The 68,090-nt window shown below is 37.8% G+C and overlaps 6 protein-coding genes across 8 annotated transcripts; 4 read left to right on the forward strand and 2 right to left on the reverse strand.

Annotated features, from left to right (window-relative positions):
* The first annotated feature begins 1,169 nt into the window (after positions 1-1,169).
* LOC105438008 lies at positions 1,170-4,222 on the forward strand. Its single transcript, XM_030989492.1, has 3 exons — positions 1,170-2,091; positions 2,684-2,828; positions 3,900-4,222. The coding sequence occupies exons 2-3, from the start codon at positions 2,693-2,695 to the stop codon at positions 4,220-4,222; spliced, it is 459 nt and encodes a 152-aa protein (XP_030845352.1). The 5' UTR covers positions 1,170-2,091; positions 2,684-2,692.
* Positions 4,223-5,229: 1,007 nt separating this feature from the next.
* Positions 5,230-7,677, forward strand: LOC115925506 (carbohydrate sulfotransferase 12-like). Its single transcript, XM_030989493.1, has 2 exons — positions 5,230-5,451; positions 6,934-7,677. The coding sequence occupies exons 1-2, from the start codon at positions 5,284-5,286 to the stop codon at positions 7,675-7,677; spliced, it is 912 nt and encodes a 303-aa protein (XP_030845353.1). The 5' UTR covers positions 5,230-5,283.
* Positions 7,678-9,101: 1,424 nt separating this feature from the next.
* Positions 9,102-17,962, reverse strand: LOC576519 (mediator of RNA polymerase II transcription subunit 18). 2 transcript variants are annotated; one of them, XM_030989161.1, is made up of 7 exons: positions 17,915-17,962; positions 15,421-15,636; positions 14,818-14,881; positions 13,937-14,059; positions 12,278-12,356; positions 10,647-10,783; positions 9,102-9,717 (listed from the first exon to the last, which is right to left on the reverse strand). In XM_030989161.1, the coding sequence occupies exons 2-7, from the start codon at positions 15,617-15,619 to the stop codon at positions 9,687-9,689; spliced, it is 633 nt and encodes a 210-aa protein (XP_030845021.1). In that variant the 5' UTR covers positions 15,620-15,636; positions 17,915-17,962; the 3' UTR covers positions 9,102-9,686. The 2 variants fall into 2 exon arrangements, with proteins under 2 accessions (XP_030845021.1, XP_030845022.1); XM_030989162.1 differs by lacking the exon at positions 17,915-17,962 and adding an exon at positions 16,079-16,232.
* A 55-nt stretch (positions 17,963-18,017) lies between these two features.
* On the forward strand, positions 18,018-25,670 carry LOC576446 (UPF0489 protein C5orf22 homolog). The gene is made up of 7 exons (XM_776753.5): positions 18,018-18,131; positions 18,876-19,021; positions 20,809-20,958; positions 21,500-22,358; positions 23,428-23,603; positions 24,114-24,335; positions 25,318-25,670. The coding sequence occupies exons 1-7, from the start codon at positions 18,072-18,074 to the stop codon at positions 25,439-25,441; spliced, it is 1,737 nt and encodes a 578-aa protein (XP_781846.2). The 5' UTR covers positions 18,018-18,071; the 3' UTR covers positions 25,442-25,670.
* A 6,199-nt stretch (positions 25,671-31,869) lies between these two features.
* LOC576376 (neurofilament medium polypeptide) lies at positions 31,870-51,169 on the reverse strand. Of its 2 annotated transcripts, none has more exons than XM_030989163.1 (8): positions 49,962-51,169; positions 47,943-48,090; positions 46,443-46,496; positions 37,556-37,623; positions 35,895-36,046; positions 35,349-35,526; positions 34,933-35,009; positions 31,870-33,198 (listed from the first exon to the last, which is right to left on the reverse strand). In XM_030989163.1, exons 1-8 carry the CDS (start codon positions 50,917-50,919, stop codon positions 32,992-32,994), a joined length of 1,842 nt encoding a protein of 613 aa, XP_030845023.1. In that variant the 5' UTR covers positions 50,920-51,169; the 3' UTR covers positions 31,870-32,991. The 2 variants fall into 2 exon arrangements, with proteins under 2 accessions (XP_030845023.1, XP_030845024.1); XM_030989164.1 differs by lacking the exon at positions 31,870-33,198 and adding an exon at positions 33,258-33,552.
* Positions 51,170-59,188: 8,019 nt separating this feature from the next.
* LOC105438007 (homeobox protein SIX2-like) lies at positions 59,189-66,418 on the forward strand. Its single transcript, XM_030988994.1, has 5 exons — positions 59,189-59,456; positions 60,358-60,632; positions 62,806-62,927; positions 64,513-64,639; positions 65,301-66,418. Exons 1-5 carry the CDS (start codon positions 59,435-59,437, stop codon positions 65,778-65,780), a joined length of 1,026 nt encoding a protein of 341 aa, XP_030844854.1. The 5' UTR covers positions 59,189-59,434; the 3' UTR covers positions 65,781-66,418.
* Positions 66,419-68,090: the final 1,672 nt, after the last annotated feature.

The following is a 68,090-nucleotide window of genomic DNA, read 5'->3' on the forward strand; positions in this document are numbered from 1 at the left end:
CACATTTTTAATCACTTTTATTTCCCATTTAACTCCTTCATTATACTTCGAAACGCCCCCAAATACTTAGGGGCGGGGCCTGGATCACGAGTATATACTAGTGGTGAGTTCGGGTTGAAGAACGAAGCCACGTACAAAAGTATAATCAATTACAACAGTTGTGGGGCCGATATTCATAGAATAAAGGTTTTAAATAAAATATTCACTTCTACTTTCAAAAGGACTGGCCCATTTGCTTTAAAAAAATTGTAGAGAGTTATTATTATGTAATATCTAGAAAAAATGTCTACCACATGATTTACCGAGTTGCTTCCTTTTATCAAATATACACGTAAAACAAAATGAGGACAGACTGTGCGGATAGCAAACCGCACGAGCAGAAAACCCGCATGTTATGTCCGACGGACAAACGAAACTGGTAGGACAAACGGTGCGGTCACACCGGCCCGTGTATTGTTGTTATTAATTAATTAATCAACGGTCACCGTATTTTTTGAAAGTGGAGCTGTGGGGCTAATTATGTTGGGGTCTAAAATTACCTTCATATAGCAATAAAAAGAGCAAGAACCATGCACTTTGAAGGCATCTGCGGTCTCAAACAAGAACTCAACTATCCCCTTTTAAGGTTAGGGCTACAATTGAGTTTTAGGTTAGGTTTATGGATAGGGTGAGGGTAGGTAGGCCTATATGTTGACGTTATATGCGAAGAGTTTAGGAAATTATCGCGGAGCAATTATCGGCGAGACAGATCGATATTTTCATCCATGTTCCTATTCAACGAACTCGGTGGTGAAGGTCGAAATCCGACCGCCACTTTCGACAGCTGTCTTGGTCAATGACATCTGCCAACAAAGAAAACAATGAAGTCATGATAAGTAAGGGCCCAGTCACATTGGGGCAACATGTCTAAAATGGAAACACAACGACAAGGGGCCGTCATCAGACCGACCGCATAATATAACTGACAAAAAAAAAAAAACATTACCCGAAATGGTTAGGAATCGGTCGATTTGGGTATGGGAGTGAGAGTCGATTTTGTTTGGTTTTCATGATCCTTTTCCTCTTTCCCTTTTCCCCTCTCCTCTTTCTCATTCTCCTCTCTCTCTCTCTCTCTCTCTCTCTCTCTCTCTCTCTTTCCCCTCTCCCTCTCGCTCTCTCTCTTTTTCTCTCTCTTGATCCCTTTTCACTCATTTATCTTTGGTGGTTTGGTTTGCGTTTTTTTCCCTCACCATTCTATTGTTTTGGGAGGGGGTCATTTCTAACACTCTTTTAATTCTTTATTTTTTAAAAATTTATATCTTAATTAATATAATACCTTCATCACGGAACCGACGAATTAAAGCGATCTTTAACCCAACCTATAAACAAACCTTAATTACCCGCAACCCCAGCCCATGATCCTATCGTCAACGAAACAAAGCCTGGATGTAAATCCCCTAGAGCGTTATTGTCGGAATCAACAACATATACATGGGCCATGTTTCATAAAACTTTTTAAACAAATGCTAAAACTCTATGCCAGATTTGCTTTCAGCGGCAACTCAAATGCAATGATTTTAGTAGCTTATTACAATCACGTTATCGTTAATCGTTTGGCCTATATATAAGCTATTGAATGATGACACGTTTTATGCAACAGGACCCGTTACGATCGTGGTTTTCGTTTGGAAAGATAGCTCGAGTGTGACATGGGCCGCGAACTCTATATTGACTAGACACATTAGTATTGACCGAATGGACATCACATCACTTACAGTAATACAGACATGTATGTTTGTCACAGCGGCATCAAAATTAATGTGTACATTCATTGGCAACGGTTGAAAGTACGAGTTGGCCAGCTTAAAATGTTTCTGTTGCCTTTTAGCTTATATGATTGCATTATTTGTCGTGTAACAGACATCTTATAAATTTGACCTGCTGTTCGAAAACTATTCTCAAATAGGTGCAGCATCTTTTGTTTTTCGCCTGAAGTAGAAAAAAAACACTTATACTCAGAGAGCGAATAAGATAACGGCTGCATGATCTGCAGATGAATTATATAGGTCGATATATGATTGGATTATTCTCTTTTGCTTGATCTACATTAAGGTAAGTGCGATGTTATGACCGATACACCCCTGTGTGAGTTGGGTGGGGTGGGGTGATGTTGGGATGTTGGGTATTTCTGATTCAGTTCTTTTGTTTTTCTTTAAATGAACAGGAACTGTAATGTCACTAATGTGGGCCTACGCAAACCCTTTTCTGCGGTTGGTTACCCTGCTTCCCGGCACTCTCTCTCTGTGCCTTTTTACTAAGTTTCGAATACGTGAAATATTCTGTCATTATCAAAAGATGTATAAAATTCGATGGCACACCGGAAATTTGCCTATTGCTTTGAAAATAAACATTATTTTACATAGTTTGGCTAATTGAGGATATTTTGCAATCGATTATCTAAAAATAAGAGAATATGTTATTATGCAACTATGATAGAAATTTATGTCCTTTCAAGAAAATGTTGATATTGCTTTAAATAATTTTATACTCCTTATATGCAGGTTGGATAAATGAAGCTATTCTGCATCGACAGTTCAAAATACATAAACATAATAATCTGTTATTATACAAAGATTATCGAAATCGATGGCATTACCAAAATGTGTCTCTTGGTTTGAAATACTTCCTATACTAATTTATGCAGGTTGGATAGATGAGGCTCTTTTGCAGCCGAAGGTTTAAAACTCATCTTTTACGATGTACCTTAAACATCGCGGTCATCCTCCTATTCGTGATCGTCACCATCTACCTATCCGATCTCCTCAACGTCGACAGTGACAAGGAGAATGGTAAGGACATATCGTTTTTCCGAAGGTTCATGTATCCGAATGATCGTTAATCCGTAGGTTTGCTATCCGAAGGTCCGTAAGGGGGTTTGTAATTTCGAAAATACAACTGGCCCGTTCTCAAGTCCGGAAGCCATAATAACAAAACAACAACAATAACAACAACTACATCAGCGAGAACACTGAGAAAAAACATCCTGTGTCATTTACGAAAATAATTTTAGAATAATGCATTCCATTTCGCTTCCAGAATTATGAACCTTCAGATAATAATTAAACCTCCAGAGACACGACCTGCGCATGGAGTAAATAGTTCAAATATTCGGAATTAAGAACGATATTTCGTTATCGGAGTAATCGAACGCCAGATGTCGGAAGTTTGTGGCTTCTGAACTATGAACTTTCTGAAATACGAAACATAAGAGCCCCCCTACAGTTAATCGGTAGTTCAGCTTGGTATTCAGTCACGTCAACTTCGAGAGAGAATCGCAAATGGCCCAAAACAATTATGTATGAAGTTATCATTATGCAGTATATAGGAGGTTCAGGAGCTAGCGGCGGTGGAGTATTGTTAGTGGAAAAAGATCTCAAGAAATATCTGGCAAGGAAAATAATATAGATTCTCACAGTTTTTCAGAAGCGTTGTATGTCTACAGAAGATGATGAAGAAGAAGGAAAATAAAAGAGAAGGAAAAGAAGGGGAGAATACGATTTATAAAAAAAAAAAAGAAGAAGAAGAAGAGAGAAGACGAAGAAGAAGAAGAAGAAGAAGAAGAAGAAGAAGAAGAAGAAGAAGAAGAAGAAGAAGAAGAAGAAAAGAAGGAGAAGGAGAAAGAACAAGAACAAGAAGGAGAGAAAGAAGGAGGAGGTGGAGGAAGAGAATTAGAAGAAGATACAAGATGACGAACTAGAAAATAACAAACAAGAGAGAGAGAGGGAGAGAGAGAGAGAGAGAGAGGGAGGGAGAGAGAGAGTGGGCGGTAAAGTCTAGCAAATATGCTAACAATAAATTATTATTATTATGAGGATAAAGTTTTCTCAATTTATAAAATCAATTATCATTTGATTTGACAGCTATCGATGAAGAGGAACAAGAATTCTCCTCATTCCTGGGTGAGCTTCGGCCCTTCGACATACCCGTTGTCATAAAAAAAGCCCCCTCTCGGATCAAAGGCGACTTGGTCCGACCCAACAACAAGGCCCTCAACGAAGACGACGACGAAAGAGAGAACGATAGAAGGGCTCGGCCAGTCGACGATGAGAACAGCGTAGTCAATGACGGTAAAGTTGGAAGTATACAGAGCAGAGTTCAGGTAGTAGAGGTACACATAATCAACTTTAATGTCCTTGTATTCAAGTTCTGCATTTCATTTTATATCATACAATTGCTATTATAATTGAATTTATGTTTTTGTTCTTTTATTGTATTATATTGATAAAATTATGTCCTGAAGTATGCTAAAATATTGTTAATTTGCTTTCACTAACACAAAATATTTTATAAATTTATGCCCACAATCAAAATTTCTCACAATGTGCCAGGAGCGTCAATTATTTTGACTGACATACCGCATTTCAAATGTTCACTATTATAATTATTATTATTATCATCATTATCATCATCATCCGATCCTTATCAACATTATCATCATCATCACTATTTGAAGGGGTGGTCCGACGGCGATTGCTCTGGGCTTTATTTCTGCAAAAGCAGTTGGGGCACGAGTGGTGAAAAAAGGTGAAAAGAATGAAAAAGAGAAAGAAGAGACAGATGAAAGAGAGAAACGGGGCAGAGAATAAAGAAGACGCCTAGTTTACTGGCCTCCCGCACCCTCTCGGCGCACCGGTTTGCATGCTCCCATCTCAACTTCGTTCATAATGCCTCTCACTGGTGGGATTTACGATATGCCACTGGTCAAAAGTTTAGGGTTAGGTGTACGGTTGCAGTTGGGTTTTATTTTGAAGGGGGTGTAGCATGTCAAATACTGATTAACGCCATCTACGACTTCTTTTGGACAACTGCACTTAAACGAATGGACTTGATTAACGGTCAGCGCGCTAGCGTTCACGAAAGAGACCGGTGATGCATGCTCGTGAATATAATACTCACGGTCGCGTCGTCCGTATACCCGATTGGCCCCGAGTCAAGGGGAAAGACACTTAGTCTCGTCATGCTATACAGCCCCTTTAAGTTCAGGGTGAGGGATAATTATGGTGTTGGATTCAGAGTTGAAAGGAGAAATTCGGTTTTATTAGTGTAGGAAGTTATTTGGGCATAGCGGTTGTCGCATTAGAGGAACATGATGTTGTACAACCTTCGATAATATTCTTTCATCCTCTAATTTTTTTTTTACTTGTAAGTTATTTAAAAAAAAAAATCTACCGTCTTTTCTTACTTCAGGTCAATAAACTCGAGCAAAGAACCCTTGACCACTCTCTATTAAACATCAAGGAGAAGATGATAGCTAGACAAAATCACCTACGCAAGGCATGCTCTCTACTGGGCATGCGCCAACTCAATCCCAAGGACCCGGATGATTTGAATGACGTCATCGCACACAGAGGGAATCTTGACACGCTGTTTTGGAATGATAAATTTAAATTTATAACATCAGTGATTTTCAAGGTAAGCAAAAAAATACTTGTCTATGTAAATGGAGTGTTAGCTTTAAAGGCCCGAATTCACAAAGGAGGTTTGTCGACAAGGTTTATGAGCGTCACATATTATGATGCGTTTCGACGCGTTTCAAACCAAGGTCTGTATCCTTGGTTTGAAAAGCGTCGAAACGCGTCATATGACGCACATAAACCTAGGTTTGTCGACAAACCTCCTTTAAATTCGGGCCAAAGTGTCTGGAAATAAAATGATCGCCATACGCAAGCTGGGCAATGGTGAAACATATCTAAGCCTGACGTCACAGTTAAGAATAATTAAGCCTGGTTGTGTTCATTTTTTATTAAAAATTTAAACACAATTTATGTTTGATCATGTGCTCTTGACCAATCCAAGTCAAGATAATTAATGGGAGGTATATAGGTTGCAGTACTTAAGTTGAATTGTTTTTGAACAAATTTGGCATTTTCAGGTTCACATAGAAATATAATAATGGTCTCAGTTTTCAAGCACGCAAAGATTTCTTATCGGATTTGTCAAATTCCTTTTAAGCCCTTACAATCTTCGGGTTCTCACTCTCTCATATCATTTACACAAGTTTTGAGGAATGATGAATATGATAATTATAAGACTTTCAAGAAAATCAAACCATACAGTGTTTGTAATATCCCATAGAAGAACTGTTTGATGACGACATTGCAATACCTATATTATATCGTCATTGATCTGTACAGTTGATAGCATGATCATTGGACCAGGCGTTTGAAATTGCCTGATTTTTCAAAACTATTTGTTAATCTTGTTCTATTTTTAAAATCCACCTTCCTGTTTCTCATATTAAAGGTATATGTCCCATCTGCAGGCCCCAAAAATTAAAAGGTTATATTTCAACGGCATTTGAAAGATAATACTAATTTAGAACTTCCCTAAAATAAAAAATAAAAAAAAGGGGGGGGGGGAGGCTTGAAAATGTCTTGGAAAATAATGATTATTAGTTGCGAATCGACTTAAGTGCTACAAAGTCAGTAAGCAATACTAATATTCTGAATTCCAGACCATTGTACCGAATGGTCGTACGTTTTGTGTGCGCAAAGATTTAATCAGTTTAATTTTGGCAATTACAAGAAGTGGGTTATTGATGTAAACAGATGCTCGGGTAGGCCTACCATTTACAGCTCATGTTATGTATGTTATTACCAAAGAAGAAAAAAAGCCAGTCGCTCACTCAATAGTGTCTGACAGTGAAGTCTAGCAAGTAAACGGGTTTCCTTGCATAACTTGAATATTAGGACACTGCTACCGTTTAAATATCACAGATAGGATATACATGACATATTCATAATACCTGCAAAGTTCTACAGAATTTGATGTTGGCTGCAAAAGGGACATAGTATCTTTAAAACAGACAAAATTAGAAAACACACCGTTACTGAATGAAATTTTGTTGAGGGATGATGCAACTATATTCTCTTCCATCTTATTTTATGTTTCAAGTGTGGCTCGGATAACTGGAGGAAATTCTTGGAGGCACTGGCGACCGAGCAAGGCAGTACGGTCAGAAACTTTACATCCAAACTACAGAATGTTCACTCGAAGCCTACACTGCCATTATCCCGTCTGTCACGATCACCTGAGAAAATCCGGTATCGACTCACCAACTATTTGAAAATTGTGACGGTTCGCCATCCTCTTATCCGTTTCATATCATGCTATCGCGATAAATTCATCGAACACACGGATAGATATCGCAAGGATATTCCGAAGCTGATTGTCGATTCACGCAACGACGACGCGCGTGTATTGGAAGCGCGTGCACCGGGTGCGAACGCTAGTGATGAAATGAAGCGCGTGACTTTCTCTGATTTCGCGGACTTTGTGACGCGAAACTCAACTCCAGCTTATGATGAAAGCGATCCCCATTGGACTCCGCAGCACGTACGCAGCCGACCTTGCCAGCACAATTATGACATCATCGTTAAATTAGAAACTTCAGACGAGGATATGGATTTTATCAAAGCAGTTATAGGCGTCGATGATAAATTGATTTTTGGATCAGAGTATAAAGATCGCCATAAAGTTAGCCATAACGAAACTTTGTTAGTTTCATATTATCAACAGCTGAGTGAAGAAGTATTTCAAATGGTATGCGATTATTATCGCCTGGATTTCGAACTGTACGGATATTACCGCCCGAAAAACTTGGCCGACGTCGCAAGAGTTTTTGACGATTTCTTTTGACTTTGGATCAAAATCACAGAAATAATTATCCAATCTTGCGTTGGAGTGTTGGTCCTCTAAATTGATCTTTCGGTAGAGAACACGGCGTTGTCAATATTCCAAATGGTCTATCGAAGTCCCTGATTTTTTTTCATTCGAGTTTGTCAATGATAGTTGTGTGACGTGTCTCTGTCAAAAGGTGCTGCTATCTTACGTCTCCTTCCTCCCTCTCTCTTGTCATCTCCCCCTCCCTCTATCTCAATGCACCGCTCGTCACTCCCTATCTCTCTCAATCTGTCACTGACACGGACAGCCCCGGCCCTCTCTTGCCTCCCTCCAACTCTTTTTACAGATATGCCCCCTCCTCCTCCTTTAAAACTATCTCTCTCCCTCTCTCTCTGTGACAATTTCCCTCTCCACTTTTTTTCTGACTGCTTCTCCTTTATCCTCTCTCCCATTCCGACTGACTGGCATCTCTCTTTTCCCCCCTTGTCTCTCTCCAACACTTTCTCTGGATTTGCCCCCCTCCTCCTTTAAAACTATCCCTTTCACTCTATTTGATCCTCTATTGCCATACAGCCAGTATTCTGTCCCAGCTCCAAAATGAAATTGGGGGATACACGATCTCTTTCCCTCTCTCTGCCAATTTCCTTCTCACCATTCTCTTAACCTGCTTCACTCTCTATTCTCTCCCTCCCAATCCGACTGCCCAACATCTCTCTCTTCCACCATCTTGCTTTTTCTCTTTTCCACTTTTCCTACTCACTTGCTTCAGACTCCCTCCCACCATTGTATAAATACCTCACCGCTTGTATTAAAATGTGGATATGATTTGGGAAAAAAGCTTGTCAAATGTGTTTCATTTCTATCTAACAAAATTCAATCGTTCATTCCATCATGTAACCAATGCAAGACAGTTAATACATTTAGACCATGGCAACACTAACATATTTGATATTTAGTTTATTACAAAAAACGATAATATACAAAATATACAGTTTTCTGGTTCTAATTTTTGAACCAGGCTTGACCTGCTTGAATTCATGATATGCGTTTAAGAGAGAGTTATTATAAGAATATCATATATGCGAACAAATAATAGATCATTAGATATGTGTCAACAATGGATTCCGTCAAGGAATTATAAGTAATGTATGTGGAAGGTTCTTCTTGAGAGATAATTATCATGGAAAGGGAGGGAGTGAGAGAGAGAGAGCAAGAGAGAGAGGGGGTGGAGAGAGAGAGAGAGAGAGGGGGGGGGGGGCAAGAGATAGAGACAAAGAGAGAAAAGAAAAGTGTATTGAAAGTGGAATCAGCAAAAAAGAAAATGAAGGAAGAAAAACAGAGACAGAGAAGGAAAGAGAGAGATGAAGAAAAGCAAAATCATAGAGAGAGAGAGAGAGAGAGAGGATTATTCAGTATACACAAAGAGTACATAAACAACATTTTGGCTCGTTCACTATGGCTTGATTTCTTAATAACTGAAAAATTTCGGATCAAGATCATTACAAACGACATTTCTTCTTCAGTTGCCTCTCTTAATCCAGGTGTAGTAGAGTGACTGCCGGAATAAAGGTTCAATTTCTTGATTTTACTCTTCCTCCTCCATAATAATTTAATTTACGTCATTGTCATGTCAAGAGCACTTTAACTCCAGTTGCCTATCTTCATCTAGGTGCAGTGTTGGAAGGAACAATGGTCTCCTACTCACAACATTTCATCTACAATTGCTGTGATTTAAACCTTTGATTTTAGTCTTTCTTTACCATAACAGTTCACAACGTCATTGTAAAGTCAAGAAAAGTACACACGGTATTTCAGCCACAATTGACTATCTTGATCCAGGTGTAGTAAATGGTTGCAACCATTGATCAATTGTCTCATTTTACTCCCACAACATTGGAGAGTCAAGTCAAACATACACCATGCACTTCATCTCTGATCGCCTCTCTCTATCCAGGTGCAGAAAATGGGCACTTTGGAGAATGTTTTTACAGCGCACTCCTCTACGAGCAGCATCCAAGTTGAAGTCATATATGTAGCTTATCTACAATTACCAAACTGTATGGAAGAAAAAAAGCTCAGGAAAATATCAAGCAATGACAGCATGATGGATTCAAACTAAACAAACAAGATAAAAGGCTGCATTGCCAATTTGCCTCTTCCTAAATTTAGTTAACCTACTAGTTTCTTGAACCAGGGGAGTGTTTCACAAAGACTAAGATCAACTTTAAGTTGGACTTAACTATGGCAGGCCGTTTATGCCACCGTTTGCTCTCACCCAAATGATCTTTTTTCTTTCAATAATGAATTATAAAAAAATATACATTCTGCAGATTTTTTACCACAATTTGTACATCCCTTGAAAAACCAATGCCAGTAAATGGTGAGAGCAAACATTGGCATGAATGGCCTGCCGTAGTTAAGTCTAACTTAAAGTCAATCTTAGTCTTTATGAAACACCCCCAGGTCCCTTTAATGCATTCAACTGAAAATGAAAAGGTCGTGTGTTCAAGCCCCGGCCACGACACTTTGTCCTTGAGCTAGGCATTTTACTAAAATTACTCCTCTCCACCCAGGTGTAGAGAGGTACCCAGTAGGCTGCAAACATCATTGTGGTTGGATTAACATGTATGTGCCTGTTTAAAAAAAGGCACCCAGCTGGAAGGATATTCGGGGAGCGGATACTGTGTGTACTATAATGTGCAGAATAGTAATTAAATACAGTGACTGGGGTAATAATAAAATACTCAAAGCGCCTTAGACAGTTAATGGGAAAAGTGCTATTTACTGAAGTACAGTCAAACCTGTCTATAGCAACAACCCAAGGGAAACACAAAAAGTGGTCTTTGAAGACAGGTTCCTTTAATACATGTTTCAATGAGAAACCATTTTCAAGGGAAACAAAAAATGTGGTCTTTGTAGACAGGTGGTCACTAAAACAGGTTTAACTGTATTATTATTATTATCATCTGTTCTGAAAAGGATACGGTTTGAGCTGCTCCGCGAAGAGCCGCATGTCCTCTGGCACATTTTCTGACCCTGAGGGCGCCACAACGCTGAGTTCAACGAGTTGCGACTGAGTCATGACGTCCAGAGGGCTCTCGGGTAATCCAGGCTGAGAGAACTGGACGGAGAGAAAGAATAAAAATTCAATATTTGGAAGGAAAGGATAACAATAAGGACTCATTTTTATGCCTCCGCCACCGAAGGTGGTGCCGGAGGCATCATGTTTTCGGGTTGTCCGTCCGTACGTCCGTCCCGTTTGACCGTTATCACAATATCTCAAGAACCATTTAAGATTTAAACTTAAGACTCTGGAATAGTATTTATCACCATAGGAAGACGATCTGATTAGATTTTGGAGCACGTAGGTCAAAGGTCAAGGGTCACAGAGGTCAACTTATGAAATTCCTTGTATTGAGTTTGTTATCATAATATCTCAAGAACCACTGGAGATTTAAACTTCAAACTTAATGATAGTGTGTATCACCATAGGAAGACAATCTGATTAGATTTTGGAGCACGTAGGTCAAAGGTCAAGGGTCACAGAGGTCAACTTATGAAATTCCATACATTGAGATTGTTATCATAATATCTCAAGAACCACTGGAGATTTAAACTTCAAACTTAATGATAGTGTGTATCACCATAGGAAGACAATCTGATTAGATTTTGGAGCACGTAGGTCAAAGGTCAAGGGCCACAGAGGTCAACTTATGAAATTCCATACATTGAGATCGTTATCGCGATATCTCAAGAACCACTGGAGAATTTTCACTTCAAACTTAATGATAGTGTGTATCACCATAGGAAGACAATCTGATTAGATTTTGGAGCACGTAGGTCAAAAGTTTATTATTCTTTTATATTTTGTATTCTACGTTCATTCAAGTTTCTATTGATGTAAAGTTGTATTATTTTTCATTGGATGAGGTATTCAAAAATCCTGCAGATTAAAGCCTATCTGCGTTAGTTTGGCCAGGAGGGATTAGACCTCCCTGCATGGTCACTGACAGGTGGTTATCTAATAAAATCAGCTCACACTTAACATAAGAAAAAGGGGATCATGGGGGATGGTCACCGCTTAGGCATTGTTTGGTATATAGAGGGCAGAAGTAGCTACAAGTAGTGCAGTGGGGCTTTAAAGCTGCACATGTGAACAAGCCTTTAGAATTTGACAATTAGACTTTACTTTATTTTTATTTAATTTCCGGGAACATAAAGAAGTTTAACAATAAAAAGTACAATGATAAATACAATAACAGATGAAAAGAAACCATCAGCTAATGCCTGTGGATTGCCCCCCCCCCAAAAAAAAAAATTGAGATTCAGAAGAATGTTCTCCTTGTTAGCTGATGGTATATTACATAAGTATATATACAATTATATAAATTACATTAAAGATATACATTATTCAATATCCAAAGACAAATCATGAGATCATAAATATAAAACTACTTTGAGCCGTTCATAAGAATGTTCTATTTTAATTAAAAGAAGAAACTCACTTGTATTTTGGCGAAGGAAAGACTACCGGTAAAATAAAATAATAATTTATTAAAGTGGATTCGAAGATTAATTGTTTTGTTAAAACAAAGTCAAATAAATGTAATATTACCTTGTACAACTTTGATACTGTTATCTTGAGCCTGCCTTTCCTGAACATGTGCCCCTCGGCCACAAACTCATAGTCTAATCTGGGAAAGGAAAAAGAAATGAATAATAACTAGATGGAATTTTGACTGCGCGCAGTCGAAAATGATGCCTCCGCCATAGAGCAATTTAAACAAGTTTGGAGTTTAAATCTCCAGTGGTTCTTGAGATATCATGATAACAATCTCAATGTATGGAATTTCATAAGTTGACCTCTGTGACCCTTGACCTTTGACCTACGTGCTCCAAAATCTAATCAGATTGTCTTCCTATGGTGATACACATTATCATTAAGTTTGAAGTTTAAATCTCCAGTGGTTCTTGAGATATTATGATATGGTGATACATACTATCATTAAGTTTGAAGTGAAAATTCTCCAGTGGTTCTTGAGATATCGTGATAACGATCTCAATGTATGGAATTTCATAAGTTGACCTCTGTGACCCTTGACCTTTGATCTACGTGCTCCAAAATCTAATCAGATTGTCTTCCTATGGTGATACACACTATCATTAAGTTTGAAGTTTAAATCTCCAGTGGTTCTTGAGATATCATGATAACAATCTCAATGTATGGAATCTCATAAGTTGACCTCTATGGCCCTTGACCTTTGACCTACGTGCTCCAAAATGTAATCAGATTGTTTTCCTATAGTGATACACACTATCACTAAGTTTGAAGTTTAAATCTCCAGTGGTTCTTGAGATATCATGATAACAATCTCAATGTATGTAATTTCATAAGTTGACCTCTGTGACCCTTGACCTTTGACATAGGTGCTCCAAAATCTAATCAGATTGTCTTCCTATGGTGATACACACTATCATTAAGTTTGAAGTTTAAATCTCCAGTGGTTCTTGAGATATCATGATAACAATCTCAATGTATGGAATCTCATAAGTTGACCTCTATGGCCCTTGACCTTTGACCTACGTGCTCCAAAATGTAATCAGATTGTTTTCCTATAGTGATACACACTATCACTAAGTTTGAAGTTTAAATCTCCAGTGGTTCTTGAGATATTGTGATAACGGTCAAACGGGACGGACGTACGGACGGACAACCCGAAAACATGATGCCTCCGGAAATATGAGTAGCAACATTTGTACATTTCTAATGTTTCTAAACCCCCCAAAGTTTGATTGATAACATCTCTTTTGCTAATTGCTAAAGGTAAAGACCAGTTCTGGTCATGCGATCGCATTGTAAAAGAAATGTGAATCGATCAGAAAAGGTTGATCATCTAGCATATAAGTATTGGTGTGCACTGCAAGGTTCTGGAATCATCAAAATGATATTTGAAATTTGACCCAGTCTTGGTAAAGTTACAAGCACTGTACAGAGAAAGATGTTTATGGGACGACGCGACACGTACGGATATCTATCTGGTCCGGATAGATATAATAATTTACCAAATATATCAATTAGGCAAAATTGTTATCATCATGTATTAGTCAAAACATATTCTTTCACATGATTGGTAATGGAGCTTACATTTTATGTTTTGAGAGGGGGGCGTTTCCAAAACTGGTTTATACCTTTATGGTAATGATGGTAGAATTAATAAAATTATAAAAAGTAGCAAACAACTAAGTGAGGAAGATGAAATGGAAATATACTTACTTGAAACCAATCTCGTCGAGGAAGTTGGGCAAGTTTTTGGATGTGGCACAATCGTGGTAACTGCGAACCGTGACCATCCTGCTTTTATCACTAACATCAGGCTGACCAATATATCTCAACTGCCTGCAAAGAAAAGAGAAATAAAGTCAATATCATCATAGGAGAGCCAGAATGATGTTAAAATACCAAACATGTCTCCCTCTCTCATACACAAGACAACCCCCCCTCTCCTATATCTCTCTCTCTCTCTCTCTCATACAAATTTTTAAATCTCTATCCCCCCATATTTCTCTTTGTCCTATTCTCGGTATGTCTGTCTGTTTCTCATTCTGTCTCCCATGTTTCTCTCTGTTTCTCTATTATGTCTCTCTCACCTTCTCCCACAGTTTTCACTGTTCTCTATTTCTATACAGTCTGTTTCTTTTCCCTACCCTTCCCCTCTCTCTCTCAATATGCACAACTGAACACTAATTCTTTTGAAAGGGATCCAGACTGAGCTCTCTCTAACTCTCTCTTTCATACAAAAGAAGTATTATCGCTTTCCCCATATTTCTCTTTGTCCTATTCTCAGTAAGTCTGTCCGTTTCTCTTTCCATAATATTTCTCTGTCTCCGTTTCTCTATAATCTCTCTTATCTTCTCCCACCTCATTCTCTCTGTCTTTCTTCTCACTCTCTCTCTCTCTCTCTCAATGTCTGTCACTCTGTAAGTAAGCAACCAGGGGACCGACTGCTTAAAGTCCTCCCCGAGGGACTTGATATTGAGGATTAATGCCTTACCAAAGGGCACTAGCGTATCAAGTAGGCTCTGAACCCTGGACCTCCCGGTTAGGAGACCACTGCTCTACCACTGAGCTAACGTCTCTCCTCCTAATTGACTTACCATGATGAACTTGGTGGATTTACTGATCTCCTTGCTCTCAACATTGCCTGCTGATTTTGCCCACCTTCAAAAGAAAATTGAAAGGAATCACTAACACAATAAAAAAAAACACAATATTTGAATTGTCAATCTTCTATGAACTAAACAATATCCTTTAGTCTGGATTACTTATGACCTTTATTGGGCTGATACATGCTCAAAAGGGTGATTCCAGGCAATTTGCCCTGTAAAACCAATCTGATCAAAACCATCAGGACAACAATGAAAAATCTCTCAATATGACCATTTAAAGCCTGTCTGCACTAGTTTGGCCAGGAGGGATTAGACCTCCCTGCATGTTCAGTGACAGGTGGTTATCTCATCAAATCAGCTTTCAACTAACATAAGAAAAAGGGGATCATGGAGGGACCAACAGGTACTGCTTAGGCATTGTTTGCTATCTAGAGGGTGCAAGTAGTGAGCAGCGCAGTCCCGCTTAACAATGTTTGATACAAGAAGAACGATTAATCAGCAGTCATTTTATTTTTCGATGTCATATATCACACAGGACCCTTTGCACGAGTTTGCAGGAGTTTGTTGTGACAGGGACGACTGAGGACTCACGGAGTATGAAGACCATCTCATGGTCCCTGAAGGTCTCTGGGATCTCCACGTTGTCACAGAGCGCCTTGAGGCGGAGCAGGAGGGAGTCACTGGCCGCGTCCATGATGCTCCCTACAAGGAGGTACTCCTGCTGGGCCGAGGAGCTGCTGGAGCCGCCCGTTGACACCATGCCCAGGACGTGGCTCATTGAGGGATTCATGATAATGTTCGGTAGATCTATAAAAGAACAAAAATGACAGACAAATCTATAAAAAAACTAAATTAAATAAACACATTCTTTGAAGCTGAATAATCATCACTTCTTCACATTGGCAATAGAAAATTCATGCTAGGTTATTCAACATTCTTTAAAAGAAACACAAACCCAAAGACACATTTTTTCAAGGCTAAGTGGATCCTTAGGTTAGATACATGTACCACGACATGTTTTTCGGATGGTGATTTTAAAGATTCGTCCCCAGACGTAAATATCTTTCAGCTGTATTCACCTATTTTTCCCCTGTCTTCTCAGGCTCCTTAGTAAGACAATGTCTTGTAATGCCCACCCATCCAGGCTAACTCTGCCACGGGACAACCTGGCCCAGCTGCAAACAGTCATTTTTGGTCATTTTATCCAAACTCTAACTCTAACCCTAACCCTAAACAGGCAAAAACTGACCGTTTTAGCAGCTGGGCCGAGTCGTCCCCTGGTCTGAGTTAGCCTGACTCCATCTGCATCAAGTCTGTCTGACCCCTGAGTTTCTGGAGCCTTATCTAGTCCCACATCAGTGTTCCCATCATGGTTTCATTCGTCCGTAGACTGCACACTCTTTACCGGCACCTCTTGATGTTTCTTGTTCAATCTCAATCATGCCTTCATCAAATTAGTCCGACCCCTGAGTTTCTGGAGCCTTATCTAGTCCCACATCAGTGTTACCATCATGGTTTCTTTCATCCGTAGCCTGCACACTCTTTACTAGCACCTCTGGATGTTTCTCATTCACTTTCCATCATGTATGTCTCCGTCAAATCAGTCCTACCCGTGAGTTTCTGGAGCCTTATCTAGTCCCACATCAGTGTTCCCATATCAGTGTTCCCATCATGGTTTCTTTCGTCCGTAGACTGCACACTCTTTACTAGCACCTCTTGATGTTTCTCGTTCACTTTCCATCATGTCTCCGTCAAATCAGTCTGACCCCTGAGTTTCTGAAGCCTTATCTACTCCCCCTCCACTGTTTTTTATTATGGTTTGTTTCATCCGTAGGCTGCACACTCTTTACCAGTACCTCTGATGTTTCTTCTTCAATCTCCATCATGTTTTCGTCAAGTCTGTTCAACCCCCAAGTTTCTGGAGCCTTATCTAGTCCCACACCAGTGTTAGTTACCATCATGGTTTCTTTCATCAGTAGGCTGCACACTCTTTAGCATCACCTCAGGTTTATCTCGTCCTTGTTTCTCCTTTCATAGTCACTTCTGTCACTGTTGCATAATAGTTCCATCGCGTTCCATCACTGGACATATAACTCATTAACTGCACAACTTTAAAAGTACACTGTACGAAGATACACCATGAAGGTCTGTTCTTCTACAGACGAAGAAAAAGAAGAAGAAGTTCTGGTGGATTGACTTCCATATTTTGTGATGTGAGATAGATCTAAGTAAGACAAAAGTCAAGAGAAAATTAAAGAGTAAAACGTCAAGAACAGGGCCGGCTACCTTTAATTCTTTATATTTCCAGAGATTCACAGCTCAGCAATTACACACAAATTGCCCATCTTATGATCCATGATCTAATCTAAATCTGAAAAAAAACTAAATCTAATGACAATGTGATGATTTACGTCTAGACGGTAGACCCTAATTCTGTAGAATCAAAAGCGAATGACAAACACAGACACACACACTCACTGTCATTATCAAGATTAGGCCTACTTAACTGAGTACTTAAATATTACTATATAGATCAGTCGACTGTACCATCATTAATTATCACGAATAATGGAATATCACCAACAACAACAAGATTAGACTAGAGTCTAGTACTAGTACACTTGTAGTAGGCAAAAGAAAAGTTTTAAACAATAAAAAACATCAACATGATCAAAATGTTTATCTCAACTTAAACTTAAAGTTAGTCTAAATAATATTAGCAAAATGGTGCTTAACTAAGCTAGGACTAGTAGGCACCAGCTAGCAGCAAGTAGACCTACTAGCAACAGCATCATACCCATTTATAATCATGATAATCATAATCATACAAGCTCATAGACCAAGCTTCCGGTGCCAAAGCGGCCGCGCCCAGCGCTAGCGGCGGTCGAGGGACCGGGAAGCTAGCCGAGGCGCAGAGACAAGCCTTTGCCAAAACCACGCGACGACTGGCACGCGAGATCGCTTGGTTTTAATTCTTTCTGCGTACAATTAGTGATTTTAGTGGATGAATGGCTCGGACAAGTGAAAGTTATAATGTAGAATGCTCTCATTCCATACATACTAATCAGTAATATTCTCTATTTACCTTTTTATTCAAATGTAAATTATCACAAAGGCCAAGGACCACCACATCAGACATGGAAAACAATAGTCTACTGTCCAGACTCTATTTGAGGTTGCTGAAAAATAATTCTAGTCGAATTGCTCCTGAGGCTGTTTAGGTTGGGGTATTTCTGTGGAAAATGTCAGCCCTTCGTCAATACAACAAGCTACCTGTATGGATAGTGGAAAATCACAATGAGGTAATTATGTACATTTCACCAATATTTTGTTGGCTGCATTATTCTGCGTTCTGGACTAACCAAACGAATATTTTTTTTCCTCAGCTCAGTCCCACTTACTTCTATCGATGTCTTTCAGACGAGATGTATGTTGTCCTGTCCTGTGTTAACTCGAGTCAAGGGAGCTCCGACCCCGAAGATGGGCGTGGGAGCTCCCTGAAGTTAGTACTGTGTGTGTGAGCTCAAAAAGTCAAAAGTCATGAAAGTCGTGACCATTTCAAATTACAGAAAGTAATAATATTTTGGTGTACAAGATCAATCAATGAGAGACTGAGAGTTTTTCACAACAACAAAATACAGAAAATTCTGTGAAATGCAAATGATTATGATTTGAGTTTTTGTATGAAAATTATCCATTCAAATTTCAATTCTTGAAATAATGAAAAAACAAAGATGACTAATCATCTAATGTCTTTACAATTACAGGCATTAGACAGTGACCATATCACAAGATTCTACATTTTTGAATGACATTGGGCTAGATCTAGTCGACTAGGTCTAGGGTCTATATATTTTGAGAAAAAAAAACGTCTGCGACCTCTATGTTGTAATTTGTATAGGAAGCATGCATTGAATCACTCAAAATTAAACATACAAGGAAAACAAACCTCAGAATTTCAAGTTGCACATGTGTAGCCTGTATAGACCTACCTAGCTCCTTGAAGAAAATAATGTTATTTCTTCCTTTTTGTTCTTCTTCTTCAGGTTCTTGAGCCTATCTACAGAGCCGTTGCGACGAGGCATTTACCGTTTGAAGGGATAGCCATGCTCCACTTTGACTCCCATCCTGATTTACAGATAGACACCGACATGCCTGCAGATACTGTCTTTGAGAAGCAGGATTTATTGGAGTGAGTGGGATACTCAGGGAAGCCATAAATAACCCATAACGGCCGTTGTTAGATTTTGTTTCAAGGGGATCATCAGTCGACATTCAAAAGTCAACTTGATTGTTATCCAAGAGCATACTGGTATTAAAAACGTTAACAGATTTTCAAATTTGCCAATATTAAACTTGGTCATCAGGGCTGCATCTCACGAAACAAGTTGAGCGACATCCTATTGAAACGCATTTTAAACTTAATACACGCATTTCAATAGGATGTCGCTCAACTTGTACTACTACTTATGATGGTTTTGTGAGACGCAGCCCAAATTGTTTCTTCTTTACTTTACTTCACTTTAATACACAATGTTGTAGGTCTAAGCCTGTTCATCGATCCAGGATTCTTCCATGGTTACTGCCATTTGTGGATGGAGGAGATTGTGAAATAACATATGGGACAACAGACAACACCTATACCGGCTCATACAGAAGGCTAATTGCATTCTTTGACCAGTGACTATCAAGTCTATTTTAAAAAACCAGAAAACTTCCCCAATCGGTGCCTGTTGGTCCCCCATGATCCTCTTTTTCTTATGTTAGTTGAGAGATGAGTTGATGTGATAGCCACCTGTCAGTGACCTGGCTGGGTTGTCTAATCCATTCTGGCCCAGTAGTATTGACGGTCTTTAAATGAGTTGACCGACCCAGCTGCCACAATGTTTTCTGGGAGACCGTTCCACACTTCCACAACTCTATTGCTAAAAAAGTATTCTGCAGACAGAGGTTCAAATACTGTACAGGGCCTTTAATATCTACCATTGTCTCTCTCTTCCCAGGTTATAAGTGGGTATCTGGAAGGATTTATTCCTTGAAACGTACATGTACTATGCACTGAAGATGGTTACTAGAGCTAGGATAATAATAGTAAATAATTTCCCTTTTTTCCCTTTTTATTGAATAAAATAATAATTTAAATAATGAACCAGTACCGGGTACATACATGTAGCCTTTTAAACAATCACTGAAGACAGACTTTTACATAAGCCCCTGTCTAGTCTCCAAATACTTTCATTAATGTATGTGGTAGAATAGAATTGATAGTCACTGGTCAAAGAATGCAAGCCTTTTGTATGAGCCGGTCTAGGTGTTGTCTATTGTCTCATGTTATTACACAACCTCCTCCATCCACAAATAGCAGTAATCATAGAAGAATCCTGGATCAATGAACAGGCTTAGACCTACAACATCGTGTATTAAAGTAAAGTAAGTATGTTTAAATGTTTTTTTTACCCCTTGTTCTTCATGTCTTCTCGAACTGTGTTATTCTCATGTTATATATTGATACATGTATTATATTTTAACTTTTATGTGTTTGCTTTTCTTTGTACATATTTAATGAAAATATTGAATAAAGTGAACTTGAACTTGAATATCCAAACCAAAAGGATGCACATAGAGAGGTACATCAATACGCTCTAAAATAATAATAATAATAATACTCAGTTTTTATATAGCGCTTATTAGAATCACTAAGCGCTTCCAAACTTGGAGATTATTACCCTAGCTTTAGCTGTGCTGCCATTGCGGCGCTCTAGTATTTCAAAGAATTAATTCCTGCCAGGTACCCATTAACATCACCTGGGTTGAGTGTGGCAAATATAGATCAATGTCTTGCCAAAGGACATTAGTGCTGCGACGGGTCTCGAACCACGGACCTTGTGATCAACAGTCTGGCGACTTAATCACTCGACCACGGCACCTCTGAAAGACTGGTTCAATATCATTATCATTATTTATTTTGTTGTCTTGCAGTGCCCTAAGCATTGAGAACTGGATTATGCCGGCCATTTATGCAGGTCATATTGGTCATGTGACCTGGGTCAAACCACCATGGGCTGATCAACTTCCTGAGGGGTCACGGAAGGTCAAAGTTGGAAGAGACAGTTCATCTGGAAAATTAAGGTGAGTGTGAAAATGATAGTAATGCTATCGATATAATTTCTGTAACTCTTATCTTTCAGTAGCTGCCATTATTGTCGGGTATCATTGAGTGAAAACAAATCTTCTTCAACCCAGTATTTGCCACACAAAAATTATAATATAATAATAATGATTCGTTATTAAGCATTTTTACAGGAGAGCCTGATCAGGGGAATGTTTCACAAAGACAAAGATTGACTTAAGTTGGACTTAACTATTGCAGGCTGTTCATGCCACTGTTTGCTCTCACCATTTACTGGTAATTGGTCTCTCAAGGGACGTACAAATCGAGGCCACAAATCTACAGAATTTACCTTTTTTGATAGTTCATTATTGAAGGAAAAAATATGATCTAAAAATCATAATTGAGAGACCAATGGTGAGAGCAACCAGTGGCATGAATGGCCTGCCATAGTAAAGTCCAACTGAAAGTCGATATTAGTCTTTGTAAAACACCCCCTTAATATTGTTGCATAAGTTGATCGTTTCCTTACTCTCTTCCCAATCTCATACTTTACACCAGAGTCAACTGGCCAGATAGTTACTTTCTCAGTGACCTCCTCTTTGCTTCTGAAGAAGAACTTGAGAACAGCAAGGATGCGATCATCAATGTTGTAACCATGGAAACAGACTGTCTGAGAAGCAGCAACTTCTCTACTTCCCCGTCAGTCTGTGAAGAGTCGAGACACAAACCAGCATCTACCGTAGAGAATGACAATCATGGCGTTAGAAAACGTGTAAATATTCAAGATGCTGACATTGAAACGCAAAGCAGAACATTCTTTGAGAGTGACAGAGGTTCATCAAATGCAGGACATGATCAGAACAATGTTGAACCCAATGGGGATACTGAGAAGCCAGACAAATTGGCATGTTCACACTCGATGACGAGTAGAAACCAAGAGAACATAGGCCTTTCACCTGCCACAGAACACAGCAACTCTTCAACATTACAGAAGAAGTCATGTACTACTGACAATGAACAAGACGTAGATGGTCAGAGGAACTGTCCAACTCAGAAACCTTATAGCGGTACTGAACAAAGAGACTGTCATGACTGTGCTGATAATGGTGCCAATTTGAACAACCGCGACTGTGAGCAGGTGATGAAGAAAGATGATTCTTTACAATTTAGTAGTGGCGGTGATGCACCTCTACATACATTTAACTCTCTCAAGTGCAATAGTAGTGGATGCAATAGTAGTGTTGCCAATTTGGTGAGCGGAGATGGTACTCAACAAGTGCAAGGATCAGGGGCTCCGTCGTCCGTCACAAATGACGCTGTTGTGCAGAAGTTCTCAGAATTCAGTGGAAGATTCATTTTAGACATCGATTTGGATTTCTTTTCTACAAGGAACCCATTCAAGCAAATGTACACAAAGGTAAATTGCCTTCCACTGAAAGGGCATGGAGATACATGGGGGTGTTTCACAAAGACTAAGATGAACTTTAAGTTGGACTTAACTATGGCAGGCCATTCATGCCACTGTTTGTTCTCGCCGTTTACTGGCATTGGTCTCTCAAGGGATGTACAAATAATGGTTACAAATCTACAGAATCTACATATTTTGATACAGTAGTTCATTATTGAAGGAAAAAATATTATCTAAAGATCATAATTGAGAGACCAATGGTGAGAGCAACCAGTGGCATGAATGGCCTGCCATAGTTAAGTCCAACTTAAAGACGATCTTGGTCTTTGTGAAACACCCCCTTGGTGATCCTACATTTGCTCTGGCGACAATTCATTTCATTTCAGTTCACTTTTATTTACATTAAAAATAAAATATAAAAAGCATGTAAGACAAAATAAGAATATGAAATAAATGGTTCGGATCCAATCCAATCCAATCCAATCCAGGAATTTATAAAGCACCAACATCTAGTTGCCTACCGATAATCATAGGCGCTGATGACACTGAAAAACTACCAAAAATGTCTCTTCATGATTCTAACTGGGAAAGAAAAAAAAAAAATGGCAGTGACTAATTGTAAGCAATCTGAAATAGGTATGTCTTTAGTTACTTTTGTGTGTTAGTGGTACCAGACACGATTAGCATTAAATGCTATTTTCTGGTCCCATTTATCCTTTCAATGTTAACCATTTATATTTGATTTGTTGTATTGATTTACTTTTTGTTTTGGATAACTTCAAACTCAAACTCAAACTTGAGTTCTGAAAAGTGAATAAGTGGTGACAAGAGCGAAGGATTTGGGGAAGACCATTCCACAATCTCAATGCACAGGCAGTAAATAATCGATCACCTAGAAGAGAATGTGAATGCCCCTAGATGTCAAGGCTTGTTAGTAGGTTGTTAGAACGGAGCACCAGGTACATACATATACAAGTATATAGAATTATACCCCCCCAAAAGAGTTTTATTTTAGCAAAGATGTAGGAATATATAAAATCTTGGATTTTGTGTCTTTTCTTGCTCTCTTTTTCTTCAGGAGCAATACGGTTTGATGGATGAGCTGTATAGATTCGCTGCTCCCGTAGATGACTCTGCACAAGCACTGGGAGCTTGTCAGAAGAGAAGAGCAAAGCAGATCAGCGAACTGTCTGCTGGGCTGAAGGCTTCATTCAATGGTGAAGATTATGATGCATCGTTCGGTGACCAAGATAGGTAATTTAACCTCTCTTGTTTGAGAGTGTAAATTTGTGAATTGTACGAAATTGTAGGCCCCAAAATGACTTGTGCTATTTTCGTCGCTTTGTGGTAAAATTCATGTAGCTTTTGTTATTTTACCCATAAAAAAATTCACTTAGATATTTCCATGTGAGGGGAATTTTTGGGATGTCTAGAGGTAAATTATGTGCTACTCCCATCCCAAATACAAACAGACAAGAAAAGAAAAAGAAGAAGGAAATGTAAATAATGATACATTAACCGCCTGCCCCCACCCCTCACCCCCCTGCCCCTGCTAATTGAGTGCCATGAACACGATTGCTAACGCTTAAGGCCTTTTCTCTAGCTTTGCCCATGACCTTTTGAAGCTTTTGTTGTCATGACCCCCTCCCCGCCCCGCCCCCCCCCCCCCTCCCCTCCCATGATGCTGGTGTCCTCCTAATATTCGGGCCCATGCTCTGCCTCTGGCCTCTTTATATCTCAAACATTCTTATTTATGCTCTTTAGTTTCCTCAAGATTGTTGAACTGGTCCGATCTCTTCGGTCGACGCCCGACATTGAACCGGAGTGCCTCGACCCGGAGATGGTGCACATGGCGGGGCTGACGTGCGACGATCACGGTGAGCTCCCCCATCACGTCAGCTCTGACGAGGAGATCGATAGCTTGATCGCGACGATGAGAGAACTTCTCGGGAAGATGCATACACCTACCATGGTGACCATCTCAAGGTGAGTTATAGGAATAAAAGAAGTCAGTACTTTATGGGTAAAAATTCTTCAGATATTTTTGGACCTAAATTATCTTCTTTTGATATAAAAATTATAAACACAACGATAAAGCTCATTACCTCCTTTATAACCTGCTGTTTTTGCCAATCCACCAAAGAAGGGGCTGAACTAATCGTAGTTAATTTGTATACTACATGTAGGTGTATCAGATTAGTATTTATAAAATCGAACTTTCCACAAAAGGTTAAATGATTTCTTAAGATATGTAGATATTAGAACGTTTGTGTTCATGCTGTAAAATGTTACATAATAATAATAATAATAATACATTACATTTATAATGCGCTTCATACAATGTTTCTAAGCGCAAGAGAAAGAAGAAAGGATAAGGAAGGAAAAGTGAGAAATACTAAAGAAACATGTTAAAAACATTGAATTACAAGTAAACGGCAAAAAAGAATGTGACATTACACAAAATAAAGACTGCATCGAAATTGATTAAAATATATAAATAAACCAGATATGGGCTCAGAATTATAATAAACCATGTAAAATATAAAAATACAACTTAAATACAAATTATTGTATTCAATATAACAATTATGCATCTTAAAATACATATCATACAACATTATGCAATAGAAATTACAATATCATTAAACTGTAATATCACTAAACTGTAAAATAAGGACTGCATCAAAATTAATTGAAATTATAAATAAACCAGATATGGAATCAGAAGTATCATAAACCATGTGAAATATTCAAATACAACTTAAATACAAATGATTATATAATAAGTATGCATCTTAAATATAACATTTTGTAGAAATTACAATATCATTAAACTGCAAGGTAGTATTAATTACTCTTAGAATAAATAACTTATAAGTTACAAGTGCAAATGTTAGTCTACAAGTTGATGGCAAAAATCACATACAATATATATTAATTTAGTTTTACCAATTTGTTATCATTTCAGATCGTCACATGATGATTATTGTCCTGCCAATCAGGTGGATGGAATCCAACGCAAGACTCTCAAGATGCTACAATCACTCTATAACCAGCTGGATGTTCATATAGAATATGAGTTAGCCAAATGATTATGAGATGCGTACTGTATGTCAACTACCGGAAGACTATTATAGTGACACTATAAAGTAGCCATCTTATCTCATCGTAATTCATTTATAAGAGAGCTGACCACTTCTATTTCTCTTTATTTCCGTTTCTGTATAAGGGTATAATCCACCAAGTTTGAATAATATCAGTGTGGATTGCATGTTATTTTCAGAAATGGAATGAAAAATACAAAGTACAGAAGTAGAAAGCTTAGCTTGAGATTAGTTGTGACTTTTTGACTTATTAAGAAGAAAGCTGGATATTCATTTAGGATTTCAGTCTACATTAACATTATGAGATATGTACTGTATGTCAACTACCAGAAGACAGTTATAAACAAACTGTAAAGTAAATATCTAATCTCATCTTAATTCATTTATCAGGAAGAGAATTGGAAGAACTCTCCACTTCTCCTCCCTCTTCTTCTTCTTCTTTTTCTTCTTCTTCTCTCTCTCTCTCTCTCTCTCTCTCCCTCTCCGCCTCTTGTCCTCTTCTTCTTCTTCTCTCTCTCTCTCTCTCTCTCTCTCCCTCTCCGCCTCTTCTCCTCCTCCTCTTCTTCTTCTTCTCTATCTCCTACTTCCTTTCTCTCTTTTTTTAGGAGCCCTGTATAACATGTTTCACCCTAATTTGTTTTAGCAAGCTGGATATTCATTTGGAATATGAATCGACGTACACATTTTGAGATGCATACTGTATGTCCACTACCAGAATACATTGATAGTCAAACTGTAAAGTAACTAACTAATCTCATCTTAATTCATTTATTAGGAAGAGAATGGGAAGAACTCTCTTCGTCTCCTCCTCCCTCTTCTTCTCTCTCTCTCTCTGTCTATCTCCTACCTCCTCTTCTTCTTCTCTCTCTCTCCTCCTCCCTCCTCTTTTTTTAGATTCCCTGTATGACATGTTTCACCCTCAAAGTTTTGACAAGCTTGATATTCATTTAGAGTATGAATCGACATAAATATTTTGAGAGGTGTACTGTAAGTCAACTACCGTAGACTATTATAGTGACACTATAAAGTAGCCATCTTATCTCATCGTAATTCATTTATAAGAGAGCTGACCACTTCTATTTCTCTTTATTTCCGTTTCTGTATAAGGGTATAATCCACCAAGTTTGAATAATATCAGTGTGGATTGCATGTTATTTTCAGAAATGGAATGAAAAATACAAAGTACAGAAGTAGAAAGCTTAGCTTGAGATTAGTTGTGACTTTTTGACTTATTAAGAAGAGAGATGGATAGAATGAGAAAAGATGCAAAAAAAATAGGAGAAAGGGAGAGAGTGAGAGGGAGAGACATGAGAGGGAGAGAGCGAGAGAAGAGAGAAGGAAAGACATGAGAGAGAGAGAGAGAGAGAGAGAGAGAGAGGGAGAGACGAGAGAGCAAGAGAGGGAGAGAAGAGAGAGAGAGAGAGACACGAGATGGAGAGAGAAGGAAAGACATGAGAGAGAGAGAGAGAGAGAGAGGGAGAGACGAGAGAGCAAGAGAGGGAGAGAAGAGAGAGAGAGAGAGAGACACGAGATGGAGAGAGAAGGAAAGACATGAGAGAGAGAGAGAGAGAGAGAGGGAGAGAAGAGAGAGCAAGAGAGGGAGAGAAGAGAGAGAGACACGAGAGGAAGAGAGAAGGAAAGGCACGAGACAGAGAGAGAGGGAGAGACGAGAGAGCAAGAGAGGGAGAGAAGAGAGAGAGAGAGAGACACGAGAGGGAGAGAGAAGGAAAGACACGAGAGTGAGAGAGAGAGGGAGAGACGAGAGAGCAAGAGAGAGAGAGAAGAGAGAGAGAGAGAGACACGAGAGGGAGAGAGAAGGAAAGACACGAGACAGAGAGAGAGGGAGAGACGAGAGAGCAAGAGAGGGAGAGAAGAGAGAGAGAGAGAGACACGAGAGGGAGAGAGAAGGAAAGACACGAGACAGAGAGAGAGGGAGAGACGAGAGAGCAAGAGAGAGAGAGAAGAGAGAGAGAGAGAGACACGAGAGGGAGAGAGAAGGAAAGACACGAGACAGAGAGAGAGGGAGAGACGAGAGAGCAAGAGAGGGAGAGAAGAGAGAGAGAGAGAGACACGAGAGGGAGAGAGAAGGAAAGACACGAGACAGAGAGAGAGGGAGAGACGAGAGAGCAAGAGAGGGAGAGAAGAGAGAGAGAGAGAGACACGAGAGGGAGAGAGAAGGAAAGACACGAGACAGAGAGAGAGACGAGAGAGGGAGAGAGACACGAGAGGAAGAGAGAAGGAAAGACACGAGACAGAGAGAGAGGGAGAGATGAGAGAAAGGGAGAGACGAGAGAAAGAGAGAGAAAGAGATAGCAAGAGAGGGATAGATAAGAGAGAGACAAGAGAGAGAGAAATGAGAGAGACAAGAGAGGCGAGAGACGAGAGGGAGAGAAGAGAGGGAGAGATGAGAGAGAAAGAGAGAGGGAGACAGACACGAGAAAGAGAGCAAGAGAGGGAGAAAGGCAAGAGAGAGATGAGAGAGAGATAAGAAAGAGAAAGATGAGAGAGGGAGGGAGAGACGAGAGAGGGAGGGAGAGAGAAGGAGAGACGAGAGAGAGATCAAACAGGAAATACACAATTCAGTTGATGTTCAATAAAAAAGTATAACTTACTTTATTATTTCAATTCGGCAAGCAAATTACTCTCTTAGTCAAAGTGGCATTTATATGTACTATTCTAAAACTAATATTTCACATGAGCCTACTTACATCCCACATGAAAGACTTTGCTGCTATAAAAACTATAGTACTATTTGCAATTCAAAATCAATACCATATCCAAGCACACAGTTTAAAACTGACAATTTCACAATTTACTGTTTGACATATTCCTGGAATCTGATTTTCACACCAACTTCACACACTTATTAATCATCATTTTTCAGAAACATTTATGTATAATCTCTTGTTCAGAGGTAATTTTCAATTGTGTGATGTAAAATTAGTACGAAGTATTAATTTTTTTAAAGGTATTTTGCAATTATGAACAATTGCCAGTTCAGGCATCAACAGATAATTGGTGATAGCTGGTCACACCAGCAGTCCCTGTAAGGGGTCTCCCAAAACAGACCAATCAAGTTGCTTCGCTGCTGCTCAGAATCCTCAGATAGTGTAAGTTACTAAGTTATGTATCTCTAATCTATTTTGTTTTAAAGTAACTAAACATGTCTGACACGTGTAACAAATAGCATCATGGAGAGCGCAAAGACAAAGAAATAAATCACAGAATAATTGAAAAGGTAGAATCAAATATGGACAAAAGAATAACGCACTAAAGACAATAAATTTTTCATAGACACCAAAGCTTTCAAATCAGTTTCATTCATTGCATCTTGTATGCATTGTTAAACCAACCTAAACATACAAAGATGACTTGCAAATCTTTTAGTACCAGTACACTTTTAGCCTCTAATATTTTTTGCTGTCTTACCACCATCATGAAAAGAACAAAAACAAATGGCAAGCCTTAATTTTTCCCTAAAACTAGCACTACACCTATACACCTGATTATTCTGCTCCACGAGAAGAACTCGAGAACAATCACATAGACTTTCAAAATAATGCCTCTTAAAAATCAACTTCAGGGCCATTCAATGGCAGGAGCATGAACAATAGGCCTAACAAAAAAAAGGTACTGCCCCTTAGGTGCCAGCACCTGGGTCGGTCGGTCTATTTTTTTGGGGGGGGGGGGGGGGGGGCTTTTCCTCCCTCTTTGGGCTGATATTTTTAGTTTTGAAAACTTTGATACATATTTTTTGTATTCATTAAACATGTTTTAATCTAAAAAAAAAGTAAAAAGAAAGCTGATGACCATAGATTTTAAGAATTTTTGGTCGGTCGAAAAGAGCAATACAACTTTTTTTTCAAAAGCCTGTCTGCACTAGTTTGGCCAGGAGGGATTAGACCTCCCTGCCATGGTCACCGACAGGTGGTTATCTCATCAAATCAGCTCTCAATTAACATAAGAAAAAGGGGATCAACAGATACTGCTTAGGCATTGTTTGCTATGTAGAGGGTGCAAGTAGATACAAGTAGTGCAGATAGGCTTTAAAGCCATGCAATCCAATCAGAGTGGGTATGGATATTGAAATTACCCTTGGTTGAAAGTCAAGGTGATTGTATCGATGGTATATATTCTCACAGAATTCTATGCGGAAACCAAACCATCAAATGTACCGGTACGCTGAACTTAATAGATGACATGAATATTACTGGTACATAAACAAATCTAGAAGCACTGCTCCAACATCTAAAGTCGCGTCAAGCAAATACAAAACATACCATAATTATAAAAACGCTGAAACTTCACAGATATGAATAGCTAACAAAAAAGCACTGCTCCCACGTTTAAAATCCTACAAGCAAATACAAAAATTACCATATTTATTTTATCCAAAACAAATTAAAAATGCATTAAGAGGCCTGTAATTATTTTGTACAAATAGAATGAAATGATCAGTTGTTTTTTCAATAACTTAGTTTGTAACAATTTGTTTTACATGATTTCGTTATACAAACATGTTTTTCCATTGGAAATTTATGAAAATATGATTTTATTTAAAAAAAAAATTAAATTTAACATAATTGTCTAATTTATTCCCGAACACCTTTGTCTTTCCATACTGTTTCTCTTCCACATAAATATTTATTTCATAACTCGCCAATTCTTGTGACCATCAGCCTGTCACCTTTCAATAGGCTAATGATGGCCGGGCCCTTTTCTTATTTTGTACAAATTCATTTAATGAACATTGTATTTCACCTTTGCAATGCTTTGTATATATTAATGTTAATGTCTTAAACTAGAGAATGAATAAAGCTTGAAACTGACATGTACATCAACCAACAAATTCAAACTTAATTTTACTGGTAATTACGTCTCATATTTATGCTGGTACTTGCATTCTACACATTTTAATGGACAAACAGTTCACACATAAATTACTCATACCCCTACCAGGTTTTGTAATTTTATAAGTCTGTGAAAATAGATATGTCCTGATTTCTGTTTCTTGATAATTGAACCGATTTATTGTCCATACAAAATGGAAATTGGTTGTTCACTTGTAGAGGTGTTACAAACAATGTACATAATTATAGATTATGTATGTGACATATGAAAGCTCAGTTAGATCTAAAAGTATTCAACAAAGGCCCTAATTAATCCAATAGATCCACCTTTCTTAAATTACTAAAACACACAAAAACATCAAATTTACAAGGGGTATGAATAATTCAGATGATAACTGTACATGAACATATACAATGAAACTATTATTACTTGTTGACATGTACAGCGACTAACAAATTCAAAGTCAGTTAACTGGTAATTTTTTTCATATTTGTGATGGTACCTCCAATCTTCAAGTTCATGTACATTGAAAAGATGATTCAATATCAAAATATGCTTTCGTAGCAGCCAGGTAAAGAAACCACCAACATAACCACCACCACCACCACATACATAAGATATCATACAACACTGCACAATATGGTACTATGGTATTTTACTATTTGGAAAATTTCAGCACAAATATTAATTGATACAGATAATACGTAGCTCATATTGAAACAAAAATACAGGGAGACAATAATTATTTATGTCCTCACAACTTAAACCATTATCAATCAAACAAGCAAAAATCACCACTTTAAGAAATTATTTTTCTAAACAACAAAGTATATTCAACATTTCCAAGCTTCAAATAACAAGATTAAAAAAAGAAAAAATTACAAGTGTGCATCATACCCATTTTGTATATGTTGTGACCAATACAAAGGCCGAAGGCAATTTGAATTTGCAGCAAAATAACCCAAAATTGCACATTTTATGACAGCCCAACTTTTTGGCAATATAGTTATTTTTTCTGGTGCAAAATCAAATTCATGTATCACTTAAAAATAGAAAGCAAAACAATTTATCTGTCCATTGAAAAGATTTTCTCTAAAGTTACACATGTACTCATGATTAAACCTCAGCTGCAAATTAAGTTTATGTACATTTACTAGAGTTTTATCAAAATGATAGTAATAATATTTAAAAGCTAGGTAATCTTCAACTCATAATTTAGTGCACCTACACATACATACATGTATATGGATCCGGGCTAACTCGAACCCGGAGACAACTCGGCCCGATGCAAAAAACTGTCCTTTTTTTGTCTTTTACCCTAATCCTATAAACCTGTAAAAAATTACCGTTTTAGCAACGGGCCAAGTTAGGTAACACTTTCATTTTCCTATTTTTTTTTTTTTAATAATTTTTTGGAATTTTACCAAACATGTATATAGCAGCCACAGCAGGATCTGGGCCAAGTACAAGTTTGCAAACCTCCCTTTCAAAAGATGTGTATTTGAACTAACATGCATTTGAATGGGAGAATGGGAGAATGGGACATACGTGTATCTAAAGAAAGAAAAAAAAAGAATTCATACAAGTTTGTACTGAAGACAGTTTCATGAAACATGAGTGTTCAGGGTAAAATTTTCATATCTTTCAGAAAAATTACTTTAAAAAGAAAAATCAAATTGGTACTGTTCGTCACATTGGCATTTCAATCTTATCTCTTGCAGCAAAAGCAAAAAAAAAAACATGTTCTAGTACATGGACAAAATATGGGACAATTTTGCACTGCAAGCAGTATGTAGATTGTACACCTCATTTGTAATATAAAAATCCTGTGAGTCGTATTTACCCCGGAATGGTGTGTACTGCCAATGCATCTCAAACTTTGCGTGATTTTTTTTTTCTAAACAAGTGAAAATAATTTTTAAAATAAATTTAAATGTTTTTTTCTCTTTCAACATAAATTGTCTTCTTTTCCAAAATCGCTTTTTCCTTTTTCTCACAATACAATGGGCAAGCCTTGTAGGAGTTGGTATATATAAACAAACATCATATTCAAAACTGAACATTATTTCAGATACATGTATATTGCAAAGTAGCCAGAAGTGTACTGGTACACTCAAGACTGGCAATTATTTGAAGATTTGAAGTAAACCTGTTTTACGATTTGGGAATGAGACGGAAAGGCGCTAAAATAAATCAAAGTAAACTTAAGTGGTGTATCGCGGCTCAAAACACCCCATTAAAGCCATTCCCAAAGAAATATTAGCTTTCCATCTAGGAATTCAACCCTATCACACACGAGTCGTAAATAGCAGACAGCCCAAAGTGCCCCATTGAAGCGTACATACATTCCCTAAGAAAATAAGAAATTGGTAAGAACAATATGTGTATTTCAATGGACCATACTGGAATATTACAACAAGGACCAGTTTCTCAAAGTCCTTTTTTTCAATGACAAATGACAAAGCTCAGTGACCAATCTGCTGATAACCAATCAGAAGCAAGGATTTCACTAGCTTATAACAAAAATAGTCATTAGTCACAGATGACAAGTTTCGTGAAATAGGGTCCAGATGGTTAACATTCCCCTATTGAACCAAATCCCAAGAAAAAACGACTTTCAAATGGGTAAAGTTGAACCCTACCGCACTTGCGCTGCTCCGACGGATGGCTCACAGAGGATGGCTTATTTACAGAGCCCCGCTAAAGCTATTGTCGTAGTTGGCCACTGGGGGATAGCTGTTGGCTTCGACCAGGGCATCGTAGCCGAGATGGTGCTTGATCTCGGCGTGGAGGTTTATCTTCTGAAAATCCCTGATGAAGGTGAAGAAGTAAAGTAGAAAAGCGATCGCCACAACCCACTCAGAGACGGTCGCTACTATGTGCTCAGCGTAACCCTAGGATGGATAAAGAATAATGATAATAAAGATTGCTAGGTTAATGAAAGAAGTAGAGGAGAAAAACGATCGCCACAACCCACTCAGAGACGGTCGCTACTATGTGCTCAGCGTAACCCTAGGATGGATAAAGAATAATGATAATAAAGATTGCTAGGTTAATGAAAGAAGCAGAGGAGGAAAGCGATCGCCACAACCCACTCAGAGACGGTCACTACTATGTGCTCAGCGTAACCCTAGGATGGATAAAGAATAATGATAATAAAGATTGCTAGGTTAATGAAAGAAGTAGAGGAGGAAAGCGATCGCCACAACCCACTCAGAGACGGTCGCTACTATGTGCTCAGCGTAACCCTAGGATGGATAAAGAATAGTGATAATAAAGATTGCTAGGTTAATGAAAGAAGTAGAGGAGGAAAGAGATCGCCACAACCCACTCAGAGACGGTCGCTACTATGTGCTCAGGGTAACCCTGGGAGGGTTACAAAAAATGATAATAAAGATTAAAAATTAAAGAAATCATAATAAAATGCATACTGTCAACGCCGTTATTCTTGCCTGATTTATTTTTCGCACTGAGCGACCCCGAAACATATTCACTGGTTCTTAAATTCGTTTGCACGCCATTAAGCCCATTAAAAACATGCATAAGAAGTCATGCTTATATATTCTCTCGAGTGCTAAAATTTGCGCTTGCAGATCTTTGCACGAAATCCGCAATTAATGTACTGCAAATATTTCTACATTTACAGTAGCTTGGAGATGACTGATAAGAGAAAGAGAGATAATAGGTGAACGATTAAGGTGACAGTTACATGCAAAGAAAGAGAGAAAGAGATAAGAGAGAGAGAGAGAGAGAGAGGCAGTGAGAGATAATGAGAGGGATGAAAGAGATAAAAGAACAAGGTCCAATTGGTTCACTGGCTCTGCAAGATACATACATGACCTTAGTTTGGCAGGAATCCATTCGTTCGGTTCTTGAGATAACGCTATCTTAAGATGGGAACGTACGGACAACCCCAAAACATATGAAAGTATAAAGCAACCAGCGTAAAAAACAGCATAAAGTCCTCTCCGAGGGACTTGGTAATGAGGATTAATGCTTTACCAAAGAGCACTAGTGCATCGACTTGGTTTCGAACCCTGTACCTCCCAGTTACGAGACCACTGCTCTACCACTATTAAAGCCATCATGTCTGCTTCAAAATGCCTGTCTTCGTCAGCTCGAATTTGCCAAATAACCTGCTATTTCAACTATCCCGATCACAAATTAACCAGTTAATCTGCGCCTTCATCAGCCCACAGTTGCAATTAGCGGGATATTTGGTCAAGAAAACATCCAAAAAAAATCTTGGTCTTTGTTCTAAAATATCCCGCTATTTGCGCCTGTCTGAGCGATAGTTTGTGATGAGCGTATAGGTCTGGAGAAGACACAATTTTGAGCTTCGGGATTATATCCCGAGTCTGAAAATAGCGGGTTATTTGGCAAACGCAAGCTGATGAAGACAGGCCTAAAGAGTTAAGTCAATGAACTACTATACAACACTTCCACCACAACTCCAAATAAAGGTCTACAGAGCCATCTATACACAGAGTTTGAACAAACACAATATGGCGACTACTGCTTTGTTGGGCAAGCACAAAACAAAAGAATATATGCCATAATGTGACCCAGTGAAACCAAGTTGGCCAAACTCTGTGTATAGATGGCTCTGAAAGTCCATATAAACTTACCCCATCTGCAAGTACCCAGAAAAGATTTAATTTTTTTACAGTCGTCAGTTCCTGAGCAAGTAGAGTAAAAATCATACCTGATATAGACCAGTATTAAGGAAAACAATCAAGATTCTCAGTATGAAGGGCCTAAAACAAAGCCTTGTGGTGCTACACATAAGATATAACTATTAGCTTTCTACATCTTCATCATCATCATCGTGGTGGTATTTGTTGTCATCATTTGGGATTCATTTCAAAAGGATGTTTTTAGTATATTTGTAAAGTGCTTAGAGACATTTGTATTAAGAGCTATATAAAAATTAAATATTATTATTATTATTATTATTTAGGCAGAATACAATTATAATGGAAATACAAAATATTTTGTCGCCAATTTGAAAATGAAAAATCTGCTTTGTTCGGCGAAAGGATACAGGAAGCAAAGAAGAGGGCTATGATGACTGACAGGAAAAGACGAATGTGACAGACGAGGATAGAGGCATGTTGAGGATGCATCTTGTACGAGAGCCAGGATTGAAAGAAACCGTACATAGCCCCGGGAGCGAAGAGAAGAAAGGCACCGGTAAAATGGATCGATTTGACATTGCCAATCTGAAAGAGAGAGAGAGAAGAAAAAGAGATATTATTGTTATTGGTGATGGCATATTGTTTGTCCTACCTAGCAACAATAGGCAATGTAACCAAATTTAATACAGAAGTCTTTGTGCAGTGCCTCAATGCAAATTATATCATTCACCTGATAAGAATAGTAGTATTTCAATTGTCAGAATGCAAACCGGTCACTCAAAGGTTTTTACTATTTTGAGACATTTCTTGATATTTTGAATTGCAATTTTTTAGGGCTTATAATGTTACACCATATCACCAACACTGATAACAGGGTAGGGCCATGCATCTCAGATTTAACATTGTTAAACGATGCCTATAAAGGGAAATACAAGAAAATGAATAATGCCTACCTGAAAATTAGCAACAACTGACATTCCAAAGCTTGCAGTGGCCCCAACCATAAGGCCTATTTTGTTGACTTGCAGCATTCTTTTTCTTCTTGAACCATAATCTTCTGATAAGAACTCGACCTGCTTGTATCTGACGTATATACCTGCAAAACCTTTGGAAATATGAAGGAAATCAAAAGATAAGGTACTCGTATTAAAGGTACCGTAATAAATATTTGGGCAATATCACAGTCAATTTTAAAGTAAGATTTATAAGGCACACAAAAAAAAGATGATGTATTGCCTTTAAGGTGCCATCACCTGGGTCGGTCGGTCAATTTAATAATTTTTTTTTCTCCCTCTATGGGCATATATGTTTAGTTTTGAATGCTTTAAAGGCCCACTGCACTACTTGTAGCTAATTGCGCCCTCCATATAACAAACCATGCCTAATCGGTGACCATTGGTCCCCCATGATCCGCTTTAAAAAAATGTTAAATGAGAGCTGAGTTGATGAGATAACCACCTGTCCAGTGACCTTGCAGGGCGGTCTAATCCCTTCTGTAAACTAGTACGCTTTAATACATACTATTTTGTCAATTCAACTTTTTTTCTTCTAAAAAAACGATTCAACTTTTTTTCTTCTAAAAAAACGATTTAAAAAAAATTAATAAAAAGAAGACCCTAGATTTTAAGATTTTTGGAAAGGGCAAAACAACATCTTTTTTTAATAGGTCTAACAGTGAAGAAGAAAAAAAACCTGGTGCAATTTTTTACAATTTAAAAGAATATTTTCTGTAAATTACCATTATGTCAGTTCATAAACATAGAAAATTGAAAATTGATTAACTATAATAATGTCCTCCCCCCCAGTCTTTACTCACTTATTTTAGTACAACTTTTACATGTACATGTATAGAGAAATGAGAAAACACAGTGTACTGGGTGAAAAGTTTGATCTTTTAGGGAATAACCATTTAATTTCACATGAAATAATAATATTCTGGATTTATATAGCACTTAATACGCAATACCGTCTCTAAGGGCTTTACAGATATTATTACCCCAGTCTTTTGATTCATTCACGCCCAATGTGCACCATCTCCACTCCCTGGGGAGTATAATTCCTATCATATGGTCACCGTGAGGGCATAGGCAATTACTAACAATAATGCTCTAGACATCCTACCGGGACTCCATTTATCTCTTGGGTATTGAGTGGCAAATGTAGATTAATGCCTTGCCAAAAATGCCGTGTCGGGGATTGAACCAATGCAACCTTTGAATTTCAAGTCAAGTGTACTATACACACATATATATTAATGTCAGTAGGCCTGTCCTGTGCAGCTCAAGTTTGCCAAATAAAACCCGCTATTTAAAGTATCCTGATCGCAAATTAGCCAATTAATTTGCATCTTCATCAGCCCGCAGTTGCTATTAGCGGGATATTTGGTCGAGAAAATATCCCGAGAAATCTTGGTCTTGTTTCCAAAATATCCCGCTATTTCCCAAATGCTCATACGAGCTAGTTTCAGTCTGGTGAGGATGCAATTTTGAGCTTCGAGATAATACCCTGAGTCTGAAAATAGCGGGTTATTTGGCAAACTCAAGCTGATGAAGACAGGCCGATTGTCAGTTAAGGTGATTCAACATCAACCGACCCCTGAGATAAGCTTACGTACCTAGCCCGGCTGCCATGTTTAATAACTGTCCAAATATACAGCTTTCTGGTGGTAAGGTTCCTGAGTCACTGTAGAACAAAAGACAAAGGAAGAGGGTTTGGTCATTGATAATATACATACATACATATTGATATTTACATGTATATAGTGCCATTACATAAACATGCTCAAAGCGCTTTACATTATTAAATAAAACAGAATGATTATGTTGCTCTCCAAGTGCATATACACTGTAATTTTTATTGTGTAAAGTTATTCAAAAAGTTGTGCACCGCATGAGCCAAGCCTGGTTCATACACAGTACACAACCTCGTTCACATCCCACACAACTCCATGCACACAACGCCTTGTCAAAAAAACAATTACAAAGAAAACAAATAAGTCTTGAGATTTCTCTTAAATGATCCGACTGAGAAGCAGGAACGAATGCTTTCAAATAGTGGGACCAGAAAAAGTTATATATTTTGTTGACCCTTCTTCGAATTGATGCGAGGGATTCGCAGAAGAAGAGGATATAGATGTAAATCCAGTATGGTGATCTGATTGAGGGTCAAAGGAGTATACAGTCAAACCTGTTTTAGTGACCACCTGTATAGAAAGACCACCTGTCTACAGAGACCACATTTTTTGTTTCCCTTGAAAGTGGTTTCTCATTGAAACATGCAATATTTAAAGGAACCTGTTCATAAAGACCATGCACCTGCCTATAAAGACCACTTTTCTTCTTGTCTCCCTTGGGTGGTCTTTAAGTCTTTATAGACAGGTTTCACTGTACTAATCATTTAATTGTAGACTCATAATTGCCCCTCCATGAATTATTACAATTGCATATAATTCATTATTATAAAAGTCTACCAATCACTTTGATAATTTGTGTATACCTAGCAAGAATGTATATAATCAACCTTAGCCTATAATCTAGGCGGAGTGCCGAGCTTTTTTCTTTGCTGCTAGACTAACCTTAAGCAGAACGTCTGATACGGCGAGACTACGAACCGTGAGCCAGCGGCTCACCGCCTATAATCACTGGTCTAGCTTTAGACGTTGTTTTTTTTATTATCGACCATGAATCCGTGGCAGTTTTTCGTATGAAAAAACCTCATGAATACGAAATGAACTCAACCAATCAGAAACACGTATGGAGAAGAGTCTATGCATATGCATATTATAAATCACGTGACATACGTCATTTTCTTCATCCAAGATGACGGGTAGTTCATGCGACGACGATCTTCTGCGAGAAAGTTTATCATATGCGGCCAACAAACTAGGCATTCCTAATGGAAAATTCAGAGAACTGCAGGAATCCGCTATTCGTAGCATTATTGAAGCCGGCAGGGATATTTTTGTTGCATTACCTACTGGTTTTGGAAAGAGTGCAATATACCAAGCAATCCCCTTGTGCTGTGATTTTCTACGCGACCACGGATTCTATGATCATGATGACTCGAGTAATGGACGAGCGCAATCTTTTTTCGTTGCGGTTTCTTATATCTGATTGGTCGAACGTAACATAGGTGTACCTTATTTGGTAGGGCTGTTGAATGATTCATAGATCCGCCATTTTGAATATATATGAATATTGATTAGCTAGACCAGTGATTATAGGCGGTGAGCCGCTTCGCGACTCACGGTTCGTAGTCTCGCCGTATCAGACGTTCTGCTTAGGGTTAGTCTAGCAGCAAAGAAAAAAGCTCGGCACTCCGCCTAGATTATAGGCTAAATCAACCTTAAAAAACCTTTATCTGACATTTTTTAGGTTACCAGTTGAGGAATTAAAAAAAGAAAAAAGAAAGAGAGTTAAAAGTACCCAAGAGATTTCTGTGATTGATACACTTTAATTATAAAATGTTATGCTTTTTAATGTAAATATGTTCATAATTATTCAGGGCCCCATGGAAGACCACTACTTATTGGTGAATGGGCTACCCTGACAAAAGATTAGAAATAAATAAATAAATAAACAAACAATTTTATTTACATTTATTTGGCCAGGCTACTAGAATCCAGATTCTTTTGATAGAGTATCAAAATGTTGTGATGTGTCACAGATGATTGTCACAATAGGAAATAGGTATTATAATCAGGAAGAGGAAGTGAAAGCGTATGTTTACAGGAAATCATTGATCTACTTAATGTCATTACAACACATAATTTCTCTTTCTCTCTCGAAGTGCCATATCGTTTGACTTCGGCGATCATGCTGTTCCACAACCCTCGGTTCCTAGCCTTCTGTATTAGTACCACTCCCAGTTCTTTCACTCCTCTCTCTCTTCCAACAATTTCTGCAGACTGTCCATCCAAAGTATCCTCCTTCTTCCCCTACTCCTTCTTCCCACAATTTTCCCTGTCAAAGCAAGATTCTCTAGGCCTTCTTTACGTGTAATGTGACCCATGAACTTCCACTGCCTAATCAGCATCTCACATATCATTTTCCTTTGCACTCGTGTAAGAACTTCCTCATTACTTACTTTGTCAGTCCAGGGGATTTTCATCATTCTTCTTAAAAATCACATTTCACAACTTTCCAAACGTTTTTTAGTCAATAGGAATATGCAATTAGTTATGATCTAGCCGACTGTGTATTATGTGTACTTGTCCACATCTAAGTTTGTTGAAATGATTTTTGATACATGTAAAACTTGCAATGTAATTTAGCTTTCGGGCTACCATTTTGAAGTTGTCTAATAAAAAAACATTCTACTACTACTACTACTACTAGTATCAGAGGCTAAAGTCCATGTTTCACTACGATACATGTACATAAGTACTGGGTAGATGTAACAATTCAGTACTCTTATTCTGGTCCTCATACTCATTTTTCGATTTGTCAGAATTTTGCCAAACTTTGATAAATGAACAATATCAATACCAATTTACTCAATCAAAGCGGAAGAACGAAACTTGGGGAATTAACAGTATTTCAAAATAGGATACTTTCATGCTCATTGAAGGTAAAGACCAGTATTGGAAACGCCCCAATTTCAAAAAATGAAATGGAAGCTCTCATTACCAATCATGTGAAATAATATGTTTTGACTAATACATGATGATACATAATTTGCCGGGAAACCGCCTACTAATTCATATATTTGGTAAATTTGTTTCTCTCATGGTCTGTGAGAGATATAGGGTAGTCCCATATACATCTTTCTGTGTATAGTGCTTGTAACTTTACAAAGAATGGGCCAAATTTCTTATCATTTTGATGATTCCAGAACCTTGCAGATGCTAGATGGTAGATGATCAACCTTTTCTGATTGATTCAACAACGTTTCTTTCACAATGCAATCGCATGACCATAACTGGTCTTTACCTTTAAGGGGAAAAAAACCTTTGAGAAAAACATGTACTCGTAAACACTTTTCAGTTTCAATATAAAGCCATAACACATGACCGAAAAAAGAAATCTCAAACCACAAAGATATTTATGGTCTTCTTTGAAAGGCGTCACTGTGCAACACCCTCTAACAGTAATTTCTGTTTAATTCTCCCAACCAATTTTTGAATTATCCCAACTGTTTTTCCATGAAAACAGGACATAAAACAGCCTTTTTAAATGTCTGGAATGGTATATAGAGCCAATTCATTGCTTTGTGACAATATAATAACAATATTCCGCTTTTATATATGGCGCTTATCTCTCTAAGCGCTTTACGGATATATCATTACCCCAGTCATCGGATTTAGGCTTGCCCACACACAGTGTATGCACATTCTCTACTCCCTGGGGAGCATTCCAGCCAGGCATCATTTTACAAATGCTCACAATGCTGAGCAAACTACATTAACTTTCGCATCCTACCGGGTACCCATTTAACACCGGGTTGGAGAGTCGCAAATGTAGATTAATATCTTGCCAAAGGACGTTAGTGCCGGGCTGGGATTTGAACCCCGTACCTATAAACATTCACTTAAAATTTAATTTGATTGCAATAGTATAGTTGGGAGAATTTAGGGATCGATCAAATATGTTTTTCCCAATTTTTATTATTAATAACGCTCTGTTTTCACTGAAACTTTCTGATTGTCTCTAATGGTACATCTAACATTGAAATCACTACCTTAGCAACGTTTTCTATCATCTGAACAATGTTACAAAGTCCCTTTCAAAGAACAATAATATGAGTTAAGAACATATCACAGTTTCAATATGTGGTCAGATCACATAACCTCACAAGGAAATAAACCTATTTTTAACCATGATTTGACTGTTCCTGATCATGGTATTTTTGTATTCTTTCTAGAGGAGTTTTCAATTTCTTCAAAGGGAACATTTAATAGTCAACTATTAAAGGAAATGAACAACAAATATATAGGTATTAGATTAGAAGGAGACTATTTTTCATATAATGGGGAAAAAACCTTGGGAAGAACGATGATGCACAGTTTCACTATCTGACCATGATCACATGACCAGCACACAAGGTACTGTAGGTAGCTAACTTAGTTTTAGCCATGATTCCCCCATATTTATTTGTGGTATTTATATAGAGGGAAGTTCTGGATCGAATGAGAGGGTATTATTTGCACTTTGATATCATCATGCTCACAAACTTTGAACTTGTGGGAATCCCAGTACGGTATATTTGCTCTGTGACACATGATGTCTAAAGGGTGCAATCACCAAAACTTAAAAAACATATTTTTCTTGGTGTGTTTGGGTTCCATACTGTGCATCAAATATCTGCCCAATAACTACCGGATATTTTTAATACTTAGAACTGCAAAGAGATACATGTACAGTACCTGTACATATTGCAAGTTTTAAATCCACTCTTAAAGCCTATCTGCACTAGTTTGGCTAGGAGGATCGACCTACATGCGTGGAAATAAGAAAAAGGGAACATGGGGGACCAACGGTTACCGCTTAGGCATTGTTTGCTATATAGAGGGCGCAAGTAGATACAAGTAGTGCAGTCCCGCTTTATGAAAGTTAATGATGACTAGTGTCTAGTGAAGCACCTGTACACATATGAACACAGAAGTAATAATTCCAACATAAATTCAATTCAGATTTGATAGGAAATGAATTTCCCCTTAATATACTCTGAATACTTTATTAAATACATTTACATCTTGTATTATAGGGGGAATGATGATCAGTACTCTATCATTCTAACTATTTTGTTTATACTGTACATGTACATAAGCAAACTTTTATTGTTATCATCATTATCATTCACATCATTTTGTATTTTGTTGCCTTATTTCCCTTTAAAACGGTCACGCTCATTAATCACAGTGAGATTTTTTCTAAATCTAGCAGTGAAAGATGATACTTGTGATATCACATCACAGCAAAGATGTAATTTGACTCCTAATCCTACACTATACCTGACTATTAATGTACATGTACGTCGAGTGTAAAGTGTGGCAATCTAATCCAGAAAATATTAACTTCATGCATGCACATGATACGGCCAACTGTTCATCTTTTCCTTCTTTCTTTCTCTTGTTGCACTGTACAGAAACATGTGCTGAGATTTGCACTATGAATACCACTAGTTCTTATCGTCCTTCTTCTTTTACTACTTTTTCTTCGTCATCTCCTCCTCCTTCTCCTTCTCCTTCTTCTTCTCCTCCCTCACCTCCTCCTCCCTAGCTCTTTCCTCCCTCTCTCCTCTACCTTCTTCTTTTCCTTTTCCTCCTCCTTGTTCTTCTTCTTCCTCAAAGCTTTTGCCACCTCCTTTGTTCTACTGCTTCTTCTTCTTCTTACATCTTTTTCTTCATCCTCATCTCCTCCTCCTTCTCCTTTTTCTTCTTCTCCTTCTTATCCTTCCTCCTCCTCCCCACCCCTCCTTCCTAGCTCTTTCCTCCCTCCCTCCTCCCTCCCTCCTCCCTCCCTCCTCCCTCCCTCCCTTACCTTCTTCTTTTCCTTTTCCTCCTCCTTATTCTTCTTCTTTTTCTTACATCTTTTTTGTCTTCCTCAATATCCTCCTCCATCTTCACTTCTTCTTTATATCCAAAAAAAATCGCATGGATAATTTTTTTTTGTCATAACCCTAAAGTAGCTAGGATCATGACTCCAAAGTCCTTTTATTTTCAGGACAAGCATTGTGAAAGCACACACCTGTATTTTTTTTTCAAGTTTGGCACGTACACTACAGGGGAAACAATGAATCAATCAGGATCATGATGATTAGCAGCGAAACCATAAAGCTTTTATGCAACAGAAATGGATGTTTGTATAGTGAAGAAGTCACATAAATTATTAAGCTTTATTCAAACATATCCTAGTAAGCCATCTAAAAAATCCATCATGACAAAACAGGAACCATATTTTACAAGTACCGGTACATGTAAATGAGCGGTAAAAAGTATTTATATTTATCTATGTGCAACAAAGAATTACCCTAATGATCATAGGCGCTTTCAGGCAGAAATATGGAGCACACGATATCTTTATGCCATTTTCTTTTCCCCGTGACGGGTTTTTTTCAAGCGCTTTTAAATGTATTGTTGTCTTTTAAAAGGGTCTCAATGATGCATTTTAAATGTTACTGGTACATACATGTACATGCATAGGGACATCTCGGCATGTTCAAGATGTTGAACATGCGTGTGAAAAACAAGGAAGAAAGATATGGCTAGCTAGCTGTCACGGTCAAGAGTACCAGTCAAAATCACAAGTACATGTATGTAAAGTTGCTTATACTGTTTTCACACTGGCAATATTTTGCTTAACCCCGTACTATAGGTGGGGTTAAGGGGGGTCTTAGCCCCACCTATAGTACGGGGTTAAGCCTATTCCACTTTCTGTTCAGACTGGTTTTTACCAAAGTGGGCTAAAGTTGGCTAACCCCACCTATAGTACGGGGTTAACTAACCCTGCAAAATAGCAGGGCTAACTCCGCAATTGTGGTGCTAACTCCTGCTAACCCCGCAATTGCGGTGCTAAGCAAATGAATGAGAACAGAAACGAAAAATAGTCCGGTACTACGCAAATGGAGCGTATCGCAGCTGGCCAGATGCGAAGTATGTCCAATCATAACATACACGATATCCGGGGTTAACGAAATGCAGTGAGAACAGCGGGAATTTTCTTATTCCGGAATAGGCGCTAGTACGGGACTAAAAACAGCGTGTGTGAAAAGCCAAAAAAATAGTCCGGGGTTAAGGATAGTCCGGGGCTAAGCAAAGTACGGGGTTAAGCAAAACCAGTGTGAAAAGAGTATTAGAGGTTTCATTGGTTTTCAGTATCAACAGTGAAGTTTCTGTATGGCCAATAAATGTTGCTTAGAGGTTTCATTGGTTTTCAGTATCAATAGAGAAGTTTCTGTTTGGCCAATCAATTATGGGTAAGTTCAAGGCACAAAAATCTAAATTGTATGGCTGTAGAATTCAAAATGTTGAGCATGCATCTGAAAAACAAGGAAAAAAGATAAGGCTTGATTGTCACTGCCAAGAGTACCTGTAAAAATGACATGTACATGCATGTGCAATTGCTGAGAGGTTTTATTGGTTTTCAGATAATAGATAATGAAGTTTCTGTATGGCCGATCAATTATGGAAAAGTTCAGGGTTAAATAAATCTAAATTACAGTGTATACGGCTGTAGAATTAAAAAAGTTTACCATGCATCTGACAAACAAGCAAGAAAGATAAGGCTTGTCACTGTCAAGAGTACCAGTAACATCACAAATACATGCAAAGTTGCTGTGAGGCTTTATTTGGTTTCAGTAATAAAGAGATAGTGAGTTATCTATACATGGCCAATCAATTAAATAGGAAAGTTCAGGGCAAAAAAAGCTCAATTGTAATAAAGGCTGTAGAGTGCACTTCTGAGCCTTTGTTTAGTCTGTAGTCTGTAGACCGACAAAGTTAGGCTCAGCTTACAACTTTATGAATTTCTGTTAAGTGTCAAAATTGTTTCTACATGTATATGCCTGCAGACCAACACTTTCCTAGCTTTCTTATCTCAGGAAGTTAGATTCCATAGAACAATTCTAAACACAGCTGAAAACATATTTGTTTCACTAAAATTTGACTTTCACAATATAGCCATGTTCAGACGGTGTATTTAGCCCTGTAGCAATAAATATTCTATAAATATTTGACTTACACCGTTAGTTGTCCATATGCTCTTACCCCGACCAACTTGGCATGATTAAGTTAACACGTCCATCCAACGACCCAGTCTTACACAGCGTAACTTCCAAAAGTGGTGGCGCTCGCATTAGTAGACCTCAACCCAGCTTCCGCATCTAAACTGCGCAAAATCTAATTTTCATTTTTTATTTTTGTAAACAAACAACCCTTGTGAAAAGTCACAGATACTCTGAGTGCCAAGTGAGAGCATCCACACGGTCAACTTACGCTACCCTCTAGTCGTGTTAGCGTGTTACTCCTGCAAAAATTCAGGAGTAAATCAGTCGGCGTAAAGGTGGGCATAGCTATTTAACATGACTATCGTTCAGACCTTACCATATTTACGCCGACTAGCCCTAAGGGATAGAGCAACGTCGAGCTGGCGCTGCTCAGTGGCTGCCGGGCTCACAAGCAATTGGGCAAAAAGAATTTCCATTTTCGGTTTAACTTAATAAAATTAGGAGTGGACTTTAAAAGATTATTATTTTCATTGTTTATTATTGTTATTATTATTAAAACACAACCTTTACGCCGACCAAAATTGCCATCATGTGAACACCGTTATTGTAGATTATCTGTTCAGCTATTTTCTATGTAACTTGCATATTCATTAATTGGGAGGCCTAGATCCGAAAGTTTTGGATATGTGCACGTTATAAATTAATATATATTTGTTTAATCCCCTCCCCCCCCCCCCCCCCCTTAACTGCTTTTTAAGTCATCAGGTAAAAACAAACCATCAAAACCATCACCAGAAAAAATGAATGTTGAGCCTTGCAGACAGACTAGTGCTTACCTGATATAGGGGAACCCCGGTGACACGTGTTTTAAGCCAACAGCTATACAGTATCTGAAGGAAATAGAAAGTGAAATAGAAACTGAAATACAAAGTTCACGAGAGGTTCCTTTCACGATAAACAAGGCTATCAAAACCCAATAGACCAGAAAGCTAACTTCCTTTTAAACAAAGGAGCTATAAAAATATCAATGTACAGAGCAGGATCTACATGTACAAACTACCTGCATTAAAATTTGAAAGACAATAATAAATCAATGCCCCTTTAAATATTTGTAGTAATAAAAAACTTTTTATACATGTAGATTACATAAAAACTAGATTCAGTTTCTGTAGACATTTACTCAAGTACTCTACTGATTTATTTGACTTCTGGAAATTTTCATTGGACTGTTTAGATCTATCAAATTTCTAATTTGAAAATACTGAGAAAATACCTCGTGCAAAATCTTGTACCATTGCACTCATGGCCATTCACTATTGGTATACTATTGGCAATTCAACATTTGATGCACACTGGTTTTGACTAGATATGAACGTGCAATATTAGATCGATCGAGAGAGAGAAAGAGAGAGAAAGTGAGAGAGAGAGAGAGAGAAAATGAGAGAGAGAGAAAATAAGAGAGAGAGAGAGAGAGAGAGAGGGTTTGAGAGAGAGAGAGAGAGAGAGAGAGAGAGAGAGAAAGTGAGAGAGAGAGAGAGAGAGAGAGAGAGAAAAAAAAAAAAAAGCAAATTCAAGAGGTGAAACTGATCTATGACCTCTGGATATTTTCATTGGACTTTTCATTGGTCATTAAACACTCATATGGTACTTGATCATTTAATATTGTCCTTGGAATGTAATCTGAAAGTGAAAGTAAAATAAAATACATGTGCATGTACTGTGCCTATTTGAAGAAGCCGAAGTGTGTTTTGTTTTCATTTTGTTTCATTAGTTTTGTTTAATAGCACTTTTCTCCCTGGTATGAGTGAAGGACAAAAATGCAATAAAATAGGCGCCAACTTGAGGAGGCAAAGCGGGGCCCTGATTCATAAAACTTGTTATCAATAACAAATGCTAAATTTCTATGACAAATTTGCTCTCAGCCAATCAAATACCACAATTTCAGTAGCTTATAACAGTTATTGAAACTTGTTATTGATAACAAGTTTTATGAAACAGGGACCTGATTTATTCAGACCTCTGAACTTTTTTTAGTGGGTTAATCAATTTGCACTTTTTATTAGTCATTGATACCACATCGTAGATCATTTAATTTCCATATATTCAGAATCAGGTGGCAATTTGAGGAGCTAAAATTTATGATCTTTTTTTATATATTTTTTTTAATTAGACCTAAATAGTCCTTTGGGTGATCCTCTACAAATTAATCCACAGGTATCTAAGAACCATCATTTGTGCAGGTAATACACTTTCTTTTTATCTCAAGTATGAACGAATGAAACCAAACTCTATTGCTGCCAATTTGAGTCAGGTAATACTGATTGATTTGTACTTACGGAATGACGATGCTGAGGCAGAGAAGGAGTCCGACCATGATGGGTAGCCACCCTAGACCGATGAAGAACCAGGGATGCCACGAGGAGCAACATCTGCATCGGGGAGACTCCATCTTAACTTCGGTCGATGATGAACGACTGGCTCCTCCTGTCAAAGAAAGTTAAATTCATTTCAGAACTTCTATAAAAAAAAATTACCGGTAAATTCATTTCAGAACTTATGTAAAAAAAACATGGTATTCATTTCATAACTTTTATTTTAAAAAATATAAAAATTCATTTCAGAATTTATATAAAAAACATTTAATTCATTTCAAAGCTTATAATAAAAAATGTTAAATTCATTTCAGAACTTAAAAAAAAAACTGTTAAATTCATTTCAGAAATTATATAAAACCGTTAAAATTCATTTCAGAACTTATTTAAATGTGTTAAATTCATTTCATAACTTATATAAAAAAAAGAGTTAAATTCATTTCAGAACTTATATTAAAAAACGTTAAATTCATTTCAGAACTTATATAAAATACGTTAAATTCATTTCAGAACTTACATAAAAAAACGTTAAATTCATTTCAGAACTAGCTGGTATCATATTCTCATTTTCTGTGCAATGACATACAACATGTATGGAACTCTATTAAATCTATACATGTACAGTACCTCTTCTCCAATGGATACAAAAGATGATGATTTTTTTATTTACCGGTACCTTTTTAATTTAACTTTTTTAATTTAACTTGTGCCGGTATAAAATCATCAATTTTTGTACAGTGAAGAGGTGTCGAAAAACATTACATCATTTGGAGTCTGGACACAATTTGATACAATAGCACTTATTTGCCATAGACTCTGGCCAAAATAATTGCGAGCAGTTACCAATTTCATGTCAACATTTATACAAAAAAAAAGTGTACAACCCAACATACACCAGAGCAGCATGTTTTGAACAGGATATCGTGTATAGAAATTGTTATAGCCATTATGTCAGTTTACGACACTCATGATCGCATGATGAAAGCAATGTGCTGTGTGAATCTCATTACAACCATGGTCAAACACAGGCAAGAAGAGAGGAGATTTGAAAACGAAAGTTAATTTTTTTTGCAGATCTGTTCAAACATGACATAAATAAAATCAAGTACATTGACAAACCATAATGTTTATAATTATGGATGGCAAAAGTGAAAGCAAAACACGATATTCACATGCGATATCTTCTGAAATTTCTAGTCAAATTATCGTAGATCTATTCAAACATGACATACAGATAAAATCAAGTACATTGACAAAACATGATGTTTTTGGATGGCAAAAGTGAAAGCAAACACGATATACACATGCAATTGCAATATCTTCTGAAATTTTGAATCAATTCAACCTTCATTGTTGAAATCCGGCTTCCACTGCAGAGTGGTGTGCATGCGTCATAGAACAAACAAACTTCAGTTGCATTTCAATTGATTGTTTGACTAATAACACAGTCCTACCGCTGAGAGGAATGCGTCCATCCATTTAAAGCCTGTCTGCAGTTTGGCCAGGAGGAATTAGACCTCCCTGCAAGGTCATTGACAGGTGGTTATCTCATCAAACCAGCTCTTGTTTAATAAGAAAAAAGGAGATTATGGGTGGGGGGGGGGGGGGGGCAACAGGCACCGATTAGGCATCGTTTGCTACATGTATATAGAGGGCGCAAGAAGCTATAAGTAGTGTAGTGGGGCTTTAAAAGGATTCCTGTATTCATATTGCCATGAGAAATGAATATGAAAATGTTTACTACCCCCTCCCCCCCCTCCCCTCCTCACTACCCCTGCCCAAATATATTTTAATGGGAAAATAATCAAGCAATGCCCGAGGAAGAAAAACAAACAAATACTTCACGCCCCCTCCTCTCTCCCCCCCTCCCCCCCCCCCCCTGATTTCATACAGTAACAAATAGACCCATGGCATATTGTAAATGTTACATATTTATTTCTATTGGTCAGCCGATTTTCAATGACTGCATATTAATGAGCTTACGTGTAACATCATCTTGCTGGCTATTCGCATCTTCAAAGATCCAAGATGGAATAGTAACTATTGAACTGTCGTCTTCTTCGTCTTTCTCTTCTTCTGTTTCCACGTTCTTCTCGTCTTCTTTCCTGTCCTTTTCACTCTGCGCACCCTTCTTGTCCATTTCATTCTCTTCCTCCTCTATTTGAGCAAAACTGTCTGATTCTTCTCTTTTGTCTTTCTCCCTTTCTCCCTCTTCCGCTATGTCTTCCTTCATCATTTTTATTTCTTTCCTCTTCTCATTAATCTTCATTCCATCAAAACCGTTTCTTTCCTTTTCCTTTGATTCTTCTGGTTCTGCTTGCTCCTCCTCTCTATGGGTATCTTTCTTAACAGATGTAGTTTCTATCCTCTTTTCTTTATTCTCCATCGCATCAAGAATTTCCCCTTCCCTTTCTTCGTCTTCCTCCATAATTTTTATTTCGTTCCTCTTCTCATTAATCTTCATTCCATCAAAACCGTTTCCTTCCTTTTCCATTGATTCTTCTGGTTTACCTGTCTCTCCATCTCCCTCCTCCTCCTCCTCTCTAAGCGTATCTTCCTCCATAGACATATCTCTTGCTTCTATCTCCTTCTCTTTATTCTCCATTCCATCAAAACTGTTTCCTTCCTTTTCCATTGATTCTTCTGGTTTATCTTTCTCTCCATCTCCCTGCTCCTCCTCCTCTCCAAGCGTATCTTCCTCCATAGACATATCTCTTGTTTCTATCTCCTTCTCTTTATTCTCCATCCCAGCAAAACTTTCTTCTTCCTTTTCTTCCTCTGCCTTACTTATCTGCTCATCTTTCTTTCCTTTCTGATCCATTTTCTTTTCTAATGGGAAAAAAAACAAACTTTTTTTCTTTTCAATGTAGTGACTTCTGGGTAGTGACTTGTGGGTTACAGATGATATGCACACGTCTTGTAGCAAAAGGCTACAAATCATTCAGCAAATGCGAAATATCTTAGAGTACCGGTAACCGCTCAATGAATCGTGCAGAAGGTTAAATTACACAGCCACTGCAGGTCTTGTTCCAAGAGTTTGCAAAGAATAAAACTAGAAACTCATCCAACAAAGGCACCACATGTCAGTGTCCATCCAATCCAATCCAAAAGATATTTGATATAGCGCCTTTTCCTTGCAGTTACAAAGCGCTGCACACACGCTCCACAATGTTTGGGCCACTTAAAAACGAAAGTTAGACACTTCTCAGAGATCAGTAAAGCATAGGTACATGTAGGCTGGTAAAAAATAATTTCTAGCAGAATAGATGTTACTTGAGTAGTTTCTTGAACTGGGGTGGTATTCTGAACATTGTTGTAAGTTTTGTGTTATCTTTTGTTGTATCTTCCAGAGATAACACAGCGCTAATATTGTTGTAAGTTGGTATTCTGAACATTGTTTTATCCCTGTGTTATCTCTAGAAGGACCGCCTCTATCTTATCTTTTACCACTGTTGACACGCCCATTTCTATGGACCCTACCAATCAAAATCTGTTTTATATAAGCATGATAAGTAGGTCAACCAATAGGAATACTTTATGCCATATCTGAAGATGCGCCTAGCGCATACTAATCTTGGGCGTAATTAGGTTTTTGAGCATTTAGTACGCGCGTCTTTGATATGCGCTGTGGCATGTGGATCATGAAGACAAATGCTTTCACTATATTGGTTGAGATGAGAGCACTATAAAATCGTCATATTCTAGCATGTAATTTCTTAAAAAGTTCTCATCTGTGATGTTTCCGGTCGACACACAATGTTTTTCTAACTCGTCTATTGGCAAGAAGTTGGTTCTGGGCAAAAAATATTGCCGCCATTATATCACCACGAAAGATACAACAGCCCCCTACCTGTTGTAAATATTGTTGTAAATACCATGAAAGATAAGATAAGATAAAAGATACAACAACTTTCAGAATACCAATTATCTCGACATATTATCTCCCGTGCGCATATGCAAATGAGGATTAAATGCCACTTTATTAATAATACGCACAATTACAAGCGCACCAAAGTATGAGCGCAGGCGCGGCCAATAAGATGAGAGAAAAGATACAACAAAAGATAACACAAAAGTTACAACAATGTTCAGAATACCAACTTTATCTTATCTCCAAAGATACAACAATATTAGAGATAACACAGGGTTCAGAATACCGCCCCTGGTCAACAGATGAGGCCGTCTGCACAGCAGTAGGTAGTTGGTTCCACAGTTTTGCAGCAACCGATGGAAAAGACAATTCACCAGCACGTTTCTTAGAGAGACACTGAGTGAGCCAGATGGATGATGATGAGCGGGTATTTCGGACTCGAGGACGACGAACCAAGCAGTCAGCTATGTACGGGGGACATAGGTGGTTAAGAGACTTGTAGACCAGTAGTAGGATCTTAAAAGCTATTCTCTGTCGTACAGGCAGCCAATGGAGTTCAAGTCGAAGAGGTTGTATGCGAGTCCGAAGAGGAGCAGAGAAGACAAGGCTTGCCACTGAGTTTTGGAGTCTCAGAGGTTCAAGGTTCTTGCAGGTACATGTACATTAGATGCTTGCACGCCCACTACAATCCTGCTTTCCACATTTTGTAAGGAATACCACCAATCAACAAATAATCGCTTCTCTTTTAATAATAGAGTTCACTGCCTCCTGCAACTGCAATATCAGCTGACCAGAGTTACTTTCTTCACCACCCTGATGTTTCAAGATGCTGTCAGTACAGTCATGCAGCTTTATCTTGCAACAGACTTGTGAGTGAAAATTGTACGATGTACCACTCAACAGCTATGAGACAGTGTAGAGCTTTTAGAATGATTATATTAAAGGAAAAGAGTTTAAGAAGACGTATCATTAACTCCTGGACCTAAAGTGTAGTGTACATACATGTACATGTGCAGTGTATAGTACCTACACAAGGGTTCCAATGAATGCATTACAGTGTACATGTACCTACCCATGACCAGTAATCTGCTGACCAACTTTTTAAGAAAAGAAAGGGTTTATAAGAACCAAATTACCCTTTATGTCATCAACCAAGATTTACTCCTTTGTCAAATCTATCATTATCAGATTAAGGCCCTCATACAGACAGTTAAATCTGCTTCACTGACCATGTTCTTCTTCTTCTTAGGGTGTGTTCAAGAGACACTTTTTCACCCTAGAACACGGTTTTCAAAGACGTTTAGTTTAAAACACGGTTGCGTTCAACGATTTTGAAACAATTTGTTTCCATGTTTAAAAATGCAAACACGAAATGCTGAAAAAAAAGGAATCAGACTGCAGAATCATGGTTGCTAAAAATCAGTTGAACGAACGGAGATCTCAATCATTTTTTTTTTCTCTTTGCCTCATCAGAGGATTTATTGATATATACATGGTTACATTCAAAGATACAATACTACATATCAAATTTACATAATCACAAAAACATTATTATTATCATAACAGAGAATTGAAATTAAATTTTTCTTTGCAAAGCAATTGAATCATAATTAACATAAAAATTATACTTTTCCCTCTCTTTTTTTCTTTTTTTTCTTAAATAACACCTAACAATTCTTTTGGGAAAAGCTTTCTGGTCATCTTTATGTTTGATTTACTTTCCATTCTTTTCATAATTTCTCTATGGAAATTTTGTTTAGAAGCAACTTTTCTCTTGTCTATCTCAGTTATATTTTGTTTAACAATCAATTTATAAATGGTCCAAAATGCTATTGTAAAGAATAAAGTACAATGACTTTCACAATCTATTTTGAGCATCTCATTCATGATTCCATAACGTCACTATCGTGGCCTGCTTCCGGTTTGGCCGACAGTCGACCGTAAACAAATTCAGAAAGCATTCGGCGAAGTTGACCTATACTTCCTGTGTCAAACTGCACAGCGTGATGGGCAGTGGGTGGGCTTGAAATGAGCGAGAATCAGCGTTGATGAAAAATTGCTTGAACGCTCTCCCGCAGTAACCATGTTTTTTAAAGGTGTTTTGATTTGTGATTCATGTTTGTGATTCTAGCTTTAAAAATAGCTTGAACGCACCCTTAGAAATAGTCTGCTTCCTGTCATCTTGAAGATTCTTGGATAACCTTATAAGATAGTGTGTCTCTTAAAGCCCCACTGCACTACTTAAAGTTACTTGCGCCCTCTACAGTGTATATCTTTCATTTCTCTGTAATTGATGTTCATGATGATTTTTGTTTTGATACGTCTTTAGTTCATGAATTAGTAGTTATGTGTAATTTTGTTGTTTTATTGTTGTAAAGTGCATTGTTATTTTCTCTGACAATGAAATGAGCAATAGAAGCCTAAGTTATTATTCATTATTATTATCATTGTTATTATAGCAAACAATGCCTAATGTAATCGATGACCGTTGGTCCCCCATGGTCCCCTTTATGTTAATTGAGAGCTGATTTGATGAGATAACCACCCGTCAGTGACCATGCAGGAAGGTCTAATCCCTCCTGGCCAAACTAGTGCAGACAGGCTTTAAGGAGCTGCGATGGCTCGGAGGAAGAGCAGTGGTCTCGCAATTGGGAGGTCCCGAGTTCAAAACAAAGTCAATGCGCTAGAGTCCCAATTGGTAAGGCAATTAATGACCCAACCAACCAGTTAGGGTTATTGTCAGTAATTTTTAAGAAATCTTGTAGTATAACCGAAGCGCAAAGGAGATCGAACTTCAGTCTGTTTCGCGAACGCTAGAGCACGCTGACGGTGTATCAAAACCATGCGTTCACGTTAACAAGTATTTGCCATGCTACACCCCCTTTAACAAACATTGAATGAAACATGTGCAATCAAGATGCAGCCTCTTAACAGTATAACACCCCCCCCCCCCCCCCCCCCCCCCCCAAAAAAAAAAAAAAAAAAAAAAACACAAAACAACAACAAACAAACAAACAACAAACATGAGATGGACAACAGTCAAACACTTCGACTTTCTATAGTCCTAGCCCCCACTCCACTCCAGCCATTATTCAAAGGCTGAACATATGTTCCTTCCAGCAAATAAATCCCGTCCACCTCAGTCATACATGCACAGTGCATGCGACTACAGAGTACAGCCAAAACTAAAAGCTCGGCATTTTTACGTGCAGAACTACCGGTATGTATTGTTAAATGCATGCAACGTACGTGTACTAAAACCATCACAATCACAATGCAATGCCAATGTCATGGCTTGCTCGGCCGTGTCATGCCAGCACAAACAAAAGACTCGTCCGACCAAATACAAAATGCTCAACAATTGGCTTATCACTGAATGACAGGACCTTGGCATTCGACAGAAACGAACAATAACTCAATATTATCAAACTAAGGCCACCTTACATACCTGATTTCAAGAAAGATAGATAAAAATCATCATTTGTTGCAGCAATTAAGAAGTGCCTTACCGCTCACATCTGCATCTAGCTAGACTGTTTACATGCAATATCGATCGCTGCTCAGCTGGCTGGTCGTAGACGAGCTATCGGAACCTTCCGGTCAGCTGGTCAGGTGATCAGTGAGAGTTTAAAAGTTGATTGGATGAAAGTTTTTGATACTTGACAACGGAAACAAAACGGGGTGGGGAGGGGATAGGGAGGGAATGAGGAGGGGATGAGGAGCGTATCCGGACACCTACCCCTGGACAACCACCCCTAGGAACTAGGACATCTACCCCCTAGGATAACTACCCCCTAGGACAACTACCCCAGGACAACTACCGCTAGGCAGGCACGTAGCCAGAGTTTGATGTTTGGAGGGGGGGGGGGGGGGGGGGGGCACATACATGTAATCGATCGAGGTAAAAAAAAAGGGGTCTAAAAAAGTTCAACCGATCTTGGACATTTAGTCGTCCTATAGAGGGTGGTTGCCCTAGGGGGTAGTTGTGCTATAGGGGGTTGTTGACTAGGGGTGGTTAACCAGAGGGTGGTTGTCCAGGGGGTAGGTGTCCTAGAACCGGTGGATAGAGGTATAAAATAAGGGGCGGGGAGGTTGTAGATAAGGGTTAAGTGTAGTAAACAAAATAGGTGTATGAGGTGAAGAGGTGGCGATCACCTGGGAAATTGTCAAATAAAACAGAGACAAGGTATGCAACAGTAATGATGTTTAAAAAGCCACAGAACAAGTATGAAAAAATAAAATAGAGAAAATAAAAGGAGAGAGAGAGAACAAAAACCTGTAGGTTTTACTGGAATAGAATATACAAGACTAAATAAGAGAAAGGCGTATACGGGGCAGTTTTAAAATATATTCTAATGAATACTCTAATATTAATTTGAATAATTTCATAATGAGAATCCTTTCGAACAGTTTGAAGGTATGGTAATTGTCTTTTTTCTTCGTATTGTTTTTCATTTGTTATGGGTACCTTGATGGAACAACTTCTGTTTTACTAAAGTAATCCAAAAAAAAAAAGAAGAAATCTTGAAGGCGTAGGAATTTGAGACTTCTCAGAGGGACCGATGTTGAATTGAGGTTCAATGTTTTGCAGCATAGGCTTGCTGAACACGGGACATTTTCCAAGATTATTAATTTTTAACCATTGCATCATTATTTGCAACTCTTGTGGATAGCCCTAGGTCTCTATATCAGAGAATGGGTGGGGCGTTTATATAGTCTAGCATCTTACTTGTATCCACCCCGCTTTATATCTGTCTCTGTCTCTCTCTCTGTCTGTCTGTCTGTCTCTCTCTCTCTCTCTCTCTTTTAGCCGATACGATATAAGGGGGGGGGGGGGGGGGGGGGGGGGGTGCCCACCAGCAAAACTGCATGTAATTCTCGTATATTTTTTTTAAATACCCATGAAGCACGATAAAGCAAATGCTTTGCCAAAAGCAACTAAAGGGCGATTCAATATCTTATTGGAACCTTAACAAAAAATATTCTTGCTTACATATCAGAGGATAATTTTTTTTAAAGACTTCTGCCGACTTCTGCTGCCCCTTCCCCCGAAGAGAATCATGGATCCACCACTGTCTTTCGATATGTCTTGTGACCCCCCCCCCTCCCCGCCCTTCTAGACATGTTTTTAATCATATATCATATAGTATATTTGTAAAGCGTTTAGAGACATTTATAAGCGCTATATAAAAATGTAATATATTATTATCATTATCATCAGAATGTCAATAATTATACTCTTATACGAAAACGTGTCTTGTTGACTTTGTTGTTGTTGATGACGATATTTACACTATTTCATTTTCTGGATGACGAACATGAGTGTCTATGCATTATTTTGAACGCGGACCAATTAAACCAAACCACACACATACACAAGAGCCAGAGAAAGCACACAGGGGAAGTCTTGTCGTGCAGCGCACTGCATGGATAGCGCCATCACACTGTAGGGGAAGGACAGTTCCGTTTCAGTTTTGTTCAAATTGGTTTTCCACTTCTGATATTTCATATTTCACATATTAGTAAGTATTGTTTACACGAAACATGATCATACCAAAGCTAATACTAAGGTATTTTAGATAAACGTATTTTAGATAATTTAATATATCAAATCAATTGGTTTGCTTGTAAGTAATTGTAAGTTACATGTGGTTTGAACAAAAAACTCGGATACGAAGCGCCCTGAATTATGTAAGTAATAACTCCAAATTTGTAACCAAGAAAGGAAAATATAACAGAAAATCAAAGAGTATATTAGAAATGCTATGAAAGTCAGTAAAGATAATCTTAATATTGAAAAACCGAAAGAATGGGGACACCCCCTCCCCTCCCCGCAATAAAAAAGAGGTATACAAGCAAGGATCGAGCAGGCAATCACAAATGTTTTTAGATTCTCTTCCTCTTTCTCCCCCTCCTCCTTTTCCTTCTTGTTCATTTCCTCCCCATTTCTCATACTCTTCATTCTTTCATCTTCTATTGCTAATACTGATTTTAAATAATTGCATAATAGTAAACAACAACTATAATAATAATGATAATAACAATGATGATTATAATTAAAGTAATGTTAATATCAATAACAATAATAATAATGAAAATAATAAAAGTGAAGTTTTGTATAGCGCACATGTCTGGCACATTACCACTCCTGCCTGCATGGCGCTTCAATATTAGGCTTTAACAAAAAGTCGTTGTATTTTCCTTTGTGACCGACCCCAAAATTGTAAAAATCTACGGTTGGCTTTGTATTAATTTTTTTTAAACCAGTTTTTAGAAGAAAAAATTGTTTGATGAATCATAATATATGTATAAATGCAGTAAAAACTATTTAAAAAAAATATCAGACCAAAGGGAAGAAAAGCAACAACAAACAAATTATATTAAAAGAATCGACCGACCGACCCCAGGTGCGGGGACCAAAAGGGCAATACATCTTTTTTGTTAGGCCTTATAATAATCTTCTCTACTCGGTATTCTTGTTCAATCCATCTCAATCTCTTTGTCTCCGTCACTCTCTCTCTCTCCGTCTCTCTCTCCGTCTCTCTCTCCGTCTCTCTCTCCGTCTCTCTCTCCGTCACACTCTCTCTCTCTCCGTCACTCTCTCTCTCTCTCTCTCTCTCCGTCTCTCTCTCCCTCCATCTCTTTAGCTCTCACTTCGCCCCCCCCCTCTCTCTCGGGGGGGGGGGGGGGGTACTCTGATTTGGTTTGGACGGGGTGTGCCGCTCAAGCCTCAAAACCCCTACCCATTATAAGAGGTCATGTTGGGTCATTTTCACAATTTTCGGGTAGACCGATATTTAATGGTATTTTTGTTAAAAGTGGGACTCACGTTTAAGGATTTTTGTGTGAAAAAGTGACCCATTAGAGCGGCACACCACAGTATGTCCTAATATGTGAGTACCCCCCCCCCTTTTTTTCCCCGGGCTCTCTCTATCTCCGTCTCTCTCTCTCCTATGTCTTCCTGTCTCCAATATTTTTTAGGGGGAGGGGTTGGGGGAGAAAGCAGCTAACCTTCACATCTAGCCTATAACCTTTATGTGGAACGTGTACTTTTTTCAATAATTTTCTTGTCAACATTCCCTAAACCAATAACTTGAATCACTAGTCCGCGCAGGCGACACTGAAACACGAAGCAATCGATAATAAAAGGTCATCCGCGCGCACTGGAATTATAATTCGACTACGCGAATTCCACGCGGGTAGATTTCCAACCAGAACAATGCGACCACCACCTGTTTGATGTAGGTGTGGTATTTGACCCCCAATCGTAGCCTCGTGCGCGCGTACCGGGTGGGTGGTGCGGTGTATTGTGTAACTTTCTTTTTATGTTTTTCACAGTCTAACGTGCGCGCGGTGTTGCGACACATCGTGAACTTGATGAATAAACGAGGGCATTGACATGCATGGAGATATTTTGACGTTGATATCAAGTTTAGACTCAAGATTCGCTCTGAAAATTGAAAGGAATCTGCAAATGACAGTTACATATTTGAAGTTGAGGATAGAATCAGAAACAAGAGTACGTCCCCTGAACCTCAACGAACTATTCTGATTAGAAACAGACGATAACCAGATAATCTACAAAATGGAATTAACAACCATGGAAGGTAAGTATGTTACACAAGAAATTGTTGATATCATCTTCAACCACGATATTATCAATATCAATCTTACCTAAACACGGATAAAGGTGATATGATAATTGGACGAGACGAGACTAGATAACTACCACTGACGGGCTGACGGGCCACTGAGCTTCTTATTTTTTGCAAGATTAAGCGTACTTGCAAAGTCTACATTGAAAGTGAAGACACACATTCATTATCTAGTCCAATTCTGGTCTAAACTAAGTAAGATAAAGAAGGCAACCAAAACACATTTTATTACTAGACAGAAATAACCGTCTGGTATGTGGAATTCTTTGATAAAACTGACATTTATCAATTTTGTAGTCACGGTGGAACAACCAACAATATCAGGTCTAGGTCTTGGTTAGACAGGACAAGCCGTCTGCTTGGAGGAGTTTTAATAAACATCTTTTGAATTTTCTTTTTTTACTCAGTCATCTTCATTACTAATACTATCCCTGATTATTATGCTATTTATTATCATTATCAGCTTTGCTTCGAATGTCAAAACATTACGTTCAATTTTGCAATATCATAACCTTAACTCGAGTTGAAGTTTTATAAAGATGGAACATTTTGATTTCAACCCTGTTTACCCCCATTGTGTTCCAATTTGTTTTGTGAAAAATAAGTTGTTACTATGTATATTTTATGTTTCAAGGTCTAGTATGTTATGTAATATGTCTTTCATTATTATTATATATACTGTCCAGTGTTATCTAAAATATGTAACCTGGAATATTTTGTGTTTTGTTTTCTTCACAATAAAGGTGATATTGACAAGAAAATAGTAGTAGGCCCTAGTAGTAGTAATAGTAGCAGTTGTAATAGAGTAGTGATATCATCATTAAATACTTTTTTTCCTTCATTTTCGGAATAGAAACGACGATCGACGTCCGAAAATACATCGACGCCCTACTCTACCACATTTCCCTAGACAACAAACGCCCTCCCGATCACACGGTCATCAGCCTGGCCTCTACGATATGTCAGGAGCTACTGAAGGCGAAGCGATGGGCCGAGATCGACACGCTGTTCGAAGAGGTCTTCGCGGGGTTCATCGAGCACTACCGCGACAACGAGTCGATCCTGCGCGCGGAGATCATGAACGCGAAGGCGAAGGGAAACTTCCAGCATGCGTGTCGATTAATTGAGGTAGCCTTTATGTTTATTGTATTGATAGAGTAAACCATACAACAACAAAAACAAAAAACAGCATGCATCTGCAATGCATTTCATTTTTTTAAATTTGATGTTTACAAATATACCGTTGCCCATAAAGTTGGAATAATATTTTACTTACCTATTTTTCAAGAGATGATTTTGACAATATGATTTATTCTCGATATATAAAGTTTATAATCTCTCACATATTTTTCGTATCTCTTTGACTCTTTAGATTGATCAATACATTCCGAGAAGATATAGAGTTTATCATGAAAATACGCAAGACACATTTATTCCCACTGCACTAAAATAAATACACCATGATAAAGTAATCTAGATCCAAATGTGATGAATGATTAACATTATACTATATAAAACAAACATAATGATAGTCAATGGGTGAAAAGATGAATAAATGAATGAAAGGATGAATCGAGTGAATGAATAAAATTAATGAACTTTGAATGAACGAGTGATTAAATGCGTAAATAAATGAATCAAAATGAATGAATGACAGAAGGATGGAAGGAACGGAATAATGAATGATGAACAGTGGCGTAGACAGGTTCGTACACCTGGGGGGGATGACTCAGGGGCGGATCTAGCTTTTTGCTAAGGGGGGGATTGACCAATAATGACGATGCGGAGCATCGTCCACGAGCCGCGAAGCGGCGAGCCGATTTTTTTGGGGGTGTTTATTTTAACCCCGTAAGTGATGTTTTCCTGGCATCTATTAACACAATGGAGACCATAAAAAGCAGTGCATGATAACGTCTTTTTAAATCAAGTAACAGTTAATAACACAGTTATATCCAGAGTTATCATGTGTTTGGTTAAGTTACCAGATGAGTTGAATATCTTCTCACAATATTTGCACTTGAAAGGGTTTCTCTCCAGCGTGCGTTCTTTTTTCTTTCTTTTTTCCTTTTTTTTTTCCTTTTTTTTTCCTTTTTTGTTTTGTTTGTTTTTTGGGCCGCCCAAGGGGGGGGGGGGTTTAAACCCCCTAACCCCCCCCCCCCCGTAGATCCGCGCCTGTTTAATCTTGTGGTTATCTTGTGGTTTCCAAACCACAAGATAACCACAAAATACTTGTAAGATTTTCTTTTTTTTTACCGTCTGAATTGGCTTTCACCGTGTGAATGCGGCTAATAACAATAAACACAATTACAATAATGATGAGGATTATTATTATCATCATCATCATAAGTATTATTATTATTAATATTATAATTGTTATCATTATTATTATTACTATTATTATCATCATTATGACTTATTAAGTAAGCAAATATCATTCCCCAAAACCTGGGGGGGATGATTGTACATGCCATCCCCCTCATCCCCCCCGTTGTCTACGCCCCTGATGATGAATGAATAACGATTGAAGGAATTCTTATTTTCTTATAAGAGATTAGATTGATATGGCACGGATCCGATCTTTCAAAACCGTGTGATGATTGAAGAGCGAAGTCCAACCTGAACTGAATTACTTTTAGCGCCGGGGGAGGGGGGGGGGGGGGGGGGTGAGGAGTTGTTCGCCAGTTGTGTTTGGTATACGTCTATGGATTATCATCGATTAATATAATTTGTATTATTTCATTATAGATTGGATTGTCGGATTATTGTATAATACTGCAACTTGAATGGACTTTCTCCGGGGAAGGGGGGGGGGGGGGGGGTTAATTGTCAACATGGCTAAAAGTACTTTCATGTATTGGATAAGCAATGGGTTATCACTGTCGCCCATAAACCTGCAATAGGTATTCTTACCACTTTTCATGAAATGATTGTGATAATATGACTTATTCTCGATAGATAAAGTTTATAATGATTTTTCAGAACTGTATTGATTAATCACTGCGACTTTTTAGATCGATCAATAAAGTTCTGAGAAGATATACGCTTTATCCATCAAGAATAAAAACTCATTGTCACAATCACTTCACGAAAATAGGTAATGAAATATTATTCCAACTTAATGGGGAACATTGTATAATTACTAGGGACTTTTAGATTTGCACAACGGAGAACGTGGACTGCCCTTTTAAGGCAATGTGACGTCCTTTTAAGGCACTGGCAGTGACGTCACATTGCCTTAAAAGGGCAGTCCACGTTCTCCGTCGTGCAAATCTAAAAGTCCCTCTTGTTTTTGTCATGACAGATTGGATCGTTTCGAGATGGATCCGATCTCATAAAACTGTGGGATGAATGTCGGTACGAAATACAGAAGAAGTGCCTCAAGCGACATTTGACCGCTGTTGCGAAGTATCGCATCAGAGAGAGGTATGTCATCAATACACTTTTCCTTCATTTATGGTAAAATAATAAACTATTTTAATTGAAAAACATAGGAAAAGTGTCTTAAATGTGGAAACAAAATGCATAATGTTGAAATATAAAATATGTAAGTTGTTATACATCGCTTGTTTATGATTTATTTTGCTATGAACTCAAGGTCACCACAGTGTACATAAAAATAAAAAATCCCCAGGGAGTGAAGATGGTGCATAAACTATAATTATATAAAGTATAAGTGTGCACACTTTAATAGAAAACGCATTCGTGATATCTATCGCGTCTCATTTGTATTACTTGCACGACTAACGCACTTTACAAATGCCACTACGCACCCAGGACACAAACTGATCCCAATACAATAGACGTGATACCACCCGGCGAGTAAAAATAATGTATCAATAATTGTATCATCATTATCATCAACATCATACCATTATCAATTAGGCTGTATATTGGTTCTGTTCATATCATTATTATTGCTAATATTGTGATTATGATTAATATCATCAGAAATAATTGTTATTACTATCATCATTACCATCATTACTCTTATTAAAGGGAAAGTCCACCCCCAAAATAAGTTTGTTTCGATAGAGGCAGAATAATAAGAAAATCAGGTGAGTGAAAGTTTGAGCAAATTCTGAATGAAAATAAGAAAGTTATGAATTATTGAAGTTGTGATCAATCAAATACAAATTGGCAACTCTGTGACTTATTATACAAGCTCTCCTTCATTTGCTTTGTGCATAATATTCCATAAAATCATGTTTTCTTCGTTATTGATGACGGAATATATATTTGTTCCTTGCAGGGGGAGTATAGAAACATATTTGCAATTATTATATTAAGGGTGCATGTATGGTTGAAATTTTTCTTGAGGGAAAATGAAAATTTTAGATTTTTTTAGTACTGAGCAAATGGAAGTTGAGCTCGCATGATACGTCATAGAGTTGCCAATTTGTGTTTGATTGATCACAACTTCAAAAATCCTAACTTCCTTATTTTTAATCGGAATTTGCTCAAACTTTCACTGACTTGTTTCTCTCATTTTTCTACTCCTATTAAAACTAACTTAATTTTACGGTGGACTTCCCCTTTAAAGATAAGCTTGAGTTCTGGTAATGATGAAAAATAAATTCTCACAGAACCCAACAAAACTTACACTGAATGTCAAGATTACAAATAAATTACATACATGTGCCAAACGATTTTGGTAGAACATAATTAGGGACTGAGTAATAAGCTTAGAAAGAAAAGGAAATCAAGGTAAGTAGGTCCGACACTATGTGCTTTACACAGATCACCATGTGCAAATGAGAGTTGTGGTTTTTATTGAAGATGATTTTTAGCAAGGTTTTGTGAGGTTGTTTTGATTTTACTGGTTCAAACAATCAATCTACTGCAGGATAAACAACCCATAATGAATTATAGCTACGTTCTCTGGACATAACATACCCATACCAGTGCTCAAGATTAGCTTTAATATTATTATCATCATCTTTATTATTGTGTTATTATACTCGTTGTTGCTGCTATTGTTTCATCATCATTCTTACTCTCTTCTCTGAAGGTTTCCTCCACCTAAGAGCATATGCCCATCAGGGGTACGCTCCAAGCACAGCCTCTCAACATCAACAAGGGCAACACTCATGAACTTCTTTAGAACTGTTACAACGTTTCCATCAACTCAACAAAAGGTACGATGCATATCTCGTCTTAATCTCTTATCACTTTTGAGATTATAGTATATACATTTTAGATTTTCAAAAATTAAAGAAGTTGAATTGGTAAAACTATAAACTTCTTGAATCGTACAATATAGAGTTTACCGAAGTGTGATGTCAGATTGGCCAAGTTGTCAAGGTTGCTGGTTCCAATTCAATTTGGTGCTAACCCTTAATTTGCCCTGCTCCAGCCCCGTTGCTTGAATGATTTCACGGTGAAACTCATGCGCAGGCTCTGTTGTTTAGAATCAGTAATCTGGACGAGTGTGAGCACTTCGGTACTCTATAATGTTACAAGCACTGATATACTACTTTGCAAAGTTCAATATAATGACCATTAGTATCATTACCATTTTTATAGCTGTCGTCATCATCATTATCATCATCATCATCAAAGTACTATTGACAATGCTATAGAATAATGCCCGGAATAATGGTTTATCTTTTACTTTAACTTCTTATAATATTCTTTGTTTCTAAAGGTGTTTGTACAGCTATGCACTTTCTTTTTTTCCTAATGAAAGGATGCCTCTAATATGAACAATCTGATCATGCACCGACTCTCGTGCGTTGACATTCTAAATTCTAATTGTTATTTTTCTCCGTCTCAAATACCTTTATCATCATTTCCAAGCTGGAACTCGCATATAAAACTGATTTGACGCGAACGCAAGTCCACAACTGGTTTGCAAACAGACGTCGGAATTCAAAGCGGCGTCCTCTCGATGTACCTGACCCGCCGCCTAGCAACACGCCTCGAAATGGTTACCATGGCAGCGGATGGCATCACCCAGAAACCAGATCAACCAACCCGCTGACGATGCTCCACAACGCTGCCGAGTTCGTCGCGTCATTGGACGGCACTTTGCCTGCGAGTCACCTTGGCCACGCCCCAAATGGCACCCTTCACCCCGCCCCCGTTGTTGACGTCGGCCACTTGCAGTGGGGAAGTTCCGCCCCTTGCAGTGGTGTCGGGGCGCACCCGGCATCAAACGGGAGGGATTTCCCCCATTACGTCACAAGTTATTATCGGGGTGAATACCGCGAGAGTACCTACCGGGAAGGGGGATATGAGTATTATAGACCCAGTGAATGGGTGCCCACCTACTATTAAAGAATGCCACTAGGAAAGCATGTGAGTTTCTTTACCCCTAACATTCCAGAGAGCAATAATTAAAGTGCATAAATCGCTCGTTTAGACATAATTTATGCATTTTAATGCAATTACCCCATGAAAGTTTCCTGTTCAGCTGTCTGACAGTTTTAAGTTTTCTCGTTCCAATACATGGTTTAGTCAATCGGGAATCTTCACATAGTTAATAATTCTATAAGTATAATCTGAAAATTAAGAAATTACTAAATCATTACATAATTCATAATTTCTACGTCATATATTCCAATTAAGAACTCATGATTTGTTACATTTTACTGCTTATCATAAGCCATGAATGCTGGCTAGTTCTTATTGTTCCTTACTACGAATGAAAAGAAGAAAATCAATACATATTTTGTTTAAGCATTGAAAGAAATTGATTACTGAATTTGTGGTTCCATAATGTATTTTTTCTCCAATTTGTGTTCTCTTGTCATATTACATTTTGGCCGATTTGGCGCAAGAAATGTTTGCAGTAGTAGAATTATAGAACTGAGCCGTCCCATATTTCACTAAAGTCAGTTTTCATAGTTTTTGTTTCAATTGATTTATATTTTTCCTGCAAAACTATGTGTGCGTTGCTTTTCTTGAAATCTATGTTCGTTGTTTTCATTTCTGCAAATCTGATTTCATTGTTTTTCTTCAAATCTATGTTCATTGCGTTTCTGCAAATCTTATTTCATTGTTTTTCTTTAAATCTGTGTAGTTGTTTTTCAGCAAATCGAATTTCATTGTTTCTCTTGAAATCTATCTTCGTTGCTTTTCTGCAATTCGAAATTCATTGTTTTCATTTCCGCAAATCGTATTTCATTGTTTTTCTTAAAATCTACGTCATTGCGTTTCTCCGAATCTATGTTCGTTGCTTTTCTGCAAATCGATTTTCTCTGTTTTGCATTTCTTTCAATCTTATTTCATTGTTTTTCTTCAAACCTATGTCCGTTGTGTTTCTGCGAATCTATACGTTCGTTAATTTTACGAAAAGCTATATTCTTTGTTTTTTCTGCTAATATAATGTTCGTTGCTTTATGTAAATCTTATATTCACTGCTTTTCTGCACACCATCATTTTCGCTGCTTCTCTAAAAATCAATTTTTCGCTGCTTTCTTGGACATAATTAATAAATATTATAATGCAGCATATCAAAAACACAAAATTGTACACAAAATTGTAGGCAAAATACATGTAGTGAATAATGTCCCCCAATATCACCCAATATCCCCCAAATACTATTACCTTATCGACCCCCCGGTATATACAATGGATTTTTTCATTTTCCTATTTTCCGTGGCAGAAGCTGTATAACCGGCAATTTGATTTTACCAACAAAAATCTAGCCATTTATTTCAGGCATTTTACCGTTCATTTAATTTTATGTTAATTTGTAGTATTATTAAGACTATTTTATGAAAATTATGATTTTTCTTATCCCAATCGTCCATTACACGCCCGAGTGCAATACATTTTATTCAGCATATATCCAATATTTATGTTTTTATATATTTTCACTAAGCTTTGTGTTCACTTATTATGCGTTTATATTCTGACATCTTGGCTTCAATATTTATATCATTTCTTTTGCCGAAAATGATTTCTAATACAAATACAAATAAAGGATCGCTAAGTTATTTGTGTCTGCGTGTTACTATTATGTGTAGCTTATAAGCCATGTGATCTACATTCTTCAACATGCATTTAATGTGTGGAATTCTAACATGTTCTTTCATTATTTTGTGCAGACAAGTTCTGTACGTTTTACCCATTATTCATTCATTTTGTTTATGTAATCATATATCAGGGCTTATATCTATCAGCATTTTATCAAAATATCCGTAGTAAATTATGATTACATATAGTATACAGTCAACCAATAACTGAAAGAAAGTTTATTGACCTCATCCATATCCATATTGCCACGCCATTTTACAGCCGTCATCACTTTGTAAACCTTCAGTGCTTAGTTTTGTTGAAGTTGTCTTTAGGGTGAACATTTTGTTTACTAGGCAAATTTTAGAAGTTTTTTTGGCCAAATATGCAGTATACTTATTGTATATGGCTTATGCAAAGGTTCTAGATATAAACGTTATGTAGGCCTACATTCCACGGGTTATATGTGATGTAAACTGCTTTTGAATGCAGTTGGTTTTTCTTCAGAAAAGTCTGTAAATGGAAAAGAAACGACACAGCAAAGCTTGTTTTAATCATTCATACCATAAGCAATCTGATTACCTATTGCTTAAAATTTCATGCAACGTTATCCCTATTTCCTTATAA

The sequence above is a fragment of the Strongylocentrotus purpuratus genome, unplaced genomic scaffold, assembly GCF_000002235.5.
Source record: "Strongylocentrotus purpuratus isolate Spur 01 unplaced genomic scaffold, Spur_5.0 spur5_scaffold_18, whole genome shotgun sequence".
Lineage (NCBI taxonomy): Eukaryota > Metazoa > Echinodermata > Echinoidea > Camarodonta > Strongylocentrotidae > Strongylocentrotus > Strongylocentrotus purpuratus.

Excerpts from the sequence above, each read along its gene's own strand:
- LOC105438007 (XM_030988994.1), top strand. The coding sequence starts at position 59,435 with ATGGAATTAACAACCATGGAAG. Across the intron at positions 60,633-62,805 it reads ATGCGTGTCGATTAATTGAG|ATTGGATCGTTTCGAGATGG; the intron begins GTAGCCTTTATG and ends TTGTCATGACAG. Across the intron at positions 62,928-64,512 it reads AAGTATCGCATCAGAGAGAG|GTTTCCTCCACCTAAGAGCA; the intron begins GTATGTCATCAA and ends TCTTCTCTGAAG.
- LOC105438008 (XM_030989492.1), top strand. The coding sequence starts at position 2,693 with ATGAGGCTCTTTTGCAGCCGAAGGTTTAAAACTCATCTTTTACGATGT. Across the intron at positions 2,829-3,899 it reads CGACAGTGACAAGGAGAATG|CTATCGATGAAGAGGAACAA; the intron begins GTAAGGACATAT and ends TTGATTTGACAG.
- LOC576446 (XM_776753.5), top strand. The coding sequence starts at position 18,072 with ATGTCAGCCCTTCGTCAATACAACAAGCTACCTGTATGGATAGTGGAA. Across the intron at positions 18,132-18,875 it reads TAGTGGAAAATCACAATGAG|GTTCTTGAGCCTATCTACAG; the intron begins GTAATTATGTAC and ends CTTCTTCTTCAG. Across the intron at positions 22,359-23,427 it reads TCAAGCAAATGTACACAAAG|GAGCAATACGGTTTGATGGA; the intron begins GTAAATTGCCTT and ends CTTTTTCTTCAG.
- LOC576519 (XM_030989161.1), bottom strand. The coding sequence starts at position 15,619 with ATGAATCCCTCAATGAGCCACGTCCTGGGCATGGTGTCAACGGGCGGC. Across the intron at positions 14,882-15,420 it reads TGAGATGGTCTTCATACTCC|GTGGGCAAAATCAGCAGGCA; the intron begins GTGAGTCCTCAG and ends TTTCTTTTGAAG. Across the intron at positions 9,718-10,646 it reads TTCGCGGAGCAGCTCAAACC|TTTGGTAATTGTAGATAAGC; the intron begins GTATCCTTTTCA and ends TCTTCCATACAG.
- LOC576376 (XM_030989163.1), bottom strand. The coding sequence starts at position 50,919 with ATGATTTGTAGCCTTTTGCTACAAGACGTGTGCATATCATCTGTAACC. Across the intron at positions 46,497-47,942 it reads TGCCTCAGCATCGTCATTCC|ATACTGTATAGCTGTTGGCT; the intron begins GTAAGTACAAAT and ends TATTTCCTTCAG. Across the intron at positions 36,047-37,555 it reads AAACATGGCAGCCGGGCTAG|GTTTTGCAGGTATATACGTC; the intron begins GTACGTAAGCTT and ends ATATTTCCAAAG.
- LOC115925506 (XM_030989493.1), top strand. The coding sequence starts at position 5,284 with ATGATAGCTAGACAAAATCACCTACGCAAGGCATGCTCTCTACTGGGC. Across the intron at positions 5,452-6,933 it reads TAACATCAGTGATTTTCAAG|TGTGGCTCGGATAACTGGAG; the intron begins GTAAGCAAAAAA and ends TTATGTTTCAAG.